The following is a 70,013-nucleotide window of genomic DNA, read 5'->3' as shown; positions in this document are numbered from 1 at the left end:
CCGGAGCCTCACCAGAGATGCGTGAAATCATGCATCCAGCCACGAAACTCGATGGGATCTACCGCAAAAGGAAGAGGAGCCCACGGGGGTCTTTACCGAGGGGTCTTGATGGCCGGGAAGTGCTCGGGGATGGTGGCGGAGGTCGATGATGCTCGGCGAAGACGGTGCTCTAGGGCTCGGGCGATATTGAGGAGCGGTGGGATGACCCTCCGGCGACCCTGCGATGCCATAGAGGGGAGAAACGGGGTCAAAGATAGCTCGGTTGCCAAGAAGAACGCGGTGGTGGTGCTCCCACCAGAGGAGGGGACGAAGAAGCACGGCGACGATGCAAAAGCGATTGAGAGAGGGCAAGAGCAGTCGGACGAGGTGGAGAACAGGTGCACAATGCTCTGGATGGGCTTAAATAGGGAGAAGGGAGCTCAGGGAGGAAGAGCAGGATGGTCGGAGCCATTTCCAAACTGGCGGCCACATGCCATAATTCGGAGTAAAAGAGAAGGAAAGAGGGGAGGGGGACCTGGACGGTTTCATGCGTCGTATAATGGAGAGGCGAGGATCACGAGCGTGGCATTGATTTAGCGAGAAACGACTCGGGGAGGTGATTGGATTTTGAATCCCCAACGAGATTTGGGGGCGGAATCACTAGAGAGAGGAGGAAGAAAGGGAGCCGGGCGGAACGGCTCGGCTGCGATGCGGCTCGACTTAGGACCACACCACAGAGAGACGGGGTGGGAGAGGGAAGCGTCTCGGAACGAGAGATGGTCGGCTCGGATGCTGGGCAGGCCGGTCGGCCCAAAGCACAAAAGAGGTGGGCGGGGGAAGTGGTCGGGCGAGGCCAAAGCGGGAGAGGGAGGGAAAGGGCGGCCTAGGAGGGGAGAGAGGTGGATTTTGGGCCTAGCTTTAGGAAGCAAATTGGCCCGGTTAGGTTTAGGAATTTAGGAAATACTTTTCATTTTATTTCTAAACTATTTTCATAAGATATTTAAAACAAGCACCTTCTAATAAACTTTTTGCAAACATTTTTCACCCATAAAACCTATTGCAACTACTGCAGCATGAATGCATCAAATATAGATATAACCTATGTCAAATTAAATTTAGAAATTAATTTTCTTCTAAATTGAACAAAATCTACAACTTCTATTTAATTCTAGCAAAATTTTAAACTATTCCAAAAATTTAAAATTTAGGGTGTTACACCCCATATAGCTGGTATCCTAGATCCTACAAAGACCTTCTCGAATAGCGGATAGCTTCCCCATTTGATATGATTACCTTCATTGTATTTTATCTCTATATCATACTCTGCAATGGTTATGATACACACCAGAACATGTAAGATATGCATGATCGTCATTTACTCCTTATAGATATACGATATTTATAGAATATATAATAATAATTATGTATTCTTGTCAACGGATTTTTTTTCGTTTCTAAATCACTTCCTTCTCATTTACAAATGACATCCTATATCGAGAATCATAATTCATCTAACTAACCAAACAATTGCATAAAATGATTTGGATTCACTAGAGAAACGTTTTCAAAAGGAAACTAGAACCGAAATATTTTGGGGAGAATATGAACCCTACCAAACGGACCCTAAGTCAAACACATGCGATGCGGCTTACTCCGTTTGTATGACAAGTAGGACCACCTTGTGCAATAACGACAAAGTTAACTGATGAGGAATTAATATATAAGGGTTTATTAGAAATACAATATATCCTAAAGATGGATATCTGAAAGGACAATAATGTCGACTAGAGGGGGATGAATAGATGTTCCTACAAAATTAAAACTATGCACCGGATTATACAGAATCCAGAACTTTCGAGTTCAGAGCTTTGTAGCATATTATACATAATCCGGAGCTTCAATCCGAAACTTCCCGATTCAGCTCAGAACTTTCGACTATACAAAGCAAAAAGGAGATCTAGCTATGCCTAATGAGTTTTAGCTCAAAACAAACTAAGTCATGTGTTTCAAATGATGATTCTAAGAAGATCCACAGAGCACCTGCAATCAAATTCATACGAGCAAGTAGATCAAGCAAATATACACAAATAGAAAGCAAGAACTCAAGAACAAACAAACAAAGAGAGGAGACGCACGATTTGTTTCCCGAAGTTCTAACATCTTCACTTGAGGTTCCTACATCTTCATTGAGGGGCTTGGTCACACTTAAGTCAGGTCTCTTTCAACCTTTTTCCTCACCAAGCTCGGTCACACTTGAGCTTGGGCTTTCAATATTGATTCCTTCCGTTGTGAAGGTGAAATCTAAACCTTCACAAACTTCCCGCGGCATACCACAAACTTGGGTGCTCACCGATGACACATAGCCGCTTAAGAGCTCTAAACTCCAAGAGTAACAAACGTGACGATGAACTTCTTGCTGATGAACTCAAGTGTTCAAGATGGGAGTTATGCTCACTTGCTCTCAAACTTTCAACCTCTCAACCCAACCAACTTCTCTTCTCAAATCTCACACTAAAGTGGAGTGGGAGAGCTTTAATGGTTTTGGCTTTAAGTATTTTCATGGGAGCACCAGCAGCACAAAAAAGAGGGGGTGAGAGGGTATTTATACTCAGCTCCTAAAAACTAGCTGTTAAAGCCAACAGACAGTATAATTCAGAGCTTCCGGATTGAAACTTCAAACCACGACAGAGAACCCTGAACCGGATGTCATCTGGAACTTTCAGCCAATTCGGAACTTTCAGATTGGTACTTCAAACCATGATAGAGAACCCCAAACCGGATGTCATCCTAAGCTTCTGGTCAATCCAGAACTTCTGAAATCAGCACAGTTGACCCTCTGAAAAACGATGATAACTTTTGATTCTAATATCTGATTTCGACGATTTTGGATATTACGGTAGGCTTATTCAGAGGGCTGGCTATCCCACCAGAAAACATGATCTCAAGCACATTGGATCAAAACTAAGAACAATTTGAAACCCGATTAGATATTTTCACACTTTCGGCATCGGACTCCTAAAGCGAATTCTCAACACAAACCCAAGTTCAAAATGTTCCCGATATTCGTGGGTGTTTTGTGTATCTCACTTTTGGGTTGGTTAGATACTCTTGAGCACAGAGATACATCAAAATGTTATACGCCGCATTCCTCTTAATAGTGCAACATATCTATACTCAAATTCAATTATAAAACTAGTTTGAACCAATTTGAGTCTTTGAATACCTTCTAGTTGAAAGTGCATCTAGCCCCTATGTGTGGTTTTGGTAATTAATGACAATACATATAGATTAACAATGGTGTTGAGTTTGTTAGTAGGTTGTTCCATAGGTGATGCATGGATGAGAGATATGCATGAGCTCAGGTAAATAGGGAGATTGAAAATACATCAAGATGAATGAGCTCTAGGTGATGCTCGGGTAAGTGATGACAATGATTATGAAGTAACAATCATATTGAGAATCGCTATTAGGTTATTCCATAGGAGATGCATAAATGATGAAGCATGAATTCTTTGAGAAATGCCATGAGTTCAAAGAATTGCATCAAAAGTCATTGAGATTTTAGTGATACTCATAAGAAGAAGAAGAAGCTCAATAAGATTAGCAATAAGCTTGAATGTTAAGTTACTTGTGGAGATCAAGTAACTAAAGGTATGACTTGTTAATAGAGTTTTATGGACTAACCCGCGTGCTATGTGTTTAAGAATGAGTAGGGTTAGGTTCTATATGAAGATTGACAATATGCATGAAGGTTAATAAATTACTTATGGAGATCAAGTAACTTAAGGTATAAATATTGTCATTTAGGTTTTATGGACTAACCCATGTGCTTTGTGCTTGAGAGTGAGTTGGGGTTAGGATCCATAAGAAGGCATAAGTTGAATTAAAATCATATACGTCAAGAGTGAAGAACAAGAGTGGACTCCATATTTGATAAAATGAACTCCTTGAAGATGTCGAATATAAAGTGATTTTCTATGGCAAGACGGTGAAGGGCAAGCAAGACTCGGCTGCGATGGACCATCCGTGGTGAAGGGCAAGCAAATGGCTTGGCGCCGAAGGACCAAGGCGGTGGTGAAGAGCGAGTGAAGGCTTTACGCCGATGGACCGTGCAAGGCCATGAGAAGCTATGAGTGATTCGCATCAATCACATGAGGAATCAAAAATAGATGGAGTGAAGATTTTATAGAAGTTGGCAACCCTCAAGGTTTGAAAGAAAGAAGCGGTACTTGAAAGTTTTCAAATGCTCAAAGTGGTTCAAACGAGTTTTATCTTTGAATTTGAGTATAGTTATGCCGCACTATTAAGAGGGATGCAACGTGAGCTAATTGTCACGTCTCAGTGCTCAAGAGTTCCCAACCAAACCCAAAGTGAGAGTTTCTTGTTAAGAGTTCGAAGCGGAAAGTGTGGAAGTGTCCAAAATGGGTTTTGGAGTGTTCCTAGTTTGATCCTATGTGTTTTAGGTTATGAATTCAGTTGGGATGTGTAGCCCTCTGAATAAGCTTTCCGTAGAGTCCAAAATCGTCAAAATCGGACTCCGGGATCAAAAGTTATCGCCGTTTTTCGGAGGTCAGCTGTGCTGTACTTGGAGACTCTGGTGAAAACCGGATTCTCCGGTACCTGGAGTGGCCGGAGACTCCGGTGAAGTCCGGATACTCCGGAACCTGGAGTGGCCGGAGACTCCGGGAAGTCTTCGGGGCTGTTTTCTGTGTTAAGTGCCGACCGGAGACTCCGGTAAAAGTCCATAAAAGAGCCTAACGGCTAGTTCTGACACGTTCTGTGACTGTTCTGACGTCGTGTTTGGAATTGAGACCGGATACTCCGGTGTTCACCGGATTCTACGGGGTAGGTGTGTCAGAACAGTAACGGCTAGTTCTTTGGAGTAGGCTATTTATACCCCACTCACCCCATTCTTTGGAGCTGCTGCAAGGGCACAAAAAGAACATCCTCTAGAGCCAAAAAGAATCTCTCCTACTCCATTCTAGTGTGTGATTTGAGAAGAAAAGTGAGTTGGGTTGAGAGATTGGAAGATTGAGTAAGTGAGCTAAAATCCAATCTTGAGCACTTGAGTTCTCGGCAAGAAGTTTGTTGTCGTGTTTGTTACTCTTGGAGGTGAAGCCTCCTAGGCGGCTAGGCGTCGCCGACGAGCACCCAAGGTTGTGGGTTGCCGCAGAAGTTTGTTAAGGGCTCGATTTCGCCTCCTCAAGGGAAGAAATCAAGAGTGGACCGAGGAAAGCGGTTGAAAGAGACCCGGTTCGTTGGAGCTTCCTCAACAGAGACGTAAGATTCACAGTGGTGAATCCGAACTTCAGGAAACAAATCTTGTCTCCTCTCCTATTTCTTTAGATTTAAGTTCTTATTCAAATCTTTGTGTATATTGCTCGATCTACTTGTTTGTGTGTATTTGAGTGTAGGTTCTCCGTAGATCTACTTGGAATTATCTTCGAAAACACACGACATCACTTGGTTTGAGCTAGAACTCTCTACACATCCTTTCTATTCGGTTTCGGGCTCAGTTCTGTACAGAATCCAAACTTTACCGGAGATTCCGGACCTGTACAACCCGGAGACTCCGGTGTTCACCGGAGTATCTGATAAACAGTAATTTCAGTCATATGAACAGTGTTTTCAGCCTTTTTCAATTTAAGTTTTATTGCATATCTCTTGCTAGATTAGAGTAATTTTTGTCACCTTAGGATTGTAATTTCCACACTTATTTAGGGTGATTGTGCACTAGTTCAGCCTAGCATATTTAGGTTTTTCACTTGTGAAAAACCCGTTAGTTTATATTCCGCTGCAAGTTTAGGCCAACGGTAAAAGAGGACGAATTTTTGTAAAAACGCCTATTCACCCCCCCCCTCTAGGCGACATCATTGTCCTTTCACTAGTACCGCTTCTTTATTTCAAATCTTGAGGGTTACCAACTTTTTTATAATCTTCATTCCATCTCTTCTTGATTCTTAATGTGATTGATGCGAATCACCTATAGCTTCTCATGGCCTTGACACGATCCATTGACGCAAGCCTTCACTCTACCTTCACCACCGTAATTGTCCTTCGGCGCTAAGTCTTTTGCTTGTCCTTCACCACCAGATGGTCCATCACAGCTGAGTCTTGCTTGCCTTTCATCATCTTATCATAGAAAGCCACTTTGTATTTGACATCTTCAATTAAATCACTTTGTCATTTATGAAGTCAAATCTTTGCTATTTCAACTTGGCATATTGAATATCTCAATTCAACTCATGTCTTCTTATAGATTATAACTCCAACTCACTCTCAAACACAAAGCATATATGTTGATCTATAAAACTTCATTGATAATTTTATACCTTAAGTTGCTTGATCTTCACAAGTAACTTAGCCTTCACGCTTATTGTTAATCTTCTTGAGCTTCTTCTTCTTTTTCTCATCAGCATCACCTAGAGCTCATTTAACTTGATGCATATCTTTGATCTTCATAGAATTTCTCAATGAATCCATATCTTATCACTTATGCATCTCCTATGAAATAACCTACTAACAATTCTCAATAATATTGTTAGTACATAGATATTGTCATTAATTTACCCGAGCATCACCTAGAGCTCATTCATCTTGATATATATTTGTTCTCCATGCATTACCAATGGAATAACCTACTAACAATTATTAACAATATTATTAGTCTATAGGTATTATTATTAATTACTAAAACTACACTTAGGGGCTAGATGCACTTTCAATATCTACTGTACATGTGTTCTTAATATGATACGATAACTTTCATAACCGGCATGGGGTAAAATAAGGCAGGTGCCAATATTCCAAGCAATTCATTATTTTCTACACGAAAACCATCCCCGGGTTAAAAAGTATTTCTCTATATATTCGGAAGTAATACAATCCGTGAAGATTACACTCAGATATTCTTATTACAGTATGTCCCTCGACTAGATTGTACAAGGAGGAGAGGTGTAAGTCTGGAAAAAAAATAGAGGGAGGAGGAAAAAAAAAGGAGAAATCGAGGAGGAAAAAGGAGAAGTCAGATAATCAATACGAAGCAAGCCTAGTATGATCGAAACAGAAATAATCCATTGAGATCCACAACATATTCGAGTCACGATTAGATTCATCCTACAAGAGCTTCAGGACTTGGAACACGAGAGAACTCATCAAGATCCTTAGTACTAGATCTACATATTGTCACACCCCCAAAACCCTAACCTAGTCATTAAGCATGCATACGCATCATGACATCATAATTCATGTTTTTGTTTTTGTTTTATGTGTTCCAAAAACTTTCTAAAAAGGTTATATTGTTAAACGCCTCGCTTTTCCACCTATATGTTATCAGTGGAAATTGTATAGAAGCATTTAGAAAGGAGAAGAAAAAAGAAAAGGAAGAAATAGGGAAAAGAAAGGAAACTTTTAGCATGTGGGCCCTGCCCGTAGTCTGACCGACATCCCTCGCAATCTGACCACTAGAACTCAGAGGCCGCTTAAGGTCCATCCACCGACACTCTCACCCACTCCCTCTACCTAACTCGTTCTTTTCATCCTGAGAAAAAGAGAAAGCAAGGAGGCTCCCTCACCATTCCTCCACCGCGAGCTCCACAGAAGCCGAAGCTTGAAGGTGGAGGTCACCCATGAGTTCCTCACATTGTCCTGAGCTCATCCTTGAGCATCCCCTTCACTAGAGCAATCCCAAAGCTCTTCTTCCACCCCTAGGTTGGTTGGAGTACCTCGGAGCCGATCTCCACATCAGAGTTTCCCCGAAGCTGGCCAACCCTCAAAAAAACTTTCACACACCAAGGTGAAGCTTCATAACCCTTTTCCCCTCATTTTCCCACGAGTTTCCCCACTCCCCATAGCCATAAGACCGAGCTCCACCTAGCCATGGCTGTCGATCTATGTGGCCCAAGCTTTTGGCCCCATGAATATCACTCAAACCCCTTAAAATGGATCCCACTAGTTACATGGAACGTTTAGCTGTCAGTCTTAGCTGAAGGCATCACCGGAATCATCACCGGCGAGCTTGCCAAGTGCTTGAGTGCCACCGTCGATCCATGAGTGCCACCAGCCGAGAATCAAGCTAATGCTCTTCCCAGGAGTCTAACCGCCACTCTTAGCAATTTGACCGCTCATGTTTGCGGTCTAATCGCGGTCAACTCAGACAGAACTGTTTCAGTGCAGTTTACTATTTACTAAAACCTGTAAAATTCATAATAAATTCTTTGTAGCTCCAAAAATTATGAACCAATTTTGTTGGTTTCATAATAATCTCCTCTACCTATTAAAATATCCATGAACATTAAATAATTAATTAAATTTCTAAGATTAATTAATTAGGTTAAAGCTTCATTAATTCACCATTAATTCTTTACAAGTCCAAAATTGGTGCAACCAATTTTGCTAATCTTCTTATGACTTGTGCTACTAGGAAAAATGTTGTCATAATATGTCACATTGTATTTTATTCATGATCATGCATTATATGCTTATTGCGATGCATTTATACTCTTTTAGTGAATGACGTTCTGGAGAGTGACGGGTTTTCTTAAGGTGTTTTCTTGTGATTGATCTTGTTTGTAAAGCGGAGCACCAAGGCAAATATCTATCATATTTATCTTATATTTTGGTGAATTATTTTCATCCATCGTATATGCATGTTTAGCTAGTCGATGTCGGGAATCGGGTAGCACCTATCTTATCAATCATTGTAGCATGAGTATAACCATATTAATGTCTAACTTAAAATTCTCCAAAATGCTTAGCAATGCATATGTCACCGGTAGAAGTCGAGCGGTGGAATGTTCCATCGTTCGCGAGCTATAAGACTTAATTAGTTTCACGATGATAATGATGTTAAGATGAAAACTTTGTGAGAATAAGACATGACGTGGGTGGTGCTAGAGGTAGGTCAGGAAAGTAATCCGGATGCCATAGACCGCTTGCATCGATTAAGAACCTACCGTTGATGCTGTTGGCTTAAGTACTTTCCGTACTTCCACATATTCAATAAATGTATGAATAAGCCAATTATCATACACTGTGTTAACGCTTGTCGTGTGTTCCTATGACGCGTAAGAGAAAAATAATAAGAAGAAGCAAGGTGGCGGGGAGCCAGAGGTGTCCGAGACACACTCGCGGTAACCCTGGTGCCATAGGGACATGTGCAAATGGGTAGTTCCGTTTATAAGAATGGTTGTCTCATAGGCCAAGAGGATGGACCCAAGTCATGTGGGTAAAGATGTATCCTTATGCATGGTGTAAGATCGATTCGAATTTCTGTGCTCTTGGTCATGAGCATACTTCTGTTCATCCGTATCAATCGTAGAGTTTGATGTTGGTTTGTTATGATATGTTGGGAAGTTGTTCGTGATGGTTGATGACGAGTTGAGTTGGTTCAAGTGACAGCTATGGTTATGTTGATGCTCTCAGGATAGGAGGGTACAAGGTTAAGTGGTGTAGATGCTCACACTCTAGAGTCGGTAAATGTGTTTGTGTATAAATTCAATTAACATTGCGACCTATTCCTTACTAATTCATCCAAATACATTATTCTTGGAGTCGGGAATATATATACCCATATATGTAAGTCTTGCGAGTACCTTTTGTACTTACCGTGCTTTATTGATTGTTTTACACGTGAAGTTTAGGTGCTGGCTACTTATACCTCACCGAGAGTGGTGTGGTGATGAGTAGTTGCTAGACTACTACTAACCTTGGTCGGTTGTATTGTGGGCAAATGACGCCAACGGTCTTTGCTTTCGTTAGATTTTTATTCCACTGCGATTTATGTTATGTACGCTAGATAACACTAGTCCTTGTTTAATTTATTAACTTGTAATCTTGTTTAATGGTGATGTTGTGATATATACATGTTGGTAGAGATATGTGTGGATAATAACTCTTCTGGGAATTATCAAAACACACATATCGGGACTATCGGGATAGGATTCGTATTAATCATTAGTGACTATAATTGTTGTAGTGAGATATGGGTTAGCACTGGCACGACGAGAGATGGACGTGTGCTAGCTCTCATCTTATTAAATGATCGCCCTAATGGTTAATCCAAATATTATTTGGACGGGTCCTCACACATACACCCCATTATAAATTGTCTTTTTATGAGATTAATCAAGAAAGAAAAGGATGTAGGGCTATTATCCTAAGGGAGACATATCCTCCTCTTTGATACACACATTTGATGACCAGGTATTTCTACTTTAAATAAGTACTTACACAATCAATTTTATCAATTGTCGGCATTGATGGTGTGTACCAAAAAGTGTAATTTCAGATAAATTATACACATTATGTGTAGTCCTATGATAACAGTCCAAAGAAGTGCATTTTTTATATTTCTCACATAAAGATGTAGTTTGTGAAATTTTGTTATGTAATGAGTCATGCACTAATGGTTCTTTTTACGCCTTTTGGCACACTCCTCTTTTAGATGTGACCACCTCTAGAAAGCCATCGTACTCTAAGAGCATATTAGAACAAAAAATATAATCAAAATATGTCTTTTTATTTCTTTTGCGGATGCAAATTCTACCATTTTAATCTGTAACCTATATCCTCCAGGATTGCATTGTTACGATCTGACTTCAATCAATCACTTAAATTCACTCGATCATATGGTGTTCTTTACTGAGGTATAACTCGATAACACATCAGGAGGTTTGAGAGAGGAGGAGGAGGAAGAACAGACGAAGAAGGAAGAAGACAGTTCAGAGTTTTGATTCAACTCGCTCTCTGCTAGCTCAGGATCAGACAACATATTTGTGCGAAGCAGTGCTCATTTGGTCCACTCCGCACTTAGGTACAACCTGTTGGGCTGTCATCGCCTTTTCTCTACTGGCTAGGCCTCCGCTCTAGCCCTGGGCAGCTTCAGACTTGGCACGCTTCTGGTCCGGCTGTCGATGCCTTGGTCATGACATCCCCTCCTCCTTCACTGTCGGCTTGTCCCCAAGCTAGTGCCAAGAAGAAGCGGTACCGAAGCTCAGACAGATGCTCCCAGGTGGTCAACGAGGAAGGTTGCCCTGCCCATTGCACCAGCACTTGATCAACCTCTTTAGAGCTGCGATGATGAAGATGCTGCTGCAACACCCTAGCAGGTTCTATTGTCAGATTGTCTTCAGGCTCAGTCACTGGCAACACGGCAGTAAAAGAGGTAGATGGTGGAAGAGCACTACGTAGTTGGGACACATATATCACTGGATGGATCTTGCTTGCTTCGGGTAATTGCAACTTGTAAGCCACAGCTCCCACCTTTTGAATCACCTGGAATGGACCAAAATAGTGAAATGCTAATTTGTGACTAGCACGTTCAGCAATGGATTAATGAATATATGGCTGCAATTTGAGGTAAACCCACTCCCCTTCCTGGAAATGGCGCTCAGATCGTTTCTTGTTAGCCATTTGGTTCATCCTCTGGTTCGCCCGTTGCAAATGTTGTTGCAGCAGCTTCGTCTTCAGATGCCTCTCCTTAAGCCATTCTCCCATATCAGTGTCCACACATAGAGAAGGATCCACCAGCCCAAAATGACACGGAGCGTGACCATATAAAGCCTCAAATGGAGATACACTGAGAGTAGAGTGATAATATGTATTATACTAAAATTCATCAACACGCAGCCAAGCATGCCATTAGTGTGGTGAAGAATGCACAAAGCAACAAAGGTAATTCTCCAAACATTGATAAATGCACTCGGTTTGCCCATTCGTATGCAGATGATATGCCGAGCTCGTATGCAACTATGTGTCAGTGAGACATAACCCACGCCACATATTGCTAGTAAAGATATGATCTCAATCCAAAATAATCGATTGTGGTAAACCATGAAGTTTGAATATATTTGTAAGATAGCACTGAGCCACTTGCTAAGTAGTGAAAGGATGCGCTAAAGAGAGAAAATGAGTGTACCGGGTCAATTTGTCCATCACCACCATAATACAATTGTGCCTCGATGATTTAGGTAACCCTTTGATGAAATCTAGTGAGACCACTTGCCAAGCTTGGACAGGAATTGGCAAAGGTTGTAATAAGCTCGGGTACTTGACATGTTCACTTTTAGCTTGTTTGCATACTATGAACTGACTGACAAATGCCTGCACCTACTTCTTCAACCCCGACCATGCAAACATTTTCCTCACTCTGTGGTAGGTTACTTGAATACCTGAATGACCCCCAACTGCAGTTCAGTGCATAGCCTGTAGAATTGTTTGCTGCAACTGTAAGTTTTGGCCCACCCAAATTCGCCCCCTAAAACGAAGAACTCCTCGAGATAGAGCATAGTGTTGCACCCTTTCTGTCTATGAACTCAATTGAGTCAAAATTCATTGAGTGAGGGGATCCTGAGCATAGCCCTCCACAATTTCACTCACCCATGTTGGCACACAAGAAGAAATGGCAACGATTTCAGCATGATCCACTGACTAAACCCTTGATAAGGCATCAACTACCATATTGTCGCCCCCTTTTTTGTAAATGAGTTTATACTGCAAGTCTTGTAACTTGAATAAGGCCTTCTATTGCCATGGTGCAATTAGCCTCTGATCCTGCATATGCACCATACTCCTTTGGTCAATCCGAATGATGAACTCACCAATTTGAAAATAGGGCCTCCAACGTTCCACTATGAGAAGACACTCCTTCTCATAAGTGGATAGTTGTTGATTTCTTATCCCAAGTAATTTTGGAGGAGCTAGACGACGAAGCCTCAAAATCAGATAAGGCTTGTAGGTCGATTGCTTCTTTTGCTTCGGCCCAGTGTCTTTTAACACCCTCATGCTTTTCCTAACTATTCCTTAAATAACAGAACTTGACAAGCATTTCCTATTGATTTGGCTGGCGGGCCCTTGCTAAGATAAGCTAGTGGATGTCCTTCATGCAGCAAAAGAACGTCAATTCCCTTGTCGGAAGCGTCAATTTCTATTTCAAACACCTTCTGAAAATTTGGTAGAGCAAGAATCGGTGCAATAATTAACGTTTGTTTAAGATTTGCAAAGGCTTCCTCCTCGACTTGAGTCCACTGAAATACCACATGCTTCTTCAAAAGATCTATCAAGGGTCAACTGAGCAATCAAAATTGTCTGATGAATTTTTGGTAATAACCGGCAAGCCCCAAGAACCCTCTCACATCCTTCACTGTTTGTGGTATGGGCCAACACTTCACTACCTCAACATTCTTCGGATCTGTGAATACGTCAGCTTCACTGATGGCATGGCTTAGGTATGTGAGCTACCTCTTAGCAAAAGCACACTTAAATTTCTTCACTTGCAACTCAAATTCAATTAACAGTAGGAAGACCTGACGCAAGACAACAATATGTTCTTGCACCAATCGGTTGTATACCAAGATATCATCAATAAAAACCAACACGCCCTTGCACAAAAGTGGTTTGAGTATGGTGTTCATCGCATTTTGAAAGGTAGCTGATGCCCGTTAATCCAAAGGCCATGACTTTGAATTCATAGGGGCCATTGTGCGTTTTGAACGCTGTTTTCGGTTCGTCAGCAGGGTTTAGACGTATGATGATAGCCTGCCCGCAAATCCAAGGTTGTAAACCAATTGGACCCTAACAATTCATCCAACAATTCATCAATTATGGGCAAGTGATGCCTATTTTTCACTATTATGGTGTTCAAATGCTGATAATCCATGCATAAATGCAATGCACCATCCTTATTGCCCACTAACAATGCAGGTGAGGCAAACGGACTATTGTTGTGCTGGATGATTCCCTGAGTGAGCATCTCCTTGACCTGACACTCTATTTCATCTTTTGCACCGGATTGTATCGATGTGGTTGTAAATTGACATGTTTAGTTCCTGGTAACAGAGGTATTGAGTGATCAAATTCCCTCTGAGGAGGTAACCCCTTCGGCCCAGCAAATAATTATGCAAATTCTTGGAACAGCTCAATCAATTATTCTGGGACTTCACTAGACTCCAAGCACTGCTCTACTTGACACAGATGTATGATGGCTTGAACCGACCTTCTGATTTACAAGCTCTTCAAAGTCTCAGCTGAAATAGTCTAACAAACATGTAATTGTGGAGTGACTCCCTTCAAAGTGATCTTCCTGCCCAAATGATCAAAAGACAAAGTCTTATGTCCCCAATGTATACTCATAGGACTAAGGGGCTCTAGCCAATTCATGCCCATATGAATTCATGCCAAGAATAACATCGTAGGATCCAATTGGCAACACCTTCATATCACTTCTGAACATATATCCTTGCACCCACCACAAACAATCAAGAATTTCCCACTGACAGACTAAGATCCTATCATTAGCTATCTTGACTATAATAACACTATTCCACAACAAGCATAGAAACCCCCCATCGCTAAATTTGGCCTTGTAAACGCACTGTTTGAGCATAATCAACTCCACTGATAGCAACCTTTGAAATTATCATCAAAGTTTTAGTAGATAACGCTTCCCCAAACTCTGACTCTACTACTGAGGAATCCAAAGCATTGTTGTGCATCAGACATTCCAATAGCTCCTCATGACATGCAGTTGTATCACTGCCACACATTTGTGTTCCGGCGACCACTTCTCCCGGTAACGATAGCACAACCCACACGAACGACAATAGGCACAGAGAGTGGATAATTGATCCTTCATGTCATTCGCTCGTGCTGCGTATGTTCCCCTTTTATCCTCTGGCCACTCGAGTCGGTTGCACGTGTTCATCCACCGGGTGGTAATGGTAGTGGAGGCACCTCCCGTGGTGAATTTTGGGCTCCCATGACCCCCATCCGTGCGCCGCTCACGACGTCAGCCACCCTCCAGCACTTCCTCCTGCAAAGCAGCCAAAGAGAGAGCAATTTCGAGTTCCTTTGGACGATGCAGCACTACAACCATTCGAATATCATCCCTCAAACCATCTAGAAATTGAGTATAAAAAAACATGGGCTCCCAAGAATCATGAAGCGCTAACAAACTATGCATCAGACTATCAAAACACTCAGCGTATTCCACAACCGAATTGGTTTGACGGATTCGCATGGATTGCCTCAGCACATGTTGGAACTCGTCCTTGCCAAACTTATCAGATATGGCCATGGTGAATTGCTCCCAAGAGGGACCTTGATCCACCATTCTAGAAAATTGTAACCATAACGCCGCAGCCCCCCCCCCCATGCATAGTTGCCAAATTCATCCAAATATCACTAGGAACCCGAAACACTTTGAAATATGCCTCACACTGAAGCTTCCATGCTCTAGGCCCTTCACCCTCAAATGATGGAAAATACATGCGAGGTAAAGCCGAATGATGAACACCCTATGATCTAGATGATGCACCCACAGAAGAATTTCCAAGCCTAAATTTTGTAGTACCCAACGTACCCTTGACCAGAGGTGAAGTCGAGGACCATGAGTTCCCGAACTCCTTCCCCTGGTGTGATAAGTCGATGTCGTGGCCTCTTAGCCCGATCTAAAGAATCTCTGGCGTATTGATAGATCATCCAAGCGCCTGAGATTCGACGGAGTAGGAAGCAACGAAGGACGCTCGTCGCCCATAGCTTCCGCCTTCACCCCGCTGCAGATCGGCTAGACTTGACTCCGCAACTCCTTCACCTCTGAACGCAGATCTCCCATCGCAGCGTCCATCTCTGGTTTCCACTCGGTGAGCATCTTGACCACAGGCGCCATGTTATCCATCGTCTGAAGGATCGTCGTGTTGCATGCCTTCTATTTTGCCAGGGTCTTCATGATTTTGCCACTTGCTGCTCCGTCTCTACCACCTTCCTTTGTTCCCGTGTCAGATGTTGCGATCACATGAGGTATTCAAGAACTTCTGCTAGGATCACGAAGCTCTGATGCCAAATGTTACTATTCAACTTCAATCATTCAAATTCACTCAAGCATACAATGTTCTTTACTTAGGTATAACTAGAATTCGGTAGCACAGCAGGAGGTTTAAGAGAGAGGAGGAAGAATAGATGAAGAAGGAAGAAGACAATACAAAGTTCTAATTCAACTCGCTCTCTGCTAGCTTAGAACCAGCCAACATATTTACGTGAAGCAGTGCTCATTTGGTCCACTCCACACGTGGGTATAGCCTGGGCTGTCATCGCCTTTTCTCTACTGGCTGGGCAGCTTCAGACTTGGCGTGCTCCTGATAGTAATCTTGGTCATGACATGCATCCTATACGGAGTGCTAGCCAGTCGAGCCAGCTGGTGGCATAATGACAACCTAAGGGTGTGATTCGAATCCAAAACAGGAGAAACGTTTTCTTTACAATGCAAGGAATAGGAAAAAAAGTGGTTCATTCTATTTCTGAATCAATTTCTTTTTATTTACAACTATCGCCCTATTTTGAGAACCAGAGTTTATCTAACTAGTTAAAAGATTGTATAAAAATGATTTTAATTCACTATAAAAATAATTACAGAAAGAAACTGGAACCAAAATATTTCGAAGGGAAATCAGAACCGTACTATACACCCCAAAAATATGTTATATCTAAAAGTACAAAGGGTATACGTGGTAAGCAAAGAACTAAATAATAGTATGCCCACAATGATGAATCGCACAAGAACGACGACGTGTCCTTTGCCCCGGCGTGTCTACGTCACGCTCAACGGAAGAAATACAATTTCATACTGCAGTTTCTAACTTTTATTTACAATCCCCAATAGAAGCCCCCTTTTCTTCACGGCGAATGGACGATGGGTGCTAAGAATATCTTTTTAAGATTTCAATAATATATTATCAACATTGTTCTAAACGACATTGCTGCCATTAAGCCAATAAGGAGAATAACAACGCACGGCATTTGTAGAGGCAAACGTGTAAACACACGGAGACGAGAGAGACGACTAGACTAGCTCAAGGAGACGCGACGCGAGTCTCCCGCTGCCTGCTATTGGACGACGACGCTTTGGGCCTTGACGAGCCAGCCCGATGCACCCTAATCCGCATGCTGGTCCCGGCGTCGCCCGCCTCCTTTTGCCGCGGCCGTCGCTTTTCCCAAGGCCGCCGACCCCGACCCAACAAAGTGGCAGCCAGAAAACTCGCCCGAGCATCTCGCTCGCGCAACGGAGGACGGCTAGGGAAGAAAAGAAAAAGGAAAAAAAGCCACGACCCCATCCATTCCTCCGTCCCACCGCGGCAACTGATCGGCGGCGATGGGGAAAGGGCCGTCGTCGCGGGCGGGGTCGCGGCGCCAGCAGTTCCGCGCGCGCGCTAAGACCCGCGTCGACGACCTGCAGGAGATGTTCTCCGGGCTCCAGTCCGCGCGCAAGGACTCCCGCTCCTCCGACGCCGCCGTCCTCGAGGCGCAGCTCCACCAGATGCTCCGCGAGTGGCGCTCCGAGCTCAGCGCCCCCTCCTCGGCCTCCTCCCTCCAGGCACCAGTCCCTTTTACTTCCTCCGCACATTTCTCCTTTCTTGTGGTGCGGCTGATGTTCGGTTGGGTGGCTGCGTTTGACGGCAGGGGAACAACAGGGAGCTGTCGGATCCGCCGTCGGAGACGCTGCGGCTGCTGCAACTGGCGGCGGACGAGGAGGAGGACGATGCCACGAGCAAGTTAGTCGAGCAGCAGCAGCAGCCCCCGCCCCCGCCCCCGCCCCCCGCTAACCAGGGCCAGGGGCACGCGCAGGGCGGGCAGGACATGAAGCCGGAGCCGCGCGAGGAAGCCGTTGACATCGCGGTGGCGCAGCAGCCGCAGCTGGGCCAGGGGATTCTGGCGAATGGTGGAGGAGTCTCGGCTCCTGCTGCTGCGGCTGCTGTGTTCCATGATCAGGTATACTTTATTACTCCTACCACAAGTTTGCTGAATGAAAGTTTGAACCTTTTTGCGGATCTTAGTGGAATGGCCTGGCTATCGATCTTGTGAATAAGTTTGTAGGCGTGATACTGTGATTGCTAGGATACAGGCATACGGCTATATTTTGCTAGAGTTCCAAGCAATTAGGCTTTGTGGTTGTGCCGGGACCTCAATCACAACACAGTGATTTTGTGTCAGCCAGCCCTTCGTCGGCGATGTTGACCACCTTGGGGCTTTCCTTCGGCCTCTTCCCTTTCGGGTTCTTCGTCCTGCATCATCAAGTGGTTTTTCGCTTCTCGTCTGCACCTTCTGCGGCCCTTGTCCTTCCGGCCGAGGCATGTGGGCCTTCGGGACCTTCGCTTCTCACCAAGTGGCTCTTCGGGTCTCACCGGTGCTTCTGGCGACTCCCGCCCTCCGGGCTCGGCCTTCGGTCCTTTCACTTGGCATCGGCTGTCCCTCCGGCTCTGCCTCGCAAGACAACTTTAGAGGAATCTTCTGGGTGTGTTTGGTAGGGTGTGCAGGCCCCTAGCCAGGCTCCCTAGGTGCACTTTGCTGGCGTTTGGTTCCCTGCAAAGGCTCATAAGCTAGGCTAGGGCGGTGCAAAAGCAGCCTCCGGGCGAGGCCCCGCGGGAATGTGGAAAATTTCCGTTCCCCGCTGGCCTAGCCTCAGCTGTGCAGCGCGCTCACCCTCCGCATCCCCACCCGGTCCGAATGAAGCCCACCAAACAAATACCATCCCGCGAAAAGTTGGCTATCCAGCCCAACCAAACACCGCCATATTTGCTAGGGGCAACTAGGCTGGGGCTAGCCTGGGCTACATCCTAGACAGACCACAACTACTGCAGGCTACCAAACACACCCTATGTTATCACTGCCAATTTCTATCTAGGGTTGGCCGAAGTTGGCCGAAGTCGAATGGGGGAACTAACACGGTACCATTCCCCCAACAGATTGAATGTGATCATGTGTCAGTCGTGGTGACTTCTGATGAATCAGTTATATTTCTCTACTTTGTACAGCTGTCTTATGTGGTCTTTCTCATTGTGTGTATTTAGTTGCATATTGTGTGATCTGCAAGCAACTTCCCGCGCATTGAATCATCTGTCGGTGGTTTCTGCATTTTCTGGATTTGGACGAACTCGCTGGGCACTGTGCCTAGCATCTGCTATCAGTTGATAAGGCAATGGGATAGGCTTTTCCACCATTATCACAATTGGAAAGCATGTAAACTACATTAAGATGGAGTTTGTAATGGACTGTTTACTTATGCAGTTCTTTTTCGGAGCTAAAAATTACACTGTTCTTTATAAATCGAGGAAGGTTACAATTTATGAGAAGAATTCAACTTTGTTTCTCTGTCTCCGACTCTTTGTTGTATCATTGAATTCACTTCATGTGGAGGCTTGGGCTACTTATGGTCCCTGTTTCTGCTAATGTCTTTTGATTTGGATTTTCTAGCTAATCTCATGGTAGTGACGTTGATAGCTCATTATGTTATTTCTTTTTTCTTTTTGCGCAGAAGGCTAGGTTCTACTGTTATTTCTTATCTAGTTGATTCATTGTTGAGTAGAAGTTCATGAATGTAATTATGTGCTTTGCATCCCGCTATGGACAAGATGTGGCCTCAGGAGTTACATAATTCTGACTATTCCTCCTTTACCCAACTTATGTTTGTTTAACTATTTTTTATCCTCAATAGTCAAGACCAATGAAACACTATGCAACTTATGCATGAAGTGATTTTTGTGATTCTCTTGGATAATAGGATGTCTTCTAAAAGCTATCTCGTTTTACACCACCCTTGTCTGCAACCTAACAAAAGCATATGAAGGTGTAACATTGTTGGATGAACTATGGAATATGCAGTGTGTTTGATATCTTAATCTTTTATGACATCTGAAGATTGAGACTACTTTACAAGAGGAAAAAATAGCTCTGTACCACTCAAAACTTTTGGCAGTTCAGTGAAATCCCATTCATTGTCTTGGATTAGTGAAATATATTGGGATATCCTCTAAAAATACCACTGAAATATAACGCCGTTGCCCATTAGTGATTTTACCATTGTGAGGTTAGAGCTGTCAGTTTGTGTGGTTTGTCCCTTTTATGTGGTTACCTCGCTTGCATCCCTCCTAGTTTATACACCACATTTGTTAGCTTTGTGATGCATAGCTGCTAGCTCAACCTAATTATTTAGGCTAAGCTAGATCATGGAAGCTTGAGCTGAATGGTAGTGGAAGCGCAGTGAGCAGTGTTACCTGGACACCTGGGTCCAAATTTATTTGCCGAATCGGACACCCTGAATCCGAGTCGGATTCCGACACCCGTGTCGGATTCCGAGTTGTATTTCGCGTGTCCAAATTTTCTTTGCCGAATCGGACACCCAAGTCCGAGTCGGATTCCGACACCCGTGTCCGTGTCCAGGTAACACTGGCAGTGAGGCAAATCAAAGGAATTGCTAGGGGGTGTGTTGTCGCAGAATTGATCATGATCCTTTGTGACCTCACTACCTCAGAGATCTCAGCAAGTATTTGAGAGTGGGGTATAGTGCATGTATGTGCGCATGCTAATTTTTTGGGCATATTGGGGCCGTTTGGTTTTTGGCCCCAACAGACCAAGCCAAAATTTGGCCAAAGGCCAAATCAGGGACAGTGCCAAATTTTGGCTGCCAAAATGGCGTTTGGTTTGAGGCCAAGCCAAAATTTGGCTGGCTAAAAATTTTGGCGGACAATTTGGCTGCCTGAGGTTTGTCCAGAAACGCTATAGAAAAATTTTCACCGGCCAAAATTTTTCGGGGCATGATCAAATTTTGGCCTCAAACCAAACGGAGGCCAAATTTTCAGGGCACAGCTAAAATTTGGCTTGGCTCCCATTGGCCCCTAACCAAACAGCCCCATTGTGTTTTCAATTGACATTTGATTATTGATTTGCTATAAGCATATAAGTGTAGTTTTTGTGAGTGAGAAGGGACTAACCCTGTGAATTCAATACCAATAAAGGGACAGAGTGCAAACCTGCCAAGGCGCATATTTAGTTATATTGTTCGTAAAACTGAAATTTAATCTATGCACATGGGTTTTACCACCATCATTACATTAAGGCAGTCAACATCAAGGGCAAGGCAAGGACTAAGGAGCTTGTTACCTCTTGTGCTGGAGCTCTTCGTGTCTTGTGGTAGATTTGCGCTCTCTATTACCTCAGCATAAAAGCTCGATCTGAATAATGTTAGCCAAACTCTGTTTGCTTCGTGGGGTCTCATCAGTAGCAATGCCAACTGGACTTAAGGGTTGTACACACTGCACAAGAAGGAGCACTTGATGGCTGAGGTTGGGGACCAAACTAGGTTAGCTAGTGGTCAGACTAGCGGCCATAGTAACCATTAACCAGGATCGTGACAGACCCAGGGAAAAACTGGAGTTGAGAAGTCTTTTCTCTTGAAATATCTTATCTTTTTTAGAAAAGGTAACCGAGGCGTATCAAAATTCTTTATTCATTGGCGAACTCATGTTTCAATGATGTTTTACTAAGCCAGTATAATTTAGTGGTATATTTCTATATTATTAAGTAGGGAATTTTAAATGACACATGTCCACAGTTTTTTTTCCATTTTCTGACCGAACATTTTCTATAAAATATAGTTGACTACCTTAGTAGATTGATGATGCAAATGTTGACACATGTATAAAAAGCTGTAGGATTTCTAGAGAACTAAACACTTAAGGTAATAAATTAAAACTTACTATAAGGTCTCATTGTTTTAGGCAAGAGGCCAAGAACGACAAGCGTATGCAGCACGCAATGGGATTATTGGAAATGGTGGGGTCATTGTATTTCGATATACTTTTAGAAGAAAACAAAAGCCTTCGGTGTTCTGACGGCGTGCAAGGATGTTTTGCTTCCGTGTTGGTAGGTTCGTATAGCACTCATTTTGATTTTCCTCCACCTGTTCCCTAGCTATCTTATGTGCCTCGTTAACATTGTAAATACTCACGTGTTAGTACTCGATGTTGCATCCTTTAGCTGCTATGTATGCTCCACTTACCTTACTTGATTTTGAAGTTTGATGGAGCAGTGTTAATTTTAACAAGTTTCCGTCGTGCTCCTTGCAGATTTACTATGTGAACCAGGAACTTACAGTTGAGGATTTTCTTTATGATGATGATTACAAGATAAACCTTTCTGGGTCCAATCCAGATGTCCTCAATAACTTGGAAGGGATTGGTCAGCTGGAATATCCACACTTCAATTTGCCACAAGAGTTACCCCCTAATGTGTATCTTGATATGAGTAACTGTGGACAGAGTGCTGGAGATGTTTTCCTCCACATGTCAGACTTGCTCACAACAATGACTCCAGCACCTGCTGCATTTCTGAGGCCAAAATGCGCTCTCTGGGACTGCCCCAGGCCTGCTATAGGATCGGAGAGGTGGCAAGATTATTGCAGCATTTATCATGCTGATTTGGCTGTGAAGGAAGAAGGCCCTCCAGGTACAATGCCTGTGATCCGTCCAAGAGGGATTGATCTGAAAGACGGCCCCCTGTTTGCTGCTCTTAGTGCAAAAATCCAAGGTAAACATGTCGGTATTCCTGTCTGTGAAGGGGCTGCTACTGCAAAGTCCCCATGGAATGCACCTGGTAAGCTTTTCCTTCATAACTCATATCTATATGTGGTACTGATAAAATATTTTTACTAATTGTTAGGCCTTCTGTGTCATTGCAGAACTCTTCGATCTTTACATTTTTGAAGGCGAATCTATCAGAGAATGGCTGTTCTTTGACAAACCAAGGAGGGCGTTTGAGAGCGGAAATCGGAAGCAACGGTCCTTGCCAGATTACAGTGGCCGTGGTTGGCATGAATCAAGGAAGCAGGTGATGAAGGACTTCGGGGGTCTGAAGAGGTCCTATTACATGGATCCACAGCCATCCAATAGCTATGAATGGCATCTCTATGAATATGAGATCAATGATTGTGATGCCTTTGCCTTATACCGGCTTGAATTCAAGTCTTCAGATGCGAAGAAGAGTGCTAAATCAAAATTAGCTTGTAACCCGCTGAATGAAATCCAGCAGCAAATGGTTAGACTCAGTGCAGACAGTCCTGTGGAAACCAAACGGATGGCCCGGAGCAGGACGAAGGCTAACCCAAAAGATGTTAATACAAACATCTATTCAGTTCCAAACACCACTGTTCAAGCTAATGTTCCAAATGCTTATCAGGCAGTGTCACACGTGGACCAGATGACATATTTGAACGGCAGTGTAGTTTATGGACCTCATCTGCCATACGGTTACTCCACTGAAAGAAGCGACTTCTATTGGAACTCAAATGATGGGGCATGAAAGGTTAAACATATTTATGATTTATGGCATCTCTCGCCTTCAAGTTCTAACAGTATCAGCTATGATTATTGGGTCTACTCTATTAGCATGACCCCATCTTTTTTCTAATTGCGATTGGCCCAATCCACAGAAAACCTTTCTGAAACAAGGGATGTCTGTGCTGCAGTTCTCTTTTCTGCAGTAACACTGACAATGTAATATAGCCTAGTGTCCTGAAAATAGCATCTCCTCGGTGCACATCGTATGTAAGATAAATCTCCTGGTTTGGTAGACGAGTAACCTTCACTCGGGTATGTCAGCCATTTGGTGGCTCCATTTATCAGTTATGCTGTTCCTGAAAAGAAAGCTGCTTGTGGTATTTTGCAGGTTCGTGAATTGTTTATGACATGTAGCTTAACGTGTCATAGCAACAAAAGCCTATATCAGAGAAGTTGCTATATGACAGATCATGTCTTTTGTTTTACTTTGTTTTAGAACCCCTTGACATTTCGTTTCGAGTTCTGCAGAGGCGAACGCCAGAACTGGTGAAATTTTACCATTGATCCAGTGAACAGAGAAGTGCTGAGCCAAAAATAAAAAATAAAAAATCGTTATGGATGTATGGCCCCAGCTGTCTAGCTCTGAAAGGGTGGTTATTCCCAGTCCAGCTCCCGATGAGGCTCAAGATTCGGGTGAGCTCGTTATGCTCTGAAAGAGAAATAGCATTACCGGATGGGTCGTGGTCATGGATGCTCGTAAGAGAGTCGTGGGATGCTTTATCATTTCCGGCGACGACAAGCCTGATCATCTTTCTGCACCACAAAACCTGTTCTGAATGGACGGACGAGAGGAAAAACAGAAGAAATTCGAAGGACTTAATCGTTGTGAAATCAACCGTGAGGGCCTTATCTATTCGTCATGCTCAATCTACTCACTCTACTATGTTGTTTTTTCGCGCTACTATTTTCCAAAGAAAACATGTGATATCTATCTGTTTTACATAGTATACCAGTCTGCAAAACCGAGTAGAGACTAGAGAACACCTGATCTTTTTCTGATGAATTAGAAAAAAAGAATTTGGTAAAAGCCTGATCAAATGATGAAATCTACCCTCTGAAGACAATAAACATAGATTAGATCTATCACATATGTACTTAATGGCACCTCTGCGCCTCCTATCACATATCTATAATACTGAAGGCAGCAATAGTCTATGACCTACAAACATAAGCTTGATTTCTCCATCTCTTGATTTCTCCATAGATATATGGTTTTACTCCGGTGCCTTCACCAACCGAGTATAATAGAACAGAAATTGGACGGTTAGACCCGGTGAGTCGGCCAGTCCAATACCAACTGCTATCTTGCTAGGCAACTCGGACCTGCGCACTGAGCGAGTCACCCACTTCCGGTTGCAAAGCCTCGCACGGTTGCTCGCGTGGGATGTCAAAGAATAGCTAGAAAACAAGCTTGAGTTTGACGCGTTCTAGATTCGATCTCAGAACAAGTTAAACCTGAGTCTAGTTAGGTCTCACAAGTCTTACGAGCTTAAGTTACTGCGATTTTTGTTTGAGTTTTTCACCTTACAGAATCTATATGACTTTAATTTTCGTTATGTATCACTATGACTTAAAAGACGTTACAAAAACCGACAAGTAGTAATTATTCTTAAACCTACTAAATGATTATATCACGATAACTAAACAAGACGATACGATCTGATGGAGCTTTCTTCTGTTACCGAGCATAGACGAGCTCGAGTCTATCCCAAATTCGGGCGCCACGTAGGCTCGCTCGAGCTCGGTTCGATCTTTTGTGTGGACAGCCCTACTTGCGTCGCACCCGGTTCCCAACCCCCAACGGCCTACGCTGGAGGGCCGAATCCGCCGAATTCTCTCCCTGAAATTCCCAGCCCACCAGTGTAAAGAGCGGTAGGGTTTCCGATTCCTTCCACGGTGCCCACCCCCGCGTGCAGCTTAAGGCGAACGCCTCTATCTGCGCACGCCTCGCCCGGCCCCCTCTCTCATCGCCCGCCGCCGCCGCCATGGGGAGGGGAAAGTTCAAGGGAAAGCCCACCGGCCGACGCAACTTCTCCACCCCCGAGGAGATCGGTAACGACGCCGCCCCCCCCCCCCCCCCCCCCGCCCAGCGGCCTCCTTTCCGTTCGGTTCGGTTTTGGTGGAATCCGATGTCATGTCTGGAGGCTGGGGCATTCTGTTGCATGTACCGCCTAGGCGACTGCTTGATCTGATGTTTGGCGCGTCATGGTTTTGACTGAGTTTGCGTGTTCTAGCAGAACTGGAACTTTAGGAGTAGCTTGGTGGGTTGCGACTTGATATTCCTGCTTTTAGTAGGCGCCGTGGGGTTGCCATATAATGATGGGAGTCGATGGTGTCTGGTGGACTCGTTGATCCAGATTTGTTTTCTTTAGATGCTCAGGCACCTGTTTGTACATCCCTCTGGGTTGGGTACATAATCGTTTTTCAAAGGTTCAGATGCTTTCATCATCCAATGATGCAGTAGGACAACTTGATACTATCCCGCTCTTGATTCGGTTGCAGCTTTTGCTTCACCTTCACTGTTAGAGATCTTCACGTAAAAGGGTTTGTGTGAAGTTTAAACGCAGTGGGAAATCAATAGCACACTGTACCTAGCCTCAAAGAAAGGCCTTTCGAGGCTGGATAGGACAGAAATGCTACACTTGAAGCTCCTTGCATATATAATTTTTTTTGTTATTTTTTACTATTTGATCACCTTGATGGCTGCTTCCTATGGATATCCTGCTAAGAGCAGTTTTTGACTTATTTCTGATAACCTTTTATTCAAATAATTGCAGCTGCTGGTACTTCAGGTCGCCCACGCACATTCAAGAAGGTTTGTATATTTCATTAGATTAATTTAATCCACATGGTTATTAGTTTTATCCCCTCTGACCCTTGTGCACTCCTACGAGTCAAAAAGGATTTGTTCATCACTTGTTTTGGATAACATTAAACATACCTACCTCTATTGCACTTGTAGTGTTACATAATTGCCTGATGGAAAATCACTTTCCAGAGTGGATACAGTGATTTGATAATTTTATTAAGTAGCTATGTTTTGCTCTGGAACATTTGTGCCATTACCAGACTGCAATTAAATGCCTAATTGGGTTTTGGCAAACATTGCTCCAAAAGCTTTAGCTATTCCTTATCCTTGAGCAGTGTCTATAATTCTGAAGCTGCTGTAGCACAACTCAGCTATTGCATTTGTACAATCTAATTCTGCATAAAAATAAGAATACTGACATATTATGATCAAATCAGTTCCATTAACTACTGATTCAATTATTGTAAATACCAATGCTCTTAAGTATGCACATAGATGTTTCTTTTTTGAGGTCGACGTCGATAAGCATTTGTTAAGCCATATTGCCTGAAATCAATATCATTGCAAAAGTTTCTTAGTTATTTGATGCTACCTGCCACAAATTTGATTGTGTGGCTGTCACATTCTTGCTGTAACAATTAATTTATATTAAAAAATTAAATAGAATGTAGCTGAAGAGGAGGGAGAGGAAGAAAGAGAAGAGTCTGAAGAGGAAGAATCTGAAGACGAGTCTGATGACAAGCCTGTAAGGATCTAAGGATTTTTTCAATCCTGCTATTTTACACTCACATGCATGCTTCATTGTGTATCGATTTCACATGCTATATAATATTCCCAGAAACATAAAGGAACCGAAGGTCTTATTCAGATTGAAAATCCAAACTTGGTGAAAGCAAAGAATATAAAGGCCAAGGAAGTTGATGTAAGTTCATGACTACTGGTAGCATCTTTGGTTTTTTCTAATCTTCATATCACCATGCTTTTAGGAGTCAAATACAACAAGATGCCATGCTATGGTGGTGCTAGTATCACAAGTGTCAATTTTTTCCCCTCAGTTGTCTTAGCTATAATGGTATACAAATGGATCCTCTTCATTATTTTTGTTCATGTTAAGTCAAGGGAGGAACTTCTCATGGTATCTAGTTGTCTATGGAAGTCATTATTGTCTGCTGGATTTGACTTCCTCAATTCTTTTACCATGTATAGCTAATTGTTATAGTTAGTTTTCTAGCTGCCTTTTTAGTCACTCTATTAGTTGAATCTTTTTATTTTCCATATGTCCAGCTAACTATGTTTACATTGTGCAGCTTGGAAAGACAACTGAACTCTCAAGGCGTGAAAGGTGCACTTTCTTCTATGAGCTAATGTGCCACTTTCTTATTTTTGATATAAGACAATAAGTACATGTTTTGATACTTATTTGTCATCCTTTGTGTTATATATCTTGCTTCCTATTTTCATTTGAAGCCTGTGGGTAGCACAAAAAAAAAAGGACCAGCAGATAAAATCTACCTAGAAAATGTTATAGGATGAAGCCTTTTGCTTTTGTGCCAAATTGTTAACACATACAAATGATGTTACAGGCTCATGCATTGCTAGAGATAACCTATCTCAGTTGTCTTGTGTTGTTTTACTGTCACTCAGTGGAAGGAGCTTGCTATCTGTGATGCAAACATACTTTTCCTAGATTGCCTTTTAGGTTCATCAACTCTATTTGCATTTATCATGTCTGTTTTGTAGAGAGGAGATTGAAAAACAGAAAGCTCATGAACGTTATATGAAGCTTCAGGAACAAGGGAAAACGGAACAATCCCGGAAGGATTTGGGTGAGAACTTGTTGTGCCCTGTATCCTTCCTCTAGGACTTTTTTTTTAGTTGTGGTTACTTGTGTACTATTATATACAAGACCACCAGTCCACCACAACACGTAACTTGGCCTGCTCTTTTGGAAGCATTGTGACAATATCCAGCTTGTTTTGTAGAAATGCACATCACAACAAAGTAGCCTGATGCTAGTGAAAATAAGTTGAATAAGTATTAATATCAACAGTTCTAAATAACCCATGGCTCTTGTCCAATCTGCAGTTGTCAAACTTAGCAACCCATTTAGGTATTCATCTGAAACTAGTCATGAGCAGTGTTAAAGTTTTTAGATGTCTAATGTGCAGATAAAAGGATTAATACTAACAGAATAGACAATCAAATGATCTTGCCTTTTTTTGTGCCCCACAGTCTATTACATCTTACTCTTAGTTTTAAACATTCCAGGTCTACATGATAAAATTGCTGCATTTCTGTAGTGGTTTTATGCCAATTTTCTTGCCGCATTCATTGCTGAACTTCCACATTCATTGCCTGTTGAATGTTTTGCACTTGTAGAATATGGTTACCTTTTCTTGTAACCTAACTATGGGTGAAAACGGGTTGGATTTTTCCCGCCTGCCCGATCGCCCAAACCACTTTAGATGCTAATCCGATCTCAGATATCGGATATCCAAAAGAAATCTCGGATATCGGATCGGATCTTGGATAGTTGTATCGGATATCGGATTTGGATGTAGTGAGCCACGTATCTGTCGGATATCGGATATCTGAGAATAAAATCTGATATATTTGAAGACTATCCGACAACTATCCTAGCCTATCTGCGGAGCTTGTGACTTTTTTCATATAGAGTCTGATGGAGATGATCTTTATATGAAAATTGTAGCTCTTAACGAGATTTACAAGTTTGTAGTTGATACTTTTTTCATTTCAAGTTATTAATATGTTCAAATAATTAATGTAAGTTTCAATAGCATATTGGGCACTCGTAACTTCTCCAATTTCACTCTAACATAACTCCTATAGGAGTATATTGCTGATTTGCTTGTTGGACCTCTAATGTAGTTGAGTTTTGGATACGTGGAATGGTCGAACAATCATAACATATGCGATATATATGGTTGTTACTTTTACTCAATATCCGATCTAAATAAATACTCATCACCGACATTGTCTGTATCTGACTCATCACATATTCGATCCGTATTCGTGACCCAGACTATCCTCATCCATATCTATATCCGATACCATCTGTGTCCGACTCTGATTCCGATGAAAAAAATGTGAGATAAGATATAGGATCAGCGATATCCGTCCGTATCCGATTCAATCACACCCATAAACTTGTCACTTCAGAAGTTGAGATGCACACCTCACGTTTAATGTTGATCTGCTCTGAGTCTAGCTTTCTGGAGTTCTTAACTAATATAAAAACTGTATAAAATGTGTGGAAGGTCACCAAATATTCTTGTCAGTTTGTCACTACCGAAACACTGCTCGTGAACTTCAAACAGACATAACCCGAATCATTTTGTGAATGCAGAACGTCTTGCTTTAATAAGACAACAAAGGGCGGATGCTGCAAAGAAACGTGAAGAGGAGAAAGCAGGTACATCCATTGCTATTTGTATCTTGCTCATGTTCTTAATTTTTCTTCTGTCAAGATTCAATTGATTGCAACTATAGCTTGTTTATTAGATTATTTGACCTATTTTTAAGCTTAATAATGGTTCTTTGTATTTAGTTTCTCCAACAACATTTTGGTACCTTTGTTTTGAACAGTGTACTTTGCATTGACACATATTTCATATTTCTTGAGCTTAACAAAGTGTTCTTTTGTTTCAAAGATTACAGCATGCACTGAATTGTATTGTGTTTCTGGCAGCCAAGGAGCAGAGGAAGACTGAAGGGCGGAAGTAACTGCAATAATTATGGACCATGAAGGCATGAGCTGCGTTGGATGGATATTTGTTTCGCATGCATCAATTATCTTTTAAACTCGGTCTCTATTCTATATTACCATAAAAATATGCATTGACTAGCAGTAAAAAGTCTTGTGGTCGTGGCTTGCTGTAAACTTGAGCTTGGAAAATTCAAATGTAGTAAGATCAGTTTGTGGAGAATTTGCTGTGTTTTTTTTCTTCTCTCGCGAAAACGTTGACTGGTGTTCAGGATGCTGGAGCTAATCTGTGGTTAGATTATCTGATTCTTCCCGTGCGATTTAGTGAACAAAAAAGGTAATTGTAAGTATGCTCTGGTACCATCAAATTACGAAGCAGGTAACAGGACTTGTTTATCTTGGGCTGGAGCATAAAAATCAGAATGAGTTATTTCTGCCTGTGTTGTAGGTATCCCTTAGATTGAGCAATGTCTGATGTTGAGTTAGGTTTACAAGATCGCACATCAAAACGAAAGCTAGAAAAAAAAGATTGTTGCGTTGCAGTGGCAATGGGAAGGACGTAGTACGTTAAGGGTGCATGGGATTACTATTACGTAGTATATATGATGGGTTGAGTCATATTAGTGAGGAAAATGATTTTTTTTATATATCTGAACAAGTTGAGTTGAGATTTTGTTTAGTTGATTAAATTTAAGTGGTAAGGGTGAATGTAAGAGTTAAAAGATTGTGATTAGTTGTTAGCATATAAATGATTTTATGACACGGCGGGGACAAGTCCGCTTGGGTGCGCGAGTGCGGTACATGCAGCGGTTACCAATCTACCATGGTCCGGCCAGAGACTCAGAGGGGACCCGGAGTAGCCCCACCTGTGCGCGCATGCTTACGTGGCTGGCCGCACCCTACTCCACCGCCCACCCTACATGCGCATATGACAAGACGAGTTGCCTCAACCACCGTCCCACCGACCGGCGCGCAGCACGCACCTGTAGCGCTTGTCCGGCATTCATGCCCCCGGGCTTAAGCGCGCGCCAGCTTCAGCCTAATTAACGGCCTCAGCAACAACGCACTTGCCTCCCCAGGGCGTGGAGGGAAGCTGAGCGGTGACCAGCCAAGCATCCGGATACATGGTCCACCAGCCGAGGCCTCCGGCCGTAGGAGCAGTAAAGCGTCTCTCAAGGCTCTAATATGATTGGTCTCTCAATTACGTTCGTGACCCTGCATGTACAATCCATCAACCTTGTATGGCATATGGAAACCACGCATCGGCATAGACCGCCTGATGATGCCCAGGTTGCGAACGGCTGCGGCGCATGCAACGATGTCGCTGCTCAAGTCTAGTTTTTCTTACGATGTCCTCATCAGTTAGCATCCAGCGTGAGTGAAACTTGAAAATGCCAACATTACTCTTGTGTGAGCATCTTGCTGACTAGTGGGCCCAAGCATCAAACAGCGTGTGGCGGCACGGTCTGGCGGCGGCGGATCCGGCTACGGACAGTGGGTGGGGGCGGAAACAACACCAGCGCATACACATGAACCCATATGAGGGGTCCCTGACTAGAGGGCCCAACCGGAATCAAGCTGGCGGTGAGCGAGACGGCACAGCGGAGCTCAGTGTGCGAGGATGAGCGCGCCGATGACTGGCGGAGGGCCAACGAGCACGCGCAAAAGGCACTGGATGACCCTGCGAAGCTCACCATAGGCTTGAATCGGACGGATGAGCAGCAGAGAGGCGGCGCAACCTCGGAGAAGCAGGAAAACTTGCCAGCGTCGAAAAAGAAGACGGCTCGTGACTATGTGGCGCTAGGTCTCGGTGGATTTGGTCGAGCGTCACATGACCTCCTCCTTAGCTCCTTGAGGCTCAGGTGCATCGGATTTGAGTTTGGGCTTACGGGTTTTGGCCGGCAGCATAGTGGATTTAGCAGTGACGTGTAACTGCTATGTAGGTGAGGCTTGGCCAAGAGAGGAATGGGAGGGAGGGAGTGAGTAGGAGCTGGGGGAGGAGATAAGGTTGAGTGCTCAGTTTTCCCACGTGAGGTCAGCGATGTGGTGACGTTCAGGGAGTGGCCAGCTGTGTGGCATTATTATTCTATCGGACAAAACAGTTGGGCGAGTGAGAGAGAGGGGAAGAAGGATGACAGGTGGGGTCCCTGATGAAGCGAAGTTAGAGTGAAATTTGTGTCTACAGGATGAAGACAAGGGCAAATTGGCCATTGTGATGTGTATGTTAGGCAAGACTATCTGAATATAAGTCAATGTTGGTATGAAAGGGATTAAATTTTATGGATAATGGCATTGATAGGATATGAGTTTTATCGGTGTGACGGATTAGGGATAAAAGTTTTAAACAATAACATATAAGAAATTGTCTCAATTTAATCAACTGGTGGGTATCCACGCCAATCCCTACCCGGCCGGGCTGTGCCGGCCAATCCTAATGTTGCAGTTGCAGGAAAAATACCGCGCCCTTCGCACGCGGAGCTTGCTGCTTGCACGAGACGCCAGCGCCGCTGGGCTCGACTCGAGCGTGGTGCCCGACGCCCCGCATCGCACCGCCCGGCAGTGCACGGGCGCATGCGTCTTTGGCTATAGCTAAACAATAAGCAGCTTCTGGTCTGTCTTGGCCTTGCCGCCGGCGTCTCGGCGCGACGGGCTGGCCACCAGCTAGTAGCTTCCAGCGGAGCTGCTCCGGCACCTTGGCAGGCTGCCGGCCACGCATGCTATTGCGATGTGTGAATGGTCGCTGCCCAGACACATGAAGGTGGGAACAGTATTTTAAAGGGTTAAACCAGGAAAAGAGTCCGTTAATGACTAGAATTATCAGATGCGCGACGAAGAAACGAAGGGAAAAGAACTGTCACCGAGCTTACACTAAGGTTGTAACTACAGTACGTAGGCTTGGGAGTTCAAACCACCTGTTAAAACGAGAGACCATTAGCTAAGAACCATGGTCGCCACTTACTAATTGTGGTTCCTTTTGAGATGAAGCAATGCAACGATAGGAGCAAAAGAATCACATAAACTTCAAAGGAAGTGAACAGTTTGCTCTCACTATATTATGGCTTTTCCTGTAAGTCTTTGTGATTTACTATACTCCAAAACTATGCCTTAGCTGGTCCCCTGCTTTACTGCAGATGTGAGAGCTTGCCTGTCGAGTAATATTCATAAACACGAGTAAGCAAATGAAGCATGTAAAATGTTTCAAAGACTGGATGACCACAGTAAATGCTTTCTTCATGAGAACCAAAGTAAAACTCCATGAGTTTGCACGTTGGCTTCGGTCCCCACCAGATAGTGGAGACAAGCATGATCCAAAAACAAACGGCTCAACTACAGATTATCACTAGAAAAAAATATGGATTCGCAATATCCTACCGTCTTAGTCAATGCTGGAGTAACAGAGTTATAGGTTACAAATTTATTTGTTTCCTTGCATTTCTCACTAACACATGCTCGTAAAGATGTCAACAAAAGCAGCCGGTTCAAACAAAATACCTAGGCCTGGCATTCTTTTCATCTTTTAAACTACCAAAGAATACTATACCCTTCAAAGGTAACATCTATGGGCATTTCAAGATTCACTGTAAAAGGGGCTATAAATAGATATAATCACCTTCCAGAGGGGATCCTACCTCGCTCAGTTTCTTTGAGGCAGTAGCCAGTAGCTCCAGTCTTGGGCTTATTCACTGTTAGTATCCAACCGCATGAAACAATAATCCCAATTCTGTGTGTACTTATCCTCAAAACAAAAATCTGTGTGTACTGTGTAAAATCTGAACGAAACTTGCTGGCAAAATCTGCATTCTGGTGAAGAACTCTGGTTGCACTTCAAAAACATTGTACACCAACCTATACATAAATATGATGTGCCTTTTGGATGATAACTTAATGATAGTAGCACTAGCAGTGTTTGATATAATTTGGTGTCGCTGGAGCTTCAATCCATTGGCTTATTTTTCATCATCTTACGTTTCGTGGAATCCAAGTACTTCTTCCGAAGCCGTATGACCTTGGGAGTAACCTGATGAGGCTCAAGTGTCAATATAAAGCAACATAATAGTAAATGCCAGTTGCTTCAGGAACAAAACTGTAAGATGAGTTAGAAAATTGTAGATAGAGTTAGAAGAGAACACGTTTTCTTTAATAAAAGGCTAGGAGTAACTTAGGAGTGTTACTCCAGCAAATTAGATCTCCTATTCGGACCAACCTGCATTCCCAATAAATCACCAAAGCTAGCAACATATTGCAGTTTTTTTAATTAAAAAACAAACCTTACCCTTTTATTAATTCCAAACTGCATGACAGCTTATTGATTGTTTTGTTTGTTTTAGTCCTGATTATTGATACATGTATGTAACTGTAACCTGATTGAAGTACTTCTGCATACCCATTCCCATTAGCTGATAAAGATAGCATTACATCCTATCCTAGCCTTCAAGATCTCCATTTGGCACAGAACTAACATAGCGTCCTATCCTAGGCTGCAGGTCTCCATTTGCTTTAGAGGTTTATCTCCCAAGTATCAATAATTTATTTTGGCACTAGCCCCCATTTAATCTTTTTTTAAAAACCTACATTATTGGGAGGATATCTAACTTTCCATTTCTAGAATAGAGACCTTCACAGAAAGAAGAATTAGAATCAGACTTGAGATTTCTAGAAGAATGAAATGCTCATCTCCATTTGTCCCACTCCTCACACAAATAGGGTCAAAAGTAGAAATTTTGCAGGGTTCTTTGTTTGAAGAGTTAAGAACACAAAACTTGCCTCAATAAGCTCATCTGCAGCAACATATCCAATTGCCTCTTCCAAACTCATCTGCATGGTTCAACAACTTTCATCAAGATCACGTAATAGCTAGGGATTCTTTTAGAGCAAGACAAAGAAAAGGACAATGCTACATTTTTCATCAAACAAACAAACCAAAGCACCGAACCAAAATTTTCTTCCAATCTCCTCAGATGCCAAACCCGAATGAGAGTGTGAGCCTAAAGTCATATGGCCATAATGGGTCCTTGCATTTGCAAGGCTAATCTATACATAAAAGAAACTCTGATCTTTCACGATGTCTCAATCAAAGAGCGAAAAAGAACATACCATTCGAGGTGGAGACAGTCGAACATTTTCATCCTTTCCAGGAGCTCGGATGTTCGTAAGTTCCTTAGTTCTCACAGGATTTACCTGCCAAAGAAATATCGTTTCATGTACGAAAAGAGAAAAACTAAGTCATAATAAGTATATAATCATCTTACCTCAAGATCACTGTCACGTGAGTGTTCGCCAACTATCATACCTTCATATGTCTTTCAAACAGGAGGAAGAAAGAGGAATTAGGCAATCTCATTACCCAAGATGGTAGCTCTCAATAAAATGAAGTAATGTAGTTACCTCCATTCCAGGAGATACAAAAAGGATCCCACGAGCTTCTAAACTCATAAGCGCGTGTGAAGTGATAAGTCCCCTACCAACAGATACCTATATATGAACATAGAGAAATTTCTGTGTTAGAGTTGAGCAGCCCATATTCATCTAGTCCTGTTTAGATTGAGCATGATCCCTTTTTGTTCAGTTGTGCTAAATTCTTGGTTAAAGGCGCTATGCCAGTATCTTATTAATTTTCTGTAGAATATATTTAGAAAGTTACGTAAACATGTTTGGCAAAAAAGCAGATAAGAGTAAATTTTAGATTATGAAGAAGAGAAAAAATGGCTTTACCAGAACTCCTTTTCTAACACTGCCTAGTTGACCTCTGTATTTAGCGTATGCTGCAATCACAGGGAACCACAGGTCAAATGATCATGAAGTCTAGTTAGTCCTCAAGACTGCATGACAATCAGTAGATTCAATTCTCTTGCACACCAACTAATGCAATATGATACAGCTATACGTTACAGAAGGCACAAATGAATTTATGTTGTTCAATTGAATGGGATAACAAAGTAGTTGTGTTACTCATTTTTTCTAATGTCACAACTCACCATATCATGACATTGACTTTGATATGCTGTGCACGTGCCTCTTCAGAAATGCTTTAACTTAGCATCTTTTAGTTACATATATTACTGCCTCTTTCAGGAATAAATCAAGAGAACCAAACTGCTACAATAAAAGCTAGAAGAAATCTGACCACAAAGTTCCAAATATGGTAAATTCCCATCCTTTCTATTTTCTATGTATTCCAAATAATGTTAAACATAATAAATAAGCTGATCTAGTATGCCAAACTAGAATTGATGACAAGAAATGATGAGAACCAGGCACACTCAAACTTAATATTGATATTTAACTTATGAATCAGATCTTCCAGGTACATCATTTCAGTGCATATGTGTAATCCTTGACTTACCGCATTTGAATGAACATTCAAGCACTAACTATACAAACAAACATCTCTGCTAAGCGCTCACATCACATATCTTGAAAACCTACAGGTAAGTAAGTGGTAGACCAGTCTATAATTTGCCTCCATGGTTGGAAGACAATAATTCAAGTTCTGGCCATTATCTGTGCACTATAAGTTTACAGATCGATGTCCTACCTACAGTAGCTAAATATCATCTAAAAATAGCACAGATCAGTTACAGACTTCAATATTATCTAGCACTGAATTATCAATAGGAATATAGCATCATACCCTGGAAAGCACGGTGCATAAATCCAGTTCCACGTGTAAAGCTGCTGAAAATTCCTTTAACACCCACCAAACCCCTGCATCCATAATAGATCATTTGATATTATGAGAACCAAAACTGGTCTACATAAGGCAAAAGAAACACTTGAGTCCCAAATTGATAGGTTTTAAAAGCAAAAAATGATAAAACCATTTATTTATGACATTGTGACATTCTAATTGCTTATGCAGTAAATCTTACTGGAAACAGATCTATGAGGCAGATATGCATTATATGAATACAAGCATGAACGACTTTGGCTAGCAGTATGAAAGTACACGGTGAATTACAACTACAGAGACCATTATTTAGTACAAATGGTTAGCCAAATATCTGATACAGTAATTAGAAGTAAATACCAACTACTGACCTAGATGGACAGCTCATGAAGATCCGAGTTCTTCCAGTTGTCCCAGGAACAGGGCCCATGTCAACTACTTCACCCTTCCTGTGTGTAAGGGTTTCCAAGACAAATCCCACATGCTCTTCATCCACCTACAATATCTCATTGGTATTCAAAATTAGAAGAAAACAAAGTAAAGAAGCTCACTCGACCACGACTTTCCTGATTTATACCTCGACAGTTACTTCTTCAATAGGCTCCAATCTTTCTCCACGCTCTGTTTTATACCTATTTCAACGAAAAAACTGATTAAGTTAGCTGTCAAATTGCTCAGACATAGAGTTCCATGCCTTAGAATGGAACAATAACTTTATAAAATAAAAGAACATGATATCGAAATAGATATCTAGCTAGATATTGTTTGCTATACTCGAAAAATTGGAACTCACATCACTTTTGGGGGTGAAACCGAAAGCTCAAATCCCTCACGCCGCATGTTCTCAATTAATATTCCTGGAAGATACACATATTATCATGTGGTATTCTTGATTATACATTAATCAAAATACGAGGGACTTCCAAAAGAGTTAATTGAATTGCAGTTATATAGTATCCATCAAAAGAATAGGTGGGAATTCATCAACAATCCAGACCTAACTGAAGCTCTCCTCTTCCTTGAACTTCATAAGATTCTGATAATGGTCCAGGAAGAACATTAATTGCCAAGTTTGTTTCAGCCTCTGCCATCAGGCGGTTACCAATTTTTGCTCCAGTTACCTGCAAAATTATATAAAATAAAGCCCAATGAGCAGTTGCTTCTGTTTTCAATTATCAAATACAATTTTATATCCCTACCTTTATAAATTACATATTAGAACGTCATCCTACCAATTTAAATTAAGTTCCGTCCAGTCTACCTGCCCATGTTTAGTCAGTACCGAGCAACATGTGAAGCTGGTCTATAACATCTCTTGTTGGATCTATGTCCTTTAACCAAATGAGGTTGATCACTAGTGTTCTGTTTAGGGAGATGACAACCAGCAGTATAATTATGTCCTCACTTAATTTCTAAATTGATGACACAAACTAAGTGCTGATCGGAAGTTCAGAAAAGTTTTGAAGGAAATTTGCTTATGTTAGACATCAGGAATAAGTGCAAACAAACTTTACAATCAATAAGTACAGTGGATATTGCGAAAAATAACCTAGCTTGGATAGATTTGCATAAGAAAACCTAGGATGCTAGCACCATACCTTAGATTTAACCCTCCAAAGCTAATGGTGTTAGCTCCTTACTCTCACCTACCAATTTAGAATACATTAAGAGGACTAACTCCGCAGACTGATTCAGGGAAATTGATGAGTTTGTAACTGAATTCAATTGATCTAAATGTGTCATCAGAAGTTTGTCCTTGTTAGCATTTCCATCTAGACATGTACTTCAGCTAAATGTTATCAAGAAGATCCACTTTTTGTCACCAGTTATCCATTTACAGTTGCACAAATGCCATATTTCTCTTCCCCCATATAATAGAAGATCAAGAATTAAATATACTTTAGCATGCAAATTTACCAGAAAATTTTCAAATCCACTCTGAAGTATCTAGATTGTTATTTCAGAATCCAACATACAACATTGACATCAAGAACTTGATTGTGTGACAGTATAGGGTACACTATCATGGTTCTGTAACAACAGCCAGCTTTCAAGGGATTCTGTAATCTGTACTAAAATTGCAAGCCAAAAATTAACCATAAAATACATATTATAAGTTGCACAATATCACTATCACCTATCATGTCTAGTTGATTTTATGCATGCGCCAAACAAAAGACAAAATCTGATCATTTTTATATATCATACTCTTGTTCTCATATGTGTTCAAGCTCTTTGATTTTTTCTGTTACACACTTCCACTAAATCCAATGGAAGGACTCAGGTTTGCTCAGAAGAAAGAAAGTAAAAATAACAGGAACACCATTTAGTCTGATGTAGAGGGAAGTTATTTGCTACATACATGAGTGCCATCACGACCAGCCAGCGGTGAATCATTCACACCAAATGTCATAGATATTGTGGGTGGATCCAACTCAATTGTAGGCAGAGCAGTCAATACCTAAAAATTGCAACTATTAAATAAGTAGTATTATGGAATTTGTGGTAACTGAAAAGGTTAAGTAGCCCAATCAAGATATATAGCACTACCTCCGAATTTGACACAGTATGTCCAATTGCTGGAGCAGCCAATCCAGCCATTGAAATTATATCACCAGCCCCTGCAGCCTCTACTGTTACCATGTTTGTGCCTTTCTTTTTCATGAGCTTGACAACCTAAAATTGTTTTAATATAATTTGTGGAAGTCATTGAGGCTTTTCACTAAAACAATAATTAACACATACTGAAGGAGAAAAGAATATGATCAGCATAAGGAAAAACTGCAAGTTTTGTCAAACCTTTCCATCTTCAATCTTCTGAACACCATCATCTGTGCTGCGAAGACCATGCACTTTGTCGCCAACACGGACAACTCCAGATGTTACTCTCCCGGTGAGTATTCGTCCCAGATAGAAATCACGTTCCATCATGGAAACCTATAAATGAATGTGAATTACTACCTCCAACTGATATTTCAGAATGACCAGGTTATGTGCTTGATTGGGAGCATGCCGGCATGGGACCAGGCTCTCGGCATGTCAAGGACTTATCCTTCTACTTCTTGCATGCTCTTTATCAATAATCTCCTCCCTTCAAATAGAGATAAGTTTCCTAACCATACTCACCAGGAACCTAAGTCCGACTAGGTCAACGAACAAGGTCATGGGACGCGGGTGGCCAAAAATGAGGGTCAAGGGGGTGGGTGGGGTAGTGTTATTTGGGATGTTAGCTTGGAACATGGGCCATGAGCCCTCCTAAGTGCCTCTTGACAGCTTTTTCTTCCCCTCCACCGGCCATCCAACCCAGCCACCCTCCCATTGATCATGCTACCCTTTTGACTAGCAGCGATCAAACAGTAATCTACACCGGTGAACCGCAAAACTGGACACCGAATCGGGGTCATGGATCACGGCATCGAATCAAATATGTTCAAAATGTAGGTGGGCTTCTTCTAATAGTAGAAAAATAAAGTGGAACTCATACAGATAAAAGCATCTCCTTAATGGCCAGCCATCCTACCACATGCATCACTAAGGATGGAATTGAAGAATGAAAAAGAAATCGAAAATGTGCCCTCATTTCAAACAATATCAAGTTCTGGCGTTCTTCAGTATACTAACCAACATTTGGAATGGGGCCTCAAGATCAGCTTTTGGGGAAGGAACATGCTGCAAAATGGAATCAAGCAATGGAGACATATTCTTTTCATTATCAGGAGGGCTCTTGGTGAACGTTAAGGAAGCCCACCCTTCTTTAGCTGATGCATAAAGAACTGGGAAATCTAACTGTTCTTCTGCAAAATCCAACAAAATAATGTCACAGAAAAAGAAAAGAAATAACTTCAAAGTAAAACCAAATTGAAGAGCAGGACTGCACCTGTAGCACCAAGGTTTGCAAAAAGATCAAAGACCAAGCTCTCTACTTCATTGCAGGTTTCTTCAGCAACTGTTGGAATGGCAGTTAAGAGTTACAACAAATCTAAACACCAGAAACCTATATATGCCAACAATATTGAATAGCATTGTTTTATGTAATGTTAAAGCATGTGTATACAATCAGCGTTTGCTCACTTCCCAAATAAATTTTGGCTAACAGAACAAAGAACATTTAGAAGATTCAATCAAAACCTTTTCAAAAGAAAGGGATTTCTAACAGATATTTTATGGCTGAATGTTCTCAATTTCTGTAAATGTGGATTTAACATAATAAAATAGACGTTTTACTGATATTACCAAAAGAACCTCATTTTCTAGTGAGTCCTTTTGGAGAAAAATATTAGTGCTTCTACCTCGTACTTGTCTTCCCCTTACCTTACTTAAATATAGCTAACCTTCAAATCTTTTGACTTCAGGTGCCATGTAGTCAGCATTTTGTTGTATTATGGCAACTCAACTGATGGACACAGCTTAAAACTCTAATCAATTAGTTTAAATGATACTACGATTGCATTTTAATTAAAATGATGAACAACAAAATGGTTCCTCTGTTAGAAATTTGATCATTTTGTTGTGTCTCCAACCTCATCCATTGCACTCGAAAAATACAACTGAAGTAAGTTTAACATCTGATGATGAGCAGACCTGCAGGCCTATCAACCTTGTTGAGGAGGAGAATCGGGCGCAAGCCATACTTCAAAGCCTTTGAAAGCACAAACTTAGTTTGTGCTAAAGGTCCCTCCCCGGCATCAACAACCAAGACAGCTCCTTCCACCATTCCAACAACACGTTCAACCTGCAACAAATTGACAATAACCATATCGCATACCACACCAAAATCTACCATTTCGGTCCTAACTGTACAAAATTATACGAAGAGTGCATACTTCACCACCAAAATCAGCGTGACCAGGTGTATCGACCATGTTGAGCTCATTTTCCTTCCAAGAGACAGAAGTGACCTAAACAAATAGCCAAAATCAGCAAGCAGTGTTTTATTTAAGTTGTCTTATAAGAAAACATACAAAAGGTATGAAATGTTTGCGTAACCTTATTTTCAATCTGATTACTTCAATTTAATGGAAACTACTGAAACACAATTAACCCATTTTCCCTAAGAAGTGCTCAACTTTCTTCTTCGTTTCTATTTTACTAGAAACATAAAACTATAAAAGGATAATACTGCATTATGGTTGTTAATCAAACTCTTCAAGCTCATGGAAGAATGTTCTGAGCTTATTGATAGCAAGTCAAGTGAACTTCCAGCTCTCATGGAAACATGTACAAGGTATTTGTAAATTGCCGCAAAGGAACCACATACATCGAGAACAAAATATGAACTTCAGAACAGCTGTCGAATCAGTCGTCACATCCATCCTCCTACTAAATTGAATTCACTAATCAATCGAAGGTTGAGGCGTCGTTCAGGAATGCATGTCTGAGTTTACCCAGTCGGATGGGACACAGAAGCCCAAATTTGAGAATGGCCTCTGAACCAGATCTCACATCCTTCTACTAAGTCTAAGCTAAGACCCTTCTTGTGATGCGCGCAAGTTGTTCGACAAAATGCTGGGTAGGATAAGGAATCCCCGCCTGCAATCTCACTAACCACGCACGCACGAGTCCTACGAGAGGGGTTATCTACCTTGGAGGCGATGGTGATGCCGCGTTCGCGCTCGAGGCTGATGGAGTCCATGGCGCGCTCGTGGGGGATGTCAGCGCCGCACTGCCGCAGGAGCCGGTCCATGAGCGTTGTCTTCCCGTGGTCGACGTGGGCGATGACCGCAACGTTGCGGATGCGGGACGGGTCCACGACGCCTCCGGGCGTGAACGCGGGCGAGGCGGCCGTGGACGCCGCAGCGGAGGAGTAGAGGCGGCGGAGGAGGGACGACCCCAACGGCGACGGGGACGAGGCATGGGAGAGAGGGCCAGCATGCGTCCGTCTCGCCGCCGAGCGGAGGCCGCGGAGCAGGAGCGCTGCGGCCATGGCGTTCGCAGCGGCTGCGGCGGCGGCGGTGGAAGGGTGGCTTGGTATTTTTGCGCGGTTAGGAGGGGAACAGCCTTACAGCCCACTCGTGCAGCCGCTCGAGGGTTTTATTTGGGCGCCAGTTTTAAAGGCCCACACGGCCCGGTAGGGGTCAAGCCGATACTACCCCCCCCCCCCCTAGTCTCTGCTCCCTCCGGCGCCGCTCTCTTCCGTTCCGATTGCGCACGATGCTACGGCGATGGGGCGGCCGCGATCGCTGCAGTCCAGGTCCCCCGCGCGCGCGCTCTCGTATGGTAGAGTGGTGGACGCGGCAGCTCGGGATGGGGAGCTTCGGGTGTTCGTGGTCGCCGGCGAGGTCTCCGGCGACTCGCTCGCTTCGCGCCTCATGGCGTCGCTCAGAGCGCTCTCCCCTATCCCCGTCCGCTTCTCTGGCGTTGGCGGGTGTGTTGCCCCTCCCCTTCCTACTTTTGGTTCAGCATCTCGTGCCGCCTCAAGTTTCACTCTTTCAGGGCATCATAATTCGAGTTTGAACATACGACAAATACTCAAGTCATGAACCACCCAGTGTTTGTATCAACGCTTGCTTGAGATTTGATTTATCATTTCAATGTCCATAGGTAAAAAGCGCAAATATAGATTGTTCGGTTTCACACTTTCAACTAACACTGTAGATATGGTATGATAGTTGCTATGTAAGAAATGAGCATACAATCTGGGTAATTGGGGTTAAAGGAACTGAAAAGGGAGGTTTAGTTTTGAATCTCTTATTTATTCTCTTCAGAAAGTGTCTCAGGCCTCATATTGTATTGTAAATAGAATTAGGTTTCATTCATACACACTTAAAACATCCAAATTTGTGGAGGTGGAGAAAGAAAGGGACCGTCTATAGGTTGCAACTTGCAACATTTTAATAATTTAATCAAGTGTCAGGGACAGATATTGTGATTTTTTTAAATTGACTTGCAACATTTCTGGTTCTATTGGATTCGTGGTGCTCCTTTAGACAGTAGTTCCATTAGGTTTAGCACATAAAAGAAATAAGGATGAGTTTTCCACTCTTTCTGGTTCTATTTGATTTGTGAAAGCTTGGTATATATACGAATAGATTGGAGGGGATGGAGAGAAAAGAAAAAAAATGGGGGTACAAATCGTTTTCTTGCCTCACCCCTTAGTTGAGATAACTGAATAGTTCTCCTCTGTTCAGGTATCATTTTCTTCTCCCCAGAAGGGATAGAAACGAATGACAAAGATTAGAAGAAAGAGCACAAATAAATATGATGAAGATAACACCAGGCTGCTTTTCTATCTTTTTCTTTGTCTCCATCAGAAGAAAGATCTGTTGTTTTTGAGTTGCAACCATTATTCAATTGTCTGATGTCATTTATGTTTGCACATATTTCCTAATCATATTTCAGTGGGCCCTTATTTGCAATCCAGTGTTTTCTGTATTCTCTATTTGAAGGAAAAAGGTAAAATTTTCATGTGTTCATTGTACCCATTTAATGTAAAATTTTCATGTGTTCATTGTACCCATTTAATGATTTATTTAGAATTATTGCACTATTTTTATTTTCAATCTGCAGTGTAATCCAAACCTAATTTCAAGCTGGATCTTGGATCCCATCATTTTTTTATTGCAAACGTGTTCTTTCATTTGTTTCCCCATTGAATGTACTCTTTTGTCAATGTAGTGAATTAATGAGCAGGGAAGGCTTGCTAACGCTTTTTCCCATAGAAGAAATTGCCATAATGGGCTTGTGGGAGCGGCTGCCACACATATATAGTGTCAAGGTGCACTATTGGTGCTTCTCATGTTTGCTTTCTGTTTATACGATGCACTTGACCGTTGATTGTACTCACTTTAGTTGTGCAGAAGAAGATTGAGGATACTGTAAATGCTGCTATGGTATTTCAACCTCATGCTGTGGTTACAATTGATTCGAAGGGGTTCTCTTTTCGCCTGTTTAGGCAATTGAAATGTAAGGGTATCAATGAAGTATTTTTCTTTATTTATTCACGAGCACATATGGTAAACTGTTACAGTTGTTTAGGCAGATGCAATCAAAAGATTCAACGTCCTCTATATGTCCATTATGTTGCACCGTCATTCTGGGCCTGGAAAGGTAGTGAAAGCAGGCTCTCAAAGTTGCATGATTTTGTGGACCACGTGTTGTGTATTCTTCCATTTGAGGAAGAAATATGCAAATTAATTGCGTTGCCTGCTACTTATGTGGGCCACCCCTTATTGGATGATGCTATTGGCTTGAACATGGTAGGGACCTGTGTGGTTTTATTTCAGAAACAATGTCATTAATCTAAAGATTTGTTGAATTTGAATATTTTCTGTCTTAACCCTCGTTCATCTTTTTCCCAAACTGTTTTTCATGTCTTCTCTCTCCATGTGTGCGTTAAGATTTTTTTTGTGTAGAGACCTTGTAAACCAAGAAAGGGGAATATACAGTCATATGAATGGCAAAGTGAAGTGGTAGTGAAACTTAGGTTTAATGTGGAGGGAGGGAGGTTCCAAATTTTATGCCCCTGTACCAATGCATAGTAGTAATGCAAGGCAAGTTCTCATCATTTTATGAAGTTGTCATTGTCATGGATGAACAATAAGGATTGTTTCCTTGGCTAGTTAGATTTACAATTTATGTATTCAAGCACTTGTTTGACCATTGGAAGGGCCAAAAACCTAATGTGTGAAAAATATATTAGTGTTTATCTAATCTGCAAAGAAAATTGGGATAAGGAATAACTACCGATCGTTGTCTTGTCATTTGGAAGTGATTAAAACATTTCATTGGAAACTCATTATTTTGATATGGTAAAGTGGAGATGTTCATATCGCGTAATCAATTGTTAAGACTAGTCTGTTCTAGTTTTATAGGTCTATTTGACACCTAGGGTTACCAACTTGACTTACAATTTAGTTCTTTTCGTCTGGCAAAAATTTTAGAGACCAAGATTGCCTTCTGACAAGTCTAAGCATCAAAGGAGTAGTGAAGCTTTCCGACTGGAACATGGGCTGCACCTAGGTAAGTTATGTAGTTCAAGGGCTCAACCTGGCTTGAGGGTTGCTTCTCATATTCGTTGCTTTCCTGTATGCACTCCTGGTATTCTTTAGAGCACCATGTGTTATAGCACGATATGTTCGCTGGTTCGCCGCTGTGCATTCATACTTTTTCTCCCTAATGCCAATTGTTATAGGATCATGAATATATAGTTGCTACTTGTTACTTGTGTGTGTTTCAATTCTGCCTTCTGAGTTCCATCAGATCTTGAGTCATTGTTAGTAATTTACTCGTCTTACTACATAGCCTAGTTGATGCGCTGAGACTCGTTCTGCTTTTAGTAGCCAGCTTCTAGAAGGCAACTGACAAACTGCTCTAGCCTCTTGGCTCTATGGCTAATGGCCACAGTTTGATTCCCACAAACCACGAGTTGGGTCAGGTATTTGTGTGTTTGTCCCATGTGTTCTACCAATAACCTGTTGACTGTGAAACTTAACTAGTCAATTGTCCCCTCCAAAAAATAAATAAATAATCTAGTTGCTAGAATTATTGATGAAGTCTTCTTCAATCTATGATACATTTGCTATATCTTTTGGCCCTTTGTTAGGTTATATTTTCTGCTCTGATAAAAAAGTAGCATGTCCCTTGAGTAAGCGATGTGACAAAGGAATTGAAGGTTATGAGATGATTGCATCTATCAAAATCCAGCTGTATTTATTAAACTAGAAATATTTAAAATATTTGTATAGGACATGTTGGGTGCATAGTATGAAGAGAACAAAAGGACAGATTTGATGTTTATTAATGATAAATAACAGTTTTCTTCATAGCTTTTGTGAAGCTTCTTTGTTGGATTAATTCTAGTTTCCTTTTTAGTGGGAATCAGATTTATTTTCTTAGTGCCTCAACAGGTCTTTGACTGAATGCTTGTCATCAGGTAGTGTGGAAATGTTGGATTGGAAATAGCAGAGTACCAACAACCAATAACTGGTCAGGTTTTGTGTATGAATGAATACAGATACAGTAATGTTTCAAGGATAGTATTAGCATCCATAGCCTACAAGCATGGAAGTGTTTCAAATAGCAGAGTACCACAGCCAATATGATCAGGTTTGTATATTACAGATACAGTAACCATAAAGATACATTTCGGGTGGCTCACTTTCCTGTTAATTAATTGCTAGTTACTCCTGTTTTGTGTTCTCCTGAGTGATATTCCATTTTTCATTTTGAGAAATATCATGTATACATTTGACATTGTGGATTGGACCCCATTTATCCCTTTTTTATTTAACCAGTGGGGTTATTTCTAACGATGAAATCCTTCAACTGCAAGTTGGATCAGCTGGCCCATCAAGCAACGAGGTAACTTATTTGTGGAAGAGTTGGGCAACTCAAGGTTGTCATCTAATGTCTACTCCCCTAGCATGATCGCAGCATTAACAGTGCTTTATACGGATAAACATCAAGAGACAGTGCACCTGAATTGAGTGGTATAGTGAGAAGCTGAGATTTTTTTTATCTGCCAGTGTGATCGCAATTCCGTGTATTGTCTTCGTCTACACTTACTTTTTGTTTTGAAAAGTGGTCTTCAACGAATCATATTGACTGCCATTGATCCACAATTGAAGGAGCAAGCGACTGCTTAGGTAAAAGCATTCAGTTCCGAAGTGTTGCAGGGATCAGGTCAGCATCACATTATCATTATATATTTCAGGCATTTGCTCTAGTGTGGTTAGTGCGAGTCCGGGTCATCTTGTCGGCACAGATTCATCCATGGTTAGAATTTCCTGGAGGGAACAGGGAGCATGAGTGGAAGTAACAGTGGGACCAGGGAAATATTAATGAAGTAATCGAAGATATTCCTGCATTTCTTCGGACCTGCAACTGCAATGGTGCCTGTTTTGTAATTTGGCTGCTGATCTGCTGCTGCTTTATTGAAGTAAAATTTGAGGATCTGTCACTTGCATTTCAGGATTTGCTGGTTAATAATCTCTCTTGACGTCTAAATTGCTAAACATGCTGGAGTGGTAAGCCCCCACTTCGAAATTTTTGCGATGATTTCTGGTGCACTAGTCTGACAATTCATTCTGTGGCCGATCGGCACTAAACACTGGATAGGTGGAAACTGGTAGGACTTCAATTTCGTGGCAAAGTGTGCGAAACATCGATTCCCACGTAGCAGGTGATCATGTCACGGCCGAGCTCATGCAATCGGTGGGCCATGAGCCGGCGAAGGTTCCATGGAAAATATTTTGAATTCTTGTTGATGGTTTACAAGGCTGCCAGCGTTATGCCGGCAGTGGACTGCATCGGGTGATACGAATTGCTTTTTTAGATTTTTTTTTTTTTCTGCCTGCCTAGTTCTCCTGATGGGCACGGTCTTCTCGAGCCTTCACGTCAGGTGTTTCTTTCTTCTTCGACGTAACAGTACTAAATTACTCTATCCGTGAACGAACCTTCAGGGACAGGGAGTTCCTACTGTCCTCAGCGCTTGCTAGAAAAGTACTCTGCGTGTTTGGGAAAAGTACGCTGCGTGTTTGGTTAACAATGGCCCCTTTGGAAATTCCTCTTTCCTGGTAAGGAACAGTAACATTTCATAGTGACAGATTCCATCCTTAACATTAGTTCAAACTGAGAAATCTTTAACAAGCTATAATAAAGCATTTGTGTTTTCATCTTGAACTTAGTGAACTGAGTTAGACAGGGTCAAACCTTCTTGGATTTATAAGCTCAAAATTGACATAGCTGACGATATTCATGGACAAAAGAACCAAAAAGAGATGGTGCAATACCTTCTATCGAAACATTGATGAGGGGACAAAGGCATAAAAATAGGAGTATTATCAAAATGCAAGCTCAAATTGAACCACCACAATTCGCTGCTCGTCCTAAAGCAACGAGAAAACCAAACACTACCGCGCTATCTTTCAAGCATCAACTGACTAACACAGTTAAGTCCAGTGGCTTCTCATTTCACGCATTCACCTGGCCTCCACCAGCCTGCTTCGCCGCCGCGGCTCCGGCGGCGCAGCCCGCGACGGGCGGCGGCGGGAAGTTGAGCAGCGCCTTGGCGCCCCGCATGCGCAGCGCGGCGCGGTCGTACGCCGCGGCGGCCTCCTCGGCCGTGCCGAAGGTGCCGAGCCAGAGCCGCGCGCCGTGCCGCGCCGGGTCACGGATCTCCGCGGCGTACTTGCCCCACGGCCTCCTCCTCACGCCGCGATAGCGCCGCCTCCCCGTGGCGGCCCTCGCCGAGCACTCGCTCTTGCTGTTGCCATTGCAAACGCCGCTTCCCTTGCGCGCGGCGCCGGAGGCGAGCGCCTTGAGCGGGGGCGGCGATGAGATGGCGGACAGCGCGGAGGCGGAGGCCGGAGCCTCGCGAAGGACGTCGAACAGGACCATGTCCAGGGAGTCGTGCTCGTTGAGGGGGAGGTACTGGCTGTGCGCGCAAGCGGCGGCGGCGGCACCGGCCAAAGAGAGGGACGTGTCCATGCCCACAAGAGGAGATGCGGCACCGGCCGGAGGCGAGGGCGTGGCGATGTCGCCGACCAGGTTGCTGCTGCGCCCCTGCAGGGAGAGAGAGAGACGTGTGCGTACGTGTTTGGGCGGGAGGTTTATGCGCAGCGCATGCACCTAAACCCGTGCGGGCCGAGTGACCAGCCAGACATGGGACGAGACTCGTGGAGGGGACGGAGTTATGGCTGGGCTATTTGAGCCGGTGCAAAAACTGGAAGAATTGAGAGCTGACATGTGACTGTCCTGTTCGGCAGAATTTTAGTTTTAATTTTTTTTTATCAGTCATCTCTGATTTAAAAAAAATAGAATTAGAGTTATGGATAGATTAAGAATCTTTGGTTGATGTATTTGATTCTTTTTGTAAATTAAAAATAAATATTTAAATTACTTTATTTCATTTTACAATTTTTAAATATTATATAGATCTCGAAGTTGGAATTTTACTAAACAAAACATATATAAAGCATGAAAAATGTGAATTGGCAAAGTTCTCTCGGGTATATAATTGCATAAACCGTACGTCTTAAAGTGGTTAATTCGCACAAGGCGATTGATGGTTTCCAGTCGGGTGAGGCTCGTGAGACATCGACGGAGTGGATACTGCGCGCGTGGACACTTGCGCCCGCAATATGCGTCACGACTCTTGGGGAAAAAGAAAGGCAACGCACGGCGCCAGACTAAAACACCGGGAAAAATAGTTGCAGAGCCGTGGTGCGATTCGTCACGTCTCTTTTCGCACTCCGGATCCTCTGTGATCGGAGATCCCGTCGTACTGGAATGGAATGGTGCCAGCGTCGTACGTGCGTATGCAGCAACGCAACTACGCGAGTAGGCAGGCAGGCAGAAGCAGCAAGCGATGAGAACCAGTCCTTGGCCCCGTGGAACCCACCAAGGTACGTGGATGGGAGGAGCCGCGGCCACAATGAACTCGTGTTGTTCTCCAAGGATCAGGCCAAGCGCTTTCAATATATGCGCTTAGACTTTAGTTGCCTTCTCCGTCGATCGGTCAAGGGACAAGGGGTATGTGTTTGTGGACGTGCCTGCATTTCGCTGGATGGGCTGTCACTTCTGTTTAGGGATGGACGGGGAGCATTAATAAATATCTGTTGATCCATGCTGGCACAACTTAATCAATTATTTTGATTTAATTAAAATAATTAGTTAGTTAATTGAGTTGAATTAGCATGGATCCACGGATCATTATACACTCATCCCTACTTCTTCTGTTCATTTGATAGGGTGTTTGTGATATTTTATGAACACTCCCTGTTTTCAGTCCACTGTTTTTCCGATTTTGCTCAGCCAAAGCTCTCCTCTTGTCTTCGACTGCCATGGTTAGGGTTGGCCTGGATGGATACCCAGGGGCAGTCGGACTGAAGGTGGGCGACAATGGTGGCACCGGCATCACAGGCGATAGGGGGCGGTGGGTGATGCTGGCAGCAGGGGAGTATGAAAACGGAGTGATTGGTGAGTGAGGGGCGATAGTGACGGATCTGACGGCTAGGACATCATCGGAGAAAGGAGGAGGAGGAGGGTACGGGGGAGCATGACGAGCTCTTGGTGAGAGAGACAATATGAGAGAGCAGAGAGCTAGAGGTTGAAGAATGCATTTTGCACACTGGATCGATATTGGATGGCTCTTGTGCGCCGACTAATATGTTTGTTTTTTTAATTTGGAGTGAAATTTGAAATTAATTTACATGCTAAAACTCATGATGTTACAGATCGCCATCGTACATTTGTCTTTCATTTGATACTGTTACAATATATTTTATAACCATCATGAGGTAAATAAGGCATGTGCTGATATTCCAGTTAGTTCATCGTATTTTACACTATTACCATCATTGGAATAAGAAAGGAGTTTCCTAGATATTTGAAAGTAATATAATCTAGGAAGATTACACTCAGAGACTCTAAATACGTTACACCTTTCTGACCCAACTATATAAGGAGGGGAGGCCATGAGGGATACGTCTAAGGAAGGAGGCGAAAAAAAGAAGTAATGTTGGAAGCCAGAAGCCGGATAAACAATATGAAGCAAGCATAGTAGGATAGAAGCAGAAATAACTCATTGAGATGCACATCAGATTCGAGCTGCGATTATATTTATTCGACAATAGCGTTAGAACTTAGAACACGAGAGAACTCATCGAGGTTCTTGGAATTAGATCTAGATATACCCCATTGCAATTATCCTCTACTAAGATTAATCAAGGCAAACACATGGCGTAAGACTAGTATCTTAAGAGAGACTTGAACCTGTATAAAATCTTGTGTCCTCCTATTCAATACGCATAGCCGATGATCAGGTTTCTCTGCTTTAAATAAATATTTTGACAATCGACTTTACCGATTGTCAACAACAACCCTTATTTTCTTTCAGAAGATTTGTCTAGCTTGAGTGTGTAATAACTAGTGTGCTCCTGAATCGTATGATGATTGATGACTTGTCTGGTTGCTGATTAAATGTGGATACCATTGTTTTAATTAATTATTACTGATATTTTGGGATAGAAATTTTCCTGTTTCATTTTTATAAAAGGAAATATTATTGGAGTTGTAACTTAATGTCATGGTCAATAAAGATAATAAATAAGTTTATTACACATGTTGAAAATATGAAATCTTAATGTTATGAATATACAAGTTCAGCACAAGAACTATTGTGCATCTCTAAACTTTTCTGAACAAGTGCATCTATAAACTTGTCTCAGTTCTACCGTTATTCAGTTCACCAATGCATCAAATAAAAAAACATTATGACATAATGAGCATTGCATGGAGGGCGCCATCAGCTTGGAGGTGGTGAAGGGGAGGAGGAACAAAAGCAGTCAAGGGGAGGTGGTCTGGAGACCGAATCTTCTTGTCATTGCCTCGTTTAGGGCGGCCACCATCACATTGGGGAGTTGAGGCAGCGGCGGGCGAGGTACCGAGGAGGGAGATGGGTGAGCTTGTGATAGATCTGTCGATCCGAGGATGTTGGTGTCGAAGCTGGTGGAGGGTGTCGAAGGCGACGTAGTTCGAGGTCGATGCATATGGGAGGTGGCGCTACAGTCGGGGGTGGCGGGGGAGAAATCCAAACTAGATTAGGGCAGTAGAGGTGAGGCAGGCGGTGGCGTCTCTGGCGTACTAACCCTAGAAAAATCACCTATTAGGTCAGAGTGAGCACAAGGTCGGGAGGTGAGGGAGAAGCTATTTACGCAATAACAATTAGTGTATAATTTCCGTCAATTTGAGGGTAGTCTCGCAACCATAACCTGCAGAAGTTGGTGGCTTTTCCCACAAGCGGGTCGGCAACTACTTCTGTGAGAAACCGGTTAATTAATTATAAGATAACTAGAGGTTTAACTAACTAATTAATTTAAGAATTGAATTGATCCATAAATAAGTTTAATGCTTAAGAATAATGGTAGATTGCATTGTAATAGGTTAAAATAATCCTTTACTAATCTAATCTTAATCTTAATCTTTAATTAATAATAAAATAAGAACATAGACTTACATGTGGGACCCACGTGTTGACTTTATCCCTAAAGGTTTGCCTTGACTTGCACACTAAGAAACATTCTTAGTGATCAAGATAAGATTTTTTAATGTCTAAGTAAACCTTTTTTATAGTCAAATAACCCATTCTTAATAGCTAAAAAATTTCTTCTTCTTACCTAAGAAAAATGATAGAAATAAGAATAAGATAATTTGGCTCTTAAGAAATTAAACACTATACCTAGGACTATGACAGTTCTCCATTCACCATACCTCATCTCCTCATCTTTGAGGTATAGTCTCACATATAAGCTCTAGTGGATACTTTGAGGATAAGATAATTAGTGGTATTTTCAGATTTCATAGTCCTACAACATCTGGTATTATAGCTTTCAATAAGCTATTAGATCGATTTCTGTTGAAGTATTAATAATATCAAGCTAGAGCTATATAGGGGCCAATTATTTCTTTGAGATTTTGACATAATCCAGGTAAGCTGTATTGGCATCATACTCTATTACTATTATGTTTTTATCTGCAAGCTATGTTGACACCTTACTCTGTTACTATTATGATTTTATTAGCAAGCCGTGTTAATACCCGTCGTATTTATATCGTGCTTTTATTAGTAAGCTATATTAACACCTCTATTATTTGTATCATATTTTTATCAGCAAGTTGCGTTCACACTCTCTTAAAGTAACATATATATCAGAATTATTGTCTATTTATATTTTAATATTGTATTTCCCGTTATTACGTATTATTATCCATTAATATTGTAGTTAAATGTTACATTTTAAGTTATGCTTGTATTTCTAGAGTAGAAATACATATATTGTCTATTACTAATGGTACAGTGAATACTGGCGTGGACAATCGATACATTTTGAGTTACCAAGAGTGTCTAATAAAAGATCTAGTCATATAGCCAGAACTATCTTATTCATTTGTATGGTGTAGCATATATATTAAAAGTATAATTTGAGATTGTCTATAGGAAAAGCTCAGACCCTGTCGTGGTATGAAACACGACGTGAAATTAGTGATTAGACAATCTTCGCAGAGATAATAAATAATAAAGTTTAGATATAAAAATAATTTAAGTTTATTTATACATGCAATATCTTTATGAGTATTTTATACTCATACTTGCCTTAGGTGTTAAACGCATAATCTCAAGCACATGATATATCGACAGCTAGGTGTCACGCGTAGGAAATTTTAGGATATATTAATAGTACAGTGTTTAATATTTTATTTACATCAAAATAAGTTATATCAGCAAACACTTAATCATGTAAATTAAGATTTCTCATATAAATAAAGCTTTTGCTAGTTGGTTTATAAATTACTAATTTTATTTGAATATTTTTATTTTAATATAATTATAAATTTTTAATCTATAATTATATGACGACTAGCACGTGGACCTATGTTCGAAGCGTGACAACTTCATCTTATCATTGAAAACGGTGCGCTTCGTGGAAACACATTTGAGAGAAAGCTGTATAAAAACGTGCCGTTTAGGTTTGCTAGCATTTTTTTTTGGAAGCTACGTAGAAGCTATGTAGAAGCTGTCGTAAAGAGGGCCATAGTTGCCGCTAAGTCAATTTCCTATGGTTGGATCATCATATGTCAGTCTCCAAGTAAAGTGGTACAATCCAAAAACCCAAAATACTTCCAAAGTTTCAATTGAGAAAAGAGCATACTCCCTTCGGTCAAAAATTTATGACCGGAGTAGATTGTCTAGAGCGTTGATCTAAAACGGACGTGTGAGATCATCCTGAATTCCGCTAGGTCGGACTGGTCTTGCTTGAGCTCCCTTGTGAATTGTGATCGGGCCAACGAACTACCCCTATCCCGTCTTAGCATCTCTTTGTTTCAGTTGGGATCTAAAAAATAGTTTATAGATTATAAATTATAAAAAATTTGATTGTAAAAAGCTTTTAAATTGTAGATTTAAAAAACTTTTTTTAATTATAGATTTAAAAAACTTTATCAATAGTTTAGTAAAATAATTTTTTATCATCTATAAAAAGCTAAGAAAAAAATACCTTCCCATATTCCTATAATCCAATAAATAAATTATAAAAAATTATAATAAAAATATATCTATTTATTTCAGCTTTGAATCTTAAAAACTAAAAGACACCGTCTAAAACTCAAACAAACACAACTTTACTTAAGACTATCTGAGTTACTGCATTAGTACATGTGGCAAAAAAATTTACCACTCAATAATGATTGTGGCAAAATGTTAAATAACCCAAATCCACGGGGTTCGCATCCAACGGCAGATGAGGGCACCACCACCAAGTCGTCGCCTTGTCTCCGCCGCTCCCGCCACTCTCCTCCTCCGCCTACTCCTCCTAGCCGGCGCCGCCGACGCCGCGCCACCGCTCGTCGGCGTTTCTGCTCAAGGTGAACAGGCTGCTCACTTACGGGCTTGCCTCCGCACCTCGTTTCTTATTTCTTCCTCACCGAATCGTTTCTGCAGATGAGGCGTACTTCGCCCCACAGGTGATCGCCTGCAGGGACGGTTCGGGCTCCTTCCCGAGGAGCCGGCTCAACGACGGGTACTGCGACTGCGCCGATGGAACCGACGAGCCAGGTCTCCGTCTTGATCTCTCTTGGATTTGTCCTAACTTGACCGGGGGTCGGGAGTTTACTGTGGAGATCTAGTCGATTCCACCGATGCGGTGAGATTTGGTGGCAATAAATTAATAATGCACTGGGTATTAGAGTAGATGTCAACCTTTGTCTTATAGGTTTACTCGCGCTGCTAGCCTGCTAGAGCTTTTCGAATTCAGTAAAGGAAGAGAAAGGGAAAAATGTGTGGCCTTTACAGTACTTTAGAGCTACCATTTTAGCTGTAGTTTAACTCAAACGAACTGTTAAGCAAAACTTGAACTGCCAAACAGCTGTACGCAGTAGACTATGTCGCATTTAGCCACATGAAATCAGGGGCTTTTGAAACTGTGGGCTGGTGAGCAAATGGTTCAGACTTCAGCTTTCATTTTGTGAAATTCTGACTGCATCACCTGACAAAAAGTCTACCTCAAAACTGTGTGCATTATTTTACTTGGTGCTAACATCAGCGAACAAGCTATTTACTAACATAATGCTGTTCCTCACATTATTTGTGTTATGCAGGTACTTCAGCTTGTCCAGAAGGCAAGTTTTACTGCAGAAATATTGGAGACACTCCACGTTTGTTGTTCTCTTCGTTTGTGAATGATAAGATATGCGGTATGCAATTTATTTTGTAGACTATGAAGTTAATTGTAAGAGCTCGGGAATTTATTTTCATTACCTTTAAACTGTCCATCTCAGCAATTGCAGCTAGTTTGTATTTACTGTATTGATTCCTTTGCAGATAGCAGAAGTATTGATATAATGTCTGTTTGTTCCTGTAGATTGCTGTGATGGAAGTGATGAGTACGAAAGTGGCATCCATTGTCAGAACACATGTAGGAACATAAAGGATAGTGCTAAGGCTGATGATGGTGGTGGCGAGCTGTCAGGAACACATTTAGCTGCTACTAATATATTTACCAGTAAACATACAATTGATATAGAAGACCTTATCCAGAAGCTAAGAGGTATTTTCTGTTCAGACCGTCATTCTTATTTGTAGGTTCTACGGGAACAGAATATGCATTCTTGCCGAGTCTTCAATTTTTTTCTGTTTGCAGGATTAAGAATGGCTCTAGTCATTGAGCTGGGTCTTGTTGTATGTATTTTTGCTTTCTGCTTAGCTCGGCGACGGACTAGAACACGCAGGAGACAGTATATTTTGAAACGTAAGTAAGCATGTGTTCTTCCTCTAATGAAAATTATGTAAAACAGCTCTAGCTCTTGAATCTGTAATCTCTGAATCCCCTTGCACGGCAAAGCTATACACGAAGCTAGTACATATCGTGGGTAATGAATTTGCCTTGATTGGATCACGCCAAGATGAATGAAACCGTAACAATTGAAAATATTTAAAATATGTGTTCTGCCTGTGTTTGGTTTGTTAATGTTGCATATTTGTTTTTGTTTTTTTGAAACCATTCTATATTTATTGACCTATTAGAAGTTAATTCTGCCATCACTCAGAACTGTGGAAATGATCAATACTTAAAATGGTGTGGATTATTTTGTCGATGCTTTTTTTTGGATGTGATTGCTTTTAAACATTATAAACTTGTGAGTACATTTAAATTAGACAAGTCCTGTAACTAGCATGCCCAATGGTTTTTCTTGACCAAGTTGGAAACAGTATCTCATGGTTTTCATTTAAGTTAATTTAAAATACTCAGGTCGACTAGTAAACTTATCTGCTATACTTTCTTACAGCTTGTTCTATCTTCAGTAGCAGTCTTTGTTTTGTGAGCTTGTTAAAAGCCGATGTGAGCATGGAGCGACAATTCTGTATCAATGTGTTGTGATGTAATTTATTTCCTTGAAAGCAGAATAAACTCATCAAATAGATTGTGCTGTTTTCAGGTTAGCGGGGCAGTAGTTACAAAGACAGTAGATTGATGCTCATCTGCAAAGATTAAAGCTTCCGAGGATGATGGAGAATCGGAGATGGGAGGAACTAGGAAGGGATCTGCTCGTTTTCCTCCTTAAATTGCCAGTGCATCTACTGTTCTAAACTTTGTTGGCTAGGATAGCTAACTATGTGGAGTATAAACAGAAGGCGCCGTGGTATGAACTACTCTGTAGTTTGTACCCAGTGGTGTACGAAATAGGTTTATGTAATTTGTTGCCCCGTCCAACTCTTCAGACAAAGAGTTGCTATTCGATCATGATGTTGCTGCATTGGTATGACGTCAGTCTTCATGCCTAGAGTTGCTAGTCGATCTGGACGATGGCCTCAATTGGCAGTGCAATACTTGACTTCTGCCTTAGTCCTGAAGCTTGTGTATTCGTGAAGTTCCAGACTTTCCAGTGCGGAATTGGTGTATGTATTTTACTGAAGATAAATTGGAAGGATTGGCAGCATGAGGTGTGTTTACTGCTGCTGTGTATTTCATTCTGGCCGTGGGTAATAGCAAAGCAGTACTAGCACAGTATTTTGCTCATAGTAAGACGGAAGTGCTGTACCATATTTTTTCCCAGAAAATTTACTGCCACTTCCCTTCTGATTTGCATAAGTTTCTGTCATAAAAAAAGGAAAAGTTTTTTGGACCCTCTTTAAAAAGAAGAGAGTCCGTGTTATCACGTACTGGGATTTTTTATTTATATATTTTTATTTTTTAATATTTATAATAATATATTGCTATTTTAAAATATTGTACATCTAGCCTATCGTAGCCCGTTGGATGGACTATATTTTGTTGGACCTACGGCACAACATGTTAAAAATTAAATATTTTGGTTGATGTGGTATTCACGTCAACTTGTCGCCTGTTGAAAAAGCAGCATCTTTATTAGATTCATTGAAAAAGGTATTATCCGTTCAATGGGTGACACATTTTCATACTGAAAATGAACTTTTGTTGTCGCATGCATAATGAAAAGCTATAAAAAAGCTTTATGACTTTTGCATACTTGCATGCATGTACTATACGCGGGTAACACCTTTTGTTTTTGGACTTTTGCATATTGAAAAGGCTAGCGGTGAAAAGGTGTCATACATTAAATGGGCAATATCTTTTCTAGTGGGCCTAGCAAAGTTGTCGCCCTTCCAGTGTGCGATAGAAAAGAAGTCACTCGTTGGTTGGACGATACGTTGATGTGGACATCACGTCGATCATTTTTTTACTGTTGTGTCATGGATCCCATAAGGAGTTGACTATTGGATGAATGACAGAAAGGTGTCACTCATTTAACGGATAATAGTAGCCTAGATGTGCTATCGGTGTATAGAATAAGGGGGTCCTCTGTTCTGAGGACTCACACCAGCTAATACCAGTTGGCAGAAGATTTTTTTCTCGGATCAGGGTCCCACCGCGTGACCAGAATGTGCCTTCGTGACCAGAATCCTTATCACATAAGGGAATCTCGGGATATATATTCACTAAACCAATATATTCTCATTAAATGATCCCCACTTAAGTGTTTTCCTTCTCTAGGCACTCATCCCCAGCAGACAGATCGTGGCCAGTGCAGAGGTGTTATGCCACGTATCGTAGCATTAAACGTTATGGGACGGGCTCGCATGCGTGTCAGGCTGCTTCACAGACATGCGTGCGAGACTGGTGATGGGACAGGGAAGACCAGCTGACCGGGGTGAGGTAGGCGTGGAGGTGTCTTGCGAATGAGACGGGCTCGGCAGCTTCATCAGAGCGAAAAGGGGCACATGCGTCACCCATTATAATAGCCTAAGGGTGGAAGGTTTAGCTAAGTATGGGTCAGCGGGAAACGGCTCACTTATAAGTTCTACTTCTCTGGTATATAAAGAGGAGAACATATCTAGCTTGAGGGAGGACTCATCTGTGACAAGTTTACAAACACTGATAATAAATATACACAGGACGTGGGGTTGTTATCCTTCGAAAGGCCTAAACCTGGATGACTTATGTGTTATTGAGTTCACAAACACACGCACACCGCAAGCATTGTTCACACACCCACCAATTGGTACACCCCAGAATCATTATTAGGGACTAACCCTCGATAGTTGGCGTGCCAGGTAGGGGGTGTCTTTCTGTGTTTCGATAAGTGTTGGAGATTAGATTAGGCTACCCATGGCCAGATCCACGACAACCGTTGAGTCCCATTTCGAGGACCCTGGTCACCGCGAGGTGTTTTTCATGGGATACGACCTAGATGAGCCCGGTATGCTCTAGGTATGGGACACCGAATCGAAGTCTGAAGGCTCCGAGGCTCAATGGGAAGTTTGCATGATAGTTCATGCAACGGGGGGCAACGGAGGCTCTCGTGTCCCGGGTGCCGACGATGATCCCCAGGCCACGCGCCCACAGGGGAAACAGACCGACACCAGACACAGTGATGCTTTGACATAGCCTCAACCACCATAGCGTCACCTGGAGGAGCTGACACAGAAGACACGGTCTTTGGGCTTTTGCATATCAAAGACAAAATTTAAACAGACATCAATCATCTAATCTGAATCAGCATCATCACCAAGGCTATCACACCACACAAATGTTAGGGGCTCCTCCCTTGCGATATGTCGCCACTTCGCGCTCGATAGCTCGACTATGTGGCCAGGACACCTGCACAGAATTTGCAGAACGTGCAAATACTTCTTAGCCACCCACCGGTAGCAGTACCAGAGGGTTCACCAGTAGTGTCATGGTTATATGACCTCGTCCTCTTGGTTGAGATCGTCCGATGCCAAATAACGGCGGCAAACACCACATCTATTGCTAGGATTGGTGAAGGTCGCGATCGCAAGGAAATTGCGGTAGGCTCCACGACAAAAAAGATCCCATCCTCCCTCGGTAACGGGGATCTCTTGGAGACCCCCACTGCGTCGAGACAGCCAATCCTCTAACCTACGCGACTCTCTTCGCCAAAGTGACTTCTGTAGCGTGATCCAGAGCCATCAGCCAAGCAAGATTAAACAGGTAAGAGGGTACCCTAAAACTAATCGAGTGTGTGGCCTTTTGGGCAGGATCATCTCAAGGACAGGAAAAAAGGTCTTCTGCTCTTCAAGTTTCTAATGAAAAGAACGAGCACTTCCGGCGGATACCAGGAACAGGGGCAGCCTTCCAGGATCTCAATAGGTGACCCTTTTCTCCACTTTTACTAACCACTTCTCAACCAGACGAGGAGTCATTGCCCAATTTTGCAACTACCTCCATAGGTCGTGGGAGCGGTACTGGTCATCGAGTGGTGAGGGTTTTCTGCGACCAAAGACGAACATGCACAAGACCACATATGTCGATAGGCCGTGCACGTTGAATGGACTGGGGGCTGAAGCGATCTCGACCCCACAGGCCAGCGACACATTCAGGTACACATTTAAATTAAATTTCCAGGCCACCAAACAATGTTGTGAAGTATGAGAGCCTCATATTTGGAATACGAGCAGCATCCGCAACAGGAGTGAAATGCCCACTAGCGATGAGAGACTTGCTATTGGCCGTAAATCAGGTGCGAAGGGTTTCCTGTGCTCGGAGCAGACGATGGTGACATATCTCTCCAAATTGAGAAAGCTAGAGCTGTCGGTGGATGAACACCGCATGCGGGAATCCTGAGGGACCTCCTTTGAGATTCGGCCGGGAGGCTGGTCCAGGATCTACCTCGTACGTGGGTTTATTGCGTGTGGGGGGGGACTTAGGTGGGACGAATGATCGTCGGCTAGTAGGAGTAAATGCAACAAGGATTTAGACAGGTTCAGGCCGCATGGAGGCGTAATACCCTACTCCTGTGTGTCTAGTGTGTTATTAATGCTCTTGGAATGCCTTTCTGTGGATCTCTAGAGTTACAAGCTCTGGCTATCTCAAGTCAAGTTTTTGGTCTATCTATCAAGTGCTTCTGAGCTTCGGTCATGTCTTCCCGATCTTGTGAGCCTGTTGGCTTTTGTTTCAAATCTATTGAGTCTTCCAGCTCTCCCTTCTACGAAGTGCTCCCCCCTTTTATCCTACTGGGGGGGAGGCCCTCCAGGGTGTGCCCAGAACAGGGGCACAAGTTCCCGTAAACAATAAATGAAAAACAACCATCATGGATTTATAGTCGAAGTTACAAAGGGTTGAAAATACGCCCCTCGGACGGTCTCGTCGGTCTTTACGCCCCAACTTTAGCAGGTGCAGGGGGGCCCACCGGCCAGCCTCTGAGTACACTCTCATGCCCGTCTGGTCAGAGTAGGTCTGACACGGTCTGATGCAACGGGACGATAGGCGATAAGCCTCAAGCCCATCGAAGATATCTTCAAGCCGTCTTTCTCCTTGGGCCCCGTGAAGGTACATGCGATGGGACCCACCGCATTAATTGTGCCCACGCCTCTCTGCCAGACGACGGCAGGGGCTGGCGTAATCAGTACAGCATGCGTGGGGGAGGGTGGTTGGATATGATTGTCCACGCTCCCCATTAAATGCAGCATCGGGCCTCCCACCGATTGACACCTCATCGTGGAGCCCTTGCGGGGTCCACCGGCAAGGGGCTCCTCGGGTACTCGGGGACCAACTGTTCTTGGCCCCGAGCACCCCCTCCCGGACCTGACCCTTCTCGGGTCCTCGGGGAACTCTGGGTACTCGGGGACCAACTGTCCTTGGCCCCGAGCACCCCCTCCCAGACCTGGCTTTTTTCGGGTCCTCGGAGAACTATGAGTACTCGGGGACCAACTGTTCTTAGCCCCGAGCACCCCCTCCCGGGCCTGGCCCTTCTCGGGTCCTCGGGGAACTCTGGGTACTCGGGGGCTAACTATTCTTGACCCCGAGCACCCCCTCCCGGACCTAGCTTTTCTCGGGCCCTCGAGGGGGGGTGGTCCCCGAGGGAAGGCGCCATGTGGCACCGCGCTGTCCTGGCCTCGGGACTCGGGGTCCCCCGGATTCCATATCGCCGACAAGAGCGATGCTTCTTTGGTTTTGAAGTCTAGCACATCCCTCTCAAGGACAACTTCCTAGTCGATGAGTTGATCCGTCTAGCCTCTTCTTGCGCATCTGTCCCAGTCGGAGTCTTTGAAAAAATATTCACACGATCATCCACGTGGTCTCGGACCAATGTGGACACGATGCTTCTTTTGAAAACGGAGCCTTTGGAGGCAACACCTCCTTCGGTGTCGTCGACCTCGGTTGGCCATCATGTGGTCGTCCTACTTGATTCAGGTATGATCTGGATAGATCAGATCTTGGACTACTTTCAGAATCAAGTAGCCCATGGCGATGATGGGTCAACAGAAGGGTCACGTGATAGGACCAAAAATACTCCTGGGTAGAGGGATGCCTCTACCACCAAAGAAGCAACAGTCTTTTACTGAAATACATCACTCAAGAAGGGGGGAGTATACCGTTCCCACGACACTCCAGGATGCTCGCGAGCTGGTGAAATGGTGCGGGTCATGTCAGAACCATTGCCGACATACCAAACTACCAGCCCAAGCACAAAAATCGTATCACTCTTGTTCTTTCACTGTATGGGGGCTCGTTATCATGGGACCGTTCCCTAAAAGCCCCAGGTGGTTTTGAATTCATGTTCATGGCAGTCGACAAATTCACTAAGAAGATCGAGGTCAAGCCTGTCAGGAAATTCTCCACCACAACAACGATTAAGTTCACACGAGCAGTGATAGTGTGATTTGGCCGTCCAAACCGCATAATTATGAATATATGGGACACAATTTGCTAGTCGAAGAACGAACATCGTCTTGTATGACCAACTACTCGCGCGATGACCATGAGGTGTGGCAAGATGACAATACAAACCTGAGCAAAGAGTCCCGTGAATGTGCTCAAAATTTAGGCAATCTGGTACCAACAGAGCCTCAGGCGCTACCGCGATCACAGGGTGCGGAAGCGGACATTGGTCGTAGGCGACCTCGACCTCGGATGAATCTAGGAATAGGGCAGGACGTAACAAGCTTTTCCCCAAGGGGGAGGGATTCTACAAAGTGGTCTGCTTTTCTTGACCTAGCATGGTTGACTTGGCCAGAGGCCAGCCACAAATTACACAAACTCGCGGAACACGAGTTCTAGGTGTAAGGTTGCTCGAAGACGAGCCTATTTTTCTATTTTGTTGGATCTTTCGGACGAGCATGGAAGATGGCTTCTAAGTTTTTTCAAATTCAAAAGCAGACTCTGTTTTGCAGGATAACCCGGGTATGAACGGACTCACCAAATTGTAACTTTTTTCCAATTCATAGTCTTGATCGCCTGGTTAGTAGTTTTGCGGCCGACCAGACAGTCGAGGGCTAGAGCTTTTAGGATCTTTAGTTTTTTTTGTGCAGCGTACATGTTTCATTCTACCTGATCGATCATATTGTTGAGGTGGGAGATAAAATTACTATTCATGCGGTGTCGAAGGTATGTACGTCCGAGGGATGAGGACCACGAGGCCATAAGTCCTAAATCGGGTTGAGCGCTGGTTGCCCCCGAAGGGCTCATCGTGCTAAGGGCCATCCTAAGCGGCATGAACCTTGCTAGCGAGTACCTCGAACCTACTTGCCACTCGAACACATGGAAAATTTACATGAACACTGGTCCTTTCGTTACAAAGCTACCATCTGGGCAGCTCTAGGGGTTGGTTCTAAATAGTCTATTCAGTACACGCAAGACCCAAAAACATATGATAGTGGATCGATACAGACAGACCAAAGAAGGGAGCGAACAACAGGCAAATATAAGTCTGCGAGTTCATGGAGCTCCTCGGTGGTCTTCTTTGCACCGATAAAGCCTTCGGAGACTAACGAGACGAGGTATGTATCCGGAAGGTGCTCATGGACCCATGCTAGGGCAATATAGGCACCAGTGGCTCCGACATCCAGCAAGTGGTCGCCCACCGTCGCCGCGTAGCCTGTCCTCGTGGCCACTCACCTCCTCAAAGGCCACTAAAAACTAGTCGGCATGACCAGTCACGGTGTCTTCAGGCGTTGGGCGAACCTGAACATCGACGAACCGCAACAACGAGTCGAAGGGTGTAAAAGCTTGGCTGAGGCGATCATAGAAATATTCTCACCACTGGTTGCTTCTCTGGCCATCTTCTCCATGTCTCTCCGCGCCGCTAGCAGCTCCTCATGATAAGCTAGTCAATGTAACAAGTCGTAAATCACACAGAAGCAAATCAATCGGGTCTCACTCGGCTAGCCTAGGATTAATGCGGGGCTAAATGGTGGTAAGACTGACACACCTCAAAGATCAACATGCAGGTTCTCTCGCTCGACCGCAAACCCCAACCCACACTCGGCCACCGCTTCCCAGATACGTTGGTCAAAGGAATCTTCACTAAGCACTGTCAAGGGTTCGGACCGAGTAGGTGGGTCAACCAATTCTGGTCGCACCACTTCCAGCTGGCACTGGTCGTGGGCATTGTTGGTAGGTGCGGGGGTGGGGGGAGGTTCAGTCATTTAAGTGCTTCTACGACCATGGCGGTAATAACAAAACTCATCAAAGAAATCAAAAAGTTTCATCCAAATATAATACAAAACCTAAATTACAATTTGATATTTGCTCCTCGGCGGTCTCCACCCGGAAGATGGATCTCACGTAGTCCATCGCCCTTAGCACTCCTCCTAGTCTCTCCTCGGCTACATGCCCGACGACCGCAACCCCCTCACGAATGAGGTCTAGGTTGAAGATGGGATCGCAGCTGCGGTAGCACCGAAGGATGTACCCCGCTGCATCCCTCACCGCATGCACCACATCCTCGGCACCCCTCACCACCAGAATACCTGATAGCTTAGAAAACTTTTTCGAGAGAACCGTGGTAGCGTAGGCCCAGTTCTGGGTTGTGCGCGGGTCCTTCGACTCAATGATCTCCGGCCCGAGGCTCCTCAAGGGCTCCTTGAGCACCTTAAAAGAATCTTAGAGACACCTTAAAAGAATCTTAGAGAATGCTACGAGTGATTCTCTCGTCCTCCCTGAGTTGGATGTGTTCGGTGGTGAGCGTGGCTTTTTCTCGTTGGAGCTCATCACACTTCTACTGAAGCACGAGTCGCACCTCCTTTTCTTCGGCCAACTGCCTCTCCAGTTCAGCGCACCTGCTGGCAACCGCTTCCTTATCTGCAATCAACTTGCCAGGGGAGCAGGTCGGAGGCTGGAACATGCTTCACGACCGACTCAGTAGACGCGGGAGCCACGATCAATGCTCTCAAGGTTAGAGCTTCTGCAGACTGGGGGACCAAATTTTTTTCCTAAGGTACTAGTGGAGGAGTTACAACCGAGACCGTGAGCAGGGTCGAGTACCTACGGAGACAAAAGATTTATGAAATCAAGAAAATAAAGGAAACTCGAGGTATCTGCACCTAACTGGAGACCTTACCATGGCAACGGAGTGCCGAGCACAAGCCTGGACCTCGTAAAACCGTTGGATCGGTTGGTCGGGGAGGACAATTTAGCAGTCGAGCCACGGGTACTCTGCATCCCATGAGCACGTTTGAATGCCTCCACATTAAACGGGCCCTCCACTAGTCTCTTCCCCCCTCGCGTAGGCGCTTGGCTGGCAACAACCTGACCGCACCCAGTCTGGTTGGAGCGAGACTGGTCAGGGCGAGACTGGTCGGGGCACGCTGTCATGTCCTAAAGCCGTAACTACGTAATTAAGACTAATCATGCTTTTTAAGCATTAGGTTTAATTTTGAGTAATTTTTGTTTCAGAGTATTAGAGCACTTGGTTTTAAGTCAAGTGTATGAGAGAAAGAAATTTGGGAGAGAGAAAAAATGAATTCACAGTTGAAACATGTTTCTTTCTCTAGCATGTGGGGCCCACATGGGTGGCCAACCATCCCATCTCCTCCTGGGGCAACAGCCCCACCAACTCCCTCTCTCTCCCTCACTCTCCCAGCTCTCTCTCACTCCCACCATGCATTCGAGCCCCCTCTCTCAAGCTCTCTCTCTTTCTCCCTCGACTGCTCCCTCTAGAAGCTGAATTGAGGTACGCATGTGGTATTCACGCAATCACTAGCTCCTAAGCTTCCCATCCATCCAATTCATTTTCATTTTCCTGAAGGATTCGAGCTGTTCTTGGTGTTTTTGCATGAAGCACGAGGAACCGCGGTTGGACTCCTCTTCCTAGGCGATTTTTTCGTTTCCTTCATCACCCGGTGGTCACCAACCTCCAAAAGCACCGTAGGTAAGTCTCTTAGGCTTCTCTCGGCAAGAATGTGTGAATCGGTGGGTCGATTTTGAGTTTGGAGCTAAGTTTGTGGAGTTCTTGAGTTTTTGAGCTTTTGTGCAAAAAGGGAGGATTCAGATGAGATTTGTGCTAGGAATCGTGTTTCTAGGTTGGTGAGTGAGTTCTAGACTCTATGAACTATCTCAAACATGTTTCCATTTGGTTTGGAGAGGCTCGCAAATAGAATCGGTTGAGTTTTTCACCTCGAAGCTACCTCTCTGGACAATCCGGATAGTCCACGTAGCCCAATGAAAACCCCGATGACTTGTGCTAAAAAACTGTTAGGGTTTAAGGTGCAAGTTGAATCCAAAACCCTTTTGTATAGTGTATATGTATATTTATATAGGATAGATTTAACATACGAGTCGAATCAGTCGAGAAAGATCATCAAGAGGTGCAAGTTTGCCCAACCCGGATAGTCCGGGTTAAGCCCAGAGGGTCTGAGTTAATTCAATTTAGATTTAGCAGAGAATCCATGTCCAGAGTACAACTCGGAGGTTATGAGTTCCTGGAGTCTCCAACCTCCTGTTAGATTTTCGAAGTCGTTTAGATCTCTAAGTTTGGTATTTTTTCGCATGTCTTGCACTTTTAGCTTGTTGTTATGCATATTGTAGCATACATTGTTGCACCTCATTCACGCTCATCATTCCATGCGTTCTTCTTTAATGAACGAGGATCCAGAGCGTGACGCGGGTTTGGTTGATGGTGACATCGAGCTGCACGGGTTCTGTGAATTCTGTGTGGGTAGCATTAGGCAGCCGCTTGAGTAGCAATGCAAGCATCTAAGTACGTTTCTCTCATTAATTTGGATCATATGTATCTAATGTGATAAAATACGCTTTTATGTACGTTATGCATGTTGTTCGGTCGATGTCAGGTCTTGTATAGATAAAACCTATGTTGATGCATTATACGCCGTATTGAGTTATTATTGATCAATCTCCTTATAACTGGGGTTTTAGTTACTGTCACATTGATAACAATGTTGGTTAGTTGAGTAGTGAGGATGAGTCAAGATGTGAGTAGTGTTAAGTGTGTTTCTCCTGCTCTGATGTGGAGTTCCCCGGGGTAGATCGGGAGAGGAACCCGGATACTATAGACCGCTTGCGTCGCTTATGCATCGATCATTGTTGTAGTTGGCTCTAGCACTTACTGTACTTACCACATGTCGATTTAATGTTAAGATAAGCTGAATACCTCTGTAGCTGTGATCGTTTGAGCTTGCACATCAATGGTGTGAGCAGACAGGCTTGTAAGAGGCACTTGAGGTTACTCCGAGAGCTAACTAAAGTGGGCTCTGCACCGAGCAATGTCTGATTCAGGGCTTATTAGGAAAGGTTGACATGAGTACCTCCTTAGGTGGACCTGTGTAGTCACTCAAGCTGTATGGTCCTCGAGTCTTGTGGGTAAAGTTATATCCCCTATAGTGTGTAAAAATATTTCGAAATGTCGCGCTCTCGATCATGAGTATGCTTTTATCCATTTGTAGCAGTTGTAGAGTTACGAGTTTGGTTTGAGGTGGTTGATGAGTTGAGATGGTTCTTTACAGATATTATTACTATGATTCCTTTTGCATGTATGTTCAATTAATGGTTATGGGTTAGATAGTTGTGTTGGTCAAGTCTAGATACTCGCACATGTTTATGTTAAAATTTACTTTTGCATATAAATTTACTTAGCCATGTGGTCGTATTCTCACTCACATCCCAATTCATAATCCTTAGAGTTTGGTTAACTATAAGTACCCAATATGGATTAAGTCTTACGAGTATCTTCTTACTCACACTGCTCTTCCAGGTGCTACCGGCCAAGAGGAGCTCTTCTTTGGCTACTTCACACCCGCCGAGAGTGGTGGTAGGCATGAGTAGGTAACTACTCGAAAGTCGTGCTTTTGTGACAGAGCCTAAGAGTATATGGCTCAATCCTCTTTTTGTTGTTTATAGTTTTAACTTCCGCTACATAGTTCACTTTTGTCTAGGAGTTGATTACTTTCAATCTCTTTCTAGCTCTCTTTTAATGCAAATTATAAGAAATTATGGATGCTTAAGAACTTGTAATATAATTAAATTACTTGCTCTTTGTTAAGATTTGTTGTGATGTGATATGTTGTAAATGCATGTGTTCCGATTTTGGGCACAAAACACGTGCCGGGACTACCGGATTGGTATTCTAATTAATCATTAAAGTCTCGATTAAGTAAATGATCGATTTAATGATTAATCAGAATACTATTTGAACAGTTCCTTACACGCGCCTGATCGGAGCGAGTCTGATCACCTCTTCGACCAGCTAGGCCGCCATTATGACAGATGGGTGGCCGGCCGGAGCGCCGTTGGGTGGCGAAGAAGGCATGCTGACAGCAAGATCAACTTCCCGAGCGGCCTCCGCGATCTTGTTGATTATCAGATGCAAGACATCGACCTCGGGAAGACCCTGCAGTGATGCAAGCCATGAAACCCTGACCCAGGAGAAGTCTTGAAGATGGAAGTTTTGAGAAAAGGCCAAACATACCGATTCGAGCCGAGCCCTATCCGACGAGGAGAGATCGCACAATAGAGGACCGTCTCGCAGGGGGCCATCCTTCCGTAGGGCTACCGCCATGAGGAATTTGACCCGCGACTCGACGGCCTCATCAGAGAGATCTGCATAAGAGGGATACTTAAGACATCACACGATTAAACAAAGAGTGTCATGGAAATGGTTGCGATATTACCTAAAGAGCTCTTCCTAGTGACGTCGTCACTCTTAGTGTACATATATGCCGGATGTGCTCTTTTTCGCAAAGGGCACAACCGATGCTTGATGAAGTCACGAGCAACATCTGATCTCGTGAGCCGGACGTTTGCAAGGTTCTTGACCCAGGTTGCGAGGCTCAACAGCTCCAGAGTGGTCGTGGGGGAGATCCCTTAGTTTTCAAAGACTTATGCCGATCTGCTCGGCACGTAGATGTTGTCCAAAGAACCCTTCGTCTTGAGGCAGAACCATTCTTCCCTTTAGCCCGACTATGATGACTTTAGGCTCATCTCAAGGTAGGAGCCCGTGATGCTGTCGTGAAGGCGAAATCCGTAACTCCCGGTGGTTGGCCCGGTCTACAACCTGGCCATGTAAAAATACCCGAAGAGATCGAGGCATGGCTCGACCCCAATGAAGTTCTCGCACATGTGAGAAAAGACGTTCAACATGATGATAGAATTGGGATTGAGGTGGAGGTGGCAGATATCGTAGAAGGCTATGACGATGGTGAAGGATTCAGAAAAGAACAACACGAGATCGGCCAAAAAGAAAGAGACAAACATCACGATCCCCCTTTATGGGGAGCAGCCACATCCTACCCCGGGCGGTATCCCGAAGAAAGGTGGCAAGGGAGCAGACTGTTGTCGTATATCTGCTTTATTCACCGCAGTGCACCTGGACTTGGGAAAATCTGGTTCTTTACTGGTGCGCGACACCATTGGGGGCGGTAGGGGTGGCTGTGGAAACACGAGTTGAGATGAAGACGATAGGCTCTGAGCGCATGAGCTTGGAGGTTGTGGGGGATGGTGAAAGGATTCATGGGCAAGTTTTGGCTTCCCAGTTTATAGGATCATCGCGATATCCTAACCATCGCGTGGAGCTCAGCCATCTCGAAATTCAAAAGGCCGCACTTTGGGGGTTGATTTTCCCTTAGGTCCAGCGGAAATCAATGTCTCTCTCTCACGATGTTTCTCTCTCTGGAAGTTTAAAACCTCCCCTCGGGATGCGGTTTTATGGGCCCGCAACGAAAGTAGACTGCATTGATGGCCACTCTCAGGGTGAACTCGTATTGACCTAGGGCCTAGGTGGTACGACTAGGTCCACCTGCGATCACGCGACAAACCGCTTAGACCACCACATCCGCGAGGGAGCTTGGGGCTATTGTTGGTGTATAGAATAGGGGTCCCTGTATGAGGGCTCAGACTAGCCAATACCAGTCGACAGAAGATTTTTTCCCCAACTAGGGTCCCACCGCGTGACCAGTTTACGCCT

The 70,013-nt window shown here is 43.1% G+C and overlaps 6 protein-coding genes across 15 annotated transcripts; 4 read left to right on the top strand and 2 right to left on the bottom strand.

Moving 5' to 3' along the window:
- The first annotated feature begins 16,975 nt into the window (after window positions 1–16,975).
- On the top strand, window positions 16,976–23,461 carry LOC133920930 (transcription factor VOZ1-like). Of its 2 annotated transcripts, none has more exons than XM_062365581.1 (4): window positions 16,976–17,344; window positions 17,431–17,739; window positions 21,873–22,398; window positions 22,484–23,461. In XM_062365581.1, the coding sequence occupies exons 1-4, from the start codon at window positions 17,123–17,125 to the stop codon at window positions 23,101–23,103; spliced, it is 1,677 nt and encodes a 558-aa protein (XP_062221565.1). In that variant the 5' UTR covers window positions 16,976–17,122; the 3' UTR covers window positions 23,104–23,461. The 2 variants fall into 2 exon arrangements, with proteins under 2 accessions (XP_062221565.1, XP_062221573.1); XM_062365589.1 differs by lacking the exon at window positions 16,976–17,344 and adding an exon at window positions 21,525–21,669 and having other exon boundaries at window positions 17,539–17,739.
- Window positions 23,462–24,944: 1,483 nt separating this feature from the next.
- Window positions 24,945–29,897, top strand: LOC133920923 (uncharacterized). The gene is made up of 8 exons (XM_062365567.1): window positions 24,945–25,193; window positions 25,919–25,956; window positions 26,615–26,695; window positions 26,789–26,872; window positions 27,258–27,292; window positions 27,691–27,776; window positions 29,318–29,383; window positions 29,660–29,897. The coding sequence occupies exons 1-8, from the start codon at window positions 25,127–25,129 to the stop codon at window positions 29,692–29,694; spliced, it is 492 nt and encodes a 163-aa protein (XP_062221551.1). The 5' UTR covers window positions 24,945–25,126; the 3' UTR covers window positions 29,695–29,897.
- A 3,109-nt stretch (window positions 29,898–33,006) lies between these two features.
- LOC133920873 (uncharacterized) lies at window positions 33,007–42,359 on the bottom strand. Its single transcript, XM_062365465.1, has 19 exons — window positions 41,923–42,359; window positions 41,165–41,239; window positions 40,923–41,073; window positions 40,219–40,287; window positions 39,963–40,135; window positions 39,141–39,278; window positions 38,892–39,017; window positions 38,704–38,802; window positions 37,339–37,462; window positions 37,135–37,198; window positions 36,919–36,973; window positions 36,713–36,837; window positions 36,306–36,379; window positions 35,387–35,436; window positions 35,060–35,146; window positions 34,924–34,974; window positions 34,769–34,852; window positions 34,439–34,489; window positions 33,007–33,692 (listed from the first exon to the last, which is right to left on the bottom strand). The coding sequence occupies exons 1-19, from the start codon at window positions 42,262–42,264 to the stop codon at window positions 33,609–33,611; spliced, it is 2,022 nt and encodes a 673-aa protein (XP_062221449.1). The 5' UTR covers window positions 42,265–42,359; the 3' UTR covers window positions 33,007–33,608.
- A 41-nt stretch (window positions 42,360–42,400) lies between these two features.
- On the top strand, window positions 42,401–47,614 carry LOC133920878 (probable lipid-A-disaccharide synthase, mitochondrial). Of its 9 annotated transcripts, none has more exons than XM_062365538.1 (8): window positions 42,402–42,705; window positions 43,956–44,055; window positions 44,138–44,243; window positions 44,316–44,536; window positions 45,221–45,299; window positions 46,612–47,170; window positions 47,251–47,305; window positions 47,397–47,614. In XM_062365538.1, exons 1-6 carry the CDS (start codon window positions 42,503–42,505, stop codon window positions 46,704–46,706), a joined length of 804 nt encoding a protein of 267 aa, XP_062221522.1. In that variant the 5' UTR covers window positions 42,402–42,502; the 3' UTR covers window positions 46,707–47,170; window positions 47,251–47,305; window positions 47,397–47,614. The 9 variants fall into 9 exon arrangements, with proteins under 9 accessions (XP_062221495.1, XP_062221522.1, XP_062221470.1 ...); XM_062365486.1 differs by having other exon boundaries at window positions 42,403–42,705; window positions 44,138–44,536; window positions 46,612–46,924; window positions 46,993–47,170; XM_062365547.1 differs by adding an exon at window positions 46,187–46,385 and having other exon boundaries at window positions 42,403–42,705; window positions 44,138–44,536.
- Window positions 47,615–47,974: 360 nt separating this feature from the next.
- On the bottom strand, window positions 47,975–49,005 carry LOC133920914 (pathogenesis-related genes transcriptional activator PTI5-like). Its single transcript, XM_062365557.1, has one exon. The coding sequence runs from the start codon at window positions 48,765–48,767 to the stop codon at window positions 48,252–48,254; it is 516 nt and encodes a 171-aa protein (XP_062221541.1). The 5' UTR covers window positions 48,768–49,005; the 3' UTR covers window positions 47,975–48,251.
- Window positions 49,006–54,567: 5,562 nt separating this feature from the next.
- LOC133920865 (glucosidase 2 subunit beta-like) lies at window positions 54,568–57,298 on the top strand. The gene is made up of 6 exons (XM_062365452.1): window positions 54,568–54,701; window positions 54,778–54,891; window positions 55,434–55,529; window positions 55,697–55,882; window positions 55,976–56,083; window positions 56,772–57,298. Exons 1-6 carry the CDS (start codon window positions 54,578–54,580, stop codon window positions 56,774–56,776), a joined length of 633 nt encoding a protein of 210 aa, XP_062221436.1. The 5' UTR covers window positions 54,568–54,577; the 3' UTR covers window positions 56,777–57,298.
- Window positions 57,299–70,013: the final 12,715 nt, after the last annotated feature.

Source organism: Phragmites australis, chromosome 1 (genome assembly GCF_958298935.1).
Source record: "Phragmites australis chromosome 1, lpPhrAust1.1, whole genome shotgun sequence".
Lineage (NCBI taxonomy): Eukaryota > Viridiplantae > Streptophyta > Magnoliopsida > Poales > Poaceae > Phragmites > Phragmites australis.
This window is presented reverse-complemented; position numbering and strand designations above follow the sequence as displayed.

Coding starts and splice junctions, on each gene's coding strand:
- LOC133920930 (XM_062365581.1), top strand. CDS start 17,123: ATGGGGAAAGGGCCGTCGTCGCGGGCGGGGTCGCGGCGCCAGCAGTTC. Junction 17,345..17,430: donor CCTCGGCCTCCTCCCTCCAG/GCACCAGTCCCT, acceptor GTTTGACGGCAG/GGGAACAACAGGGAGCTGTC. Junction 17,740..21,872: donor CTGCTGTGTTCCATGATCAG/GTATACTTTATT, acceptor TGCTCCTTGCAG/ATTTACTATGTGAACCAGGA.
- LOC133920923 (XM_062365567.1), top strand. CDS start 25,127: ATGGGGAGGGGAAAGTTCAAGGGAAAGCCCACCGGCCGACGCAACTTC. Junction 26,873..27,257: donor TAAAGGCCAAGGAAGTTGAT/GTAAGTTCATGA, acceptor TACATTGTGCAG/CTTGGAAAGACAACTGAACT. Junction 29,384..29,659: donor ACGTGAAGAGGAGAAAGCAG/GTACATCCATTG, acceptor TGTTTCTGGCAG/CCAAGGAGCAGAGGAAGACT.
- LOC133920873 (XM_062365465.1), bottom strand. CDS start 42,264: ATGGCCGCAGCGCTCCTGCTCCGCGGCCTCCGCTCGGCGGCGAGACGG. Junction 41,240..41,922: donor GCATCACCATCGCCTCCAAG/GTAGATAACCCC, acceptor CTATTTGTTTAG/GTCACTTCTGTCTCTTGGAA. Junction 36,838..36,918: donor TTGAAGAAGTAACTGTCGAG/GTATAAATCAGG, acceptor GAGATATTGTAG/GTGGATGAAGAGCATGTGGG.
- LOC133920878 (XM_062365486.1), top strand. CDS start 42,503: ATGGGGCGGCCGCGATCGCTGCAGTCCAGGTCCCCCGCGCGCGCGCTC. Junction 44,056..44,137: donor CACACATATATAGTGTCAAG/GTGCACTATTGG, acceptor TTAGTTGTGCAG/AAGAAGATTGAGGATACTGT. Junction 44,537..45,220: donor ATGCTATTGGCTTGAACATG/GTAGGGACCTGT, acceptor CAAAAATTTTAG/AGACCAAGATTGCCTTCTGA.
- LOC133920914 (XM_062365557.1), bottom strand. CDS start 48,767: ATGGACACGTCCCTCTCTTTGGCCGGTGCCGCCGCCGCCGCTTGCGCG.
- LOC133920865 (XM_062365452.1), top strand. CDS start 54,578: ATGAGGGCACCACCACCAAGTCGTCGCCTTGTCTCCGCCGCTCCCGCC. Junction 54,892..55,433: donor CGATGGAACCGACGAGCCAG/GTCTCCGTCTTG, acceptor TGTGTTATGCAG/GTACTTCAGCTTGTCCAGAA. Junction 55,530..55,696: donor TGTGAATGATAAGATATGCG/GTATGCAATTTA, acceptor TTGTTCCTGTAG/ATTGCTGTGATGGAAGTGAT.